General features: G+C 45.0%; 1 protein-coding gene across 1 annotated transcript; it reads right to left on the bottom strand.

Annotated features, from left to right (window-relative positions):
• Positions 1–2990: 2990 nt before the first annotated feature.
• On the bottom strand, positions 2991–47470 carry LOC143764277 (nicotinamide N-methyltransferase-like). The gene is made up of 4 exons (XM_077249709.1): positions 47381–47470; positions 15284–15510; positions 7594–7801; positions 2991–5977 (listed from the first exon to the last, which is right to left on the bottom strand). The coding sequence occupies exons 2-4, from the start codon at positions 15432–15434 to the stop codon at positions 5548–5550; spliced, it is 789 nt and encodes a 262-aa protein (XP_077105824.1). The 5' UTR covers positions 15435–15510; positions 47381–47470; the 3' UTR covers positions 2991–5547.
• Between the last annotated feature and the right edge of the window lie 24619 nt (positions 47471–72089).

The following is a 72089-nucleotide window of genomic DNA, read 5'->3' on the forward strand; positions in this document are numbered from 1 at the left end:
CGTGCTGATAAGGAAAAATTGAGGACCCTTTCCAACAGGCAATTGCGTAAGGTTAAAAGAGCAGCTGCAAAAATGCCTGGTCATAGCAGCAGACAAGTTTTTGAAGCTGCTGGTGCCTCCAACGTCCCCAGAACAACAAGATGCAGGGTCCTTCAGAGGTGCGTAAGCCATCCTGTCGACCACCTCTATCCACTGCACACAAGCAGAAACAGCTCCAGTGGGCCAAACGATACATGAAGACTGACTTCCAAACTGTTTTGTTCACCGATGAGTGCCGTGCAACGCTCGATGGTCCAGATGGATGGAGTGGAGGATGGCTGGTTGATGGACACCCCATGAAAACACAGCTAAGGCGCCAACAAGGAGGAGGTGGAGTAATGTTTTGGGCTGGAATCATGGGGAGAGAGATTGTCGGCCCCTTTATAATCCCTGAAGGGGTAAAGATGAACTCCATAATCTATGTGGAGTTTCTAAAAACACTTCCTGCCATGGTTCAAGAGGAAGAACCGTGCTTTCCGCAGCAAGATCATTTTCATGCATAATAATGCACCATCTCATGCTGCAAAAAACACATCTGCATCTCTGGCTGCTATGGGCATAAAAGAGGACAAACTTATGGTGTGGTCACCATCTTCCCCTGGCCTCAACCCCATTGAGAACCTCTGGAGCATCATCAAAAGGAGTGTCTATGATGGCGGGAGGCAGTTCACATCTAAGCAACAGCTCTGGGAGGGTATTCTGTCCACATGCAAAACAATTGAAGCAGAAACCATCCAAAAACTGACAAATTCAATGGACGAGAGAGTTCAGAAGCTTCTTTCGAACAAGGGGTCCTATGTGCAAATGTAGCATCACCTAGAATAAAGTTTTCACTTGAAAACCGTTTGATTTCATTTTGTAATAAGCTGATAATGCTTATAACTTCACAATTGACCATTTTTTTGTTCAAAATAAAATAAAAAAGGTTGAAAACTCTGCTGTGCATAATAATTTGGAACATGCATTTTGAGTGTTTTATTTTTTTTAAAAAAGATACTGTTTTCATAGGCAGTTTGTTCCAAAACATTGCAATTATACTAGAATAGTAGATGACTGGAAAATAACCATGACTGCAATTCAGATAGGTAATTTAGAGAAAATATGAGGAAATATTATTTGCATAATAATTTGGAACACAGTGTAAAATGAACCAATCATGGATTTCAAATTATTTGGCCTCACCTTCCCCTGCTGTCACGTAGCTTGCATAAAAAATGTCTTGCTTTTGGCCTCCTCTTACTGACTTCTCCAATTCCTCCATTTGCAGCTGCTGAATGTCCCCCATAGGTCATTTTTATACATCTCTAAATGGGCTGACTCCCCCCACAGGGCTGTGGTCACCACCTGGTGCAAGCACCCGTGCGAGTGCCGTTTGCCTGGACAGGTGGGTGGGCCCACTCTTGGGCGACGGCACTGGCAAGGGTCCCTCATAGTACAATGAAGTGTCTCTGACGGTGGTGGTGCACAACCAACGTCAGACACACCATCGTAATATGAGGGGCCCCGTGCCAGTACCGCCGCCCACGAAAGAGTGTTCCCCCCCAGGTCGAACAGTGCTCTACCTCTTGCAATACTTACCTCTCCCTGCTCCACCACTGTGTAGTCTGTGCTGTTAAATACTTCAATGGCACTGCCAATACAAATTTGTTGAAATGATAGTTAAAATATACAGGTGCCCTGGCCTCCATTTAGACCAGTTAATACTTTGCGCCTACTACTATCACTGTCTGCTACTCAGCAGAGGAGCCCACCCCTGTACCTAGCTATGCCACCTGGTTATTTATGAAAAAATTTTGGCAGACATTTAGCCTACTTTATTATTAGGGCCTACTCACTGTGTCAGCCACTCCTTACAATTGTCCTCCGCTGAACAAAGCAGCGCCGGCAATTTAGTCCTGTTACCAATTTTGAACAGCTTTTAGCCTACTTACATTTTTGGGCCTACTCACTGTGTCAGCCACTCCTTACAACTGTCCTCCGCTGAACAAAGCAATGCCGCCTGGTTTGTCCTGTTACCAATTTTTAACTGCATTTAGCCCACTTTATTATGTGGGCCTATATCTGTGTTTCCTCCTCATCCTGCCCATTGCCCAGCCACTGCTAGATGAGTCTGCTGGTACATTGACCCAGACCACTACATTCCCCTTGCACTCTACACAGCCAGAATCTGACCCTGCTGAAAGTCAGGTTTCCCTTCCCGCATACTATACCACCTTACATGGGGACAAAGAGGAAGGTGCAGATGAAAGTGCAGGTTCCTTCATCGGGTGGGGGGGCATACTCATTGGTGATGTCACTGGCACAGGGCCCCTCGTAGTACACAAAAGTGTCTCTGCCGGCGGGAGGCGCCACCCGCCGTCAAACACACCGCCGTACTATGAGGGGCCCTGTGCCAGTGCCAATGCCAACAAGTGGGCCCCCACTGCTTGCTCAGGATCACAGCACTTCCAAAGTTGAAATACTTACCTCTCCCTGCTCCACCGCCGTGACGTATTCCGTGTTTCCTGGGCCCACGAAAATCTTGAGCCAGCCCTACCCCCCCACAACTTTAGCCAAATGACCCCCAGTTTTCAATGCCTATTATTATAAAGTAAATTAAGATTGACAAGCTTCAGTAATAAGAATTGATGTTTTTGACATTAAAATGGGCACTGTAGGTGTTTTCCTGTCCTCCACTCTCTGCCGACTTTGATTCCACATTGACTTGCATTGGGTTTCGTGTTTCAGTCGGTCCCCGACTTTTCGCAATAATCGGCAGATTTCACCCGACCCGACTTTTGATAAAGTCGGATTTCACGAAACCCGACTCGATCCTAAAAAAGCAAAAGTCGCTCAACTCTAACAGAGAGGACATTTGATACAATAAGCTAAGAGGTCACATGATAAATCAAGGTTTGCAAAATGTATTGAAGAAATAAAACTCTCACCCTATTAAAGGACACAAACAGGTGAATGTGATTTGCTTAACTTTATTCGATTATTCATAGAAATTAAACAGAAAAAAAAAAAGAATAGTGCTAAAGTAACTGATCCCAAAATGTGAAGGCCCATGATATCATTGATGAAGAAGCTAGATCAAGGCAATATTATATGTGGGTTCAGAGTTCAGAGGTAACTTAAGTTTGGTAGGTTGGATATCGTCGGATGATGCCAGTCAGAGGAAGTTCTTAAAGCTGGAAAGGAAAGTGTGGTGTAAGTGCTTGTTAAAGGTGAGCAAGTTGGGAACCTCTGGATTTTAATATATTACCTCATTATGATTTCTGTGGAAAAGTTTTGACTGTCAATATACTAGTAATTGGGGCTCTGGGTGTCACCACTGTGATGGGAGCAGAAGCTGGGTGTGGCTCGAGACCCTCAGTGCTTATTGTGGCTCACAACCATTTTTCAAAGCTGAATGTGGCTCTCAAAGTCAGTAAGGAGAGAAAAGAACTACAAAATGAGTTATTGGTGAAATTTGTCAGTAAATGTCACGGTGTGACAGAGAAATTGCAAATGTGCTCTTATACTGTTTAGTCTAGGGGTCACTATCTATCCCTGTCTCCAGGATTACCATGGATGGTGGGGACACCTGGGACTTGTTCCTTACTATGCTCCTAAGTAGCACTAGCCTGCTAAGTGCAAGGGGAAAGCATAAACATGACATCAAGTGCAAAACTGACCCACAGTCACACAGCACTTTCACAGGGAAAAACACTAAGGTATAAAAGTGAACAGCCTGTACGGCAACAAAATAACAAAAAGAAACTAAGGAAAAAGGAAAGGTTTCACCTAACACCGCTCGCAACAACTTTGGAATAATCATCAGTTATTCAGGAAGTGTTCACCTCTCCAGACCAGTATAGACAAACTATAGCTGGCATTATCTGCATAGCCAAGCCAGCTTAAATAGAAGGAGAGCAGATATGACTATCCCAAAGCATTTGACTTTAGGGATTCACAAGCTTAGCTCTGCAAAAGTTTAACTTTCGCTAACCTGCCTAGGAGATGTAACTGTCACAATCCTTTTTTGGATTTGTGGCAGCTCTGGTTACACTCGCATTAAAACATTTTTTCTTTCAGGCCAGTGGGGTTAAATGCAGTTTTCCCCTGCTGGCAAGCTGGTGTTACTGCAGTGCTTCTTGGTCAGCTGATGTTGCTGGTGACCACTCCCACGATTTAAAACTTCACCTGATGCATCAGCTGACTGTTGGTGATACAGGTCCTTTCTAGAGACCATCCTAGCAGGAGCAGCTCCCTGGTGTCAGCCAAGTCTGGTGTTTGGAGTCCTGTTGCTGTGCTATCTGTTGTGTAGAGTTAAGCAGCGGTGTGCATAAGGTAAGTGCTAAGTTTTGTTACCTTGTCCCTTTGTTGTTTGTGCATTCCCCTTTTGGTATTGAATTCCCATCACTCTCATATTGTGTCATCCTGTGTATTTGCTTTGTGGTGCAGTTTATGTTGTTCATCTCCTGGGGTGGGGGTTTAGCTCAGGGCTTAACAGGAGCTTAACAGGAGATAGGGACAGGTTGGTGACTTGGGCCTCCCTACCTTCAAGGGTACCCCCAAGTTAAGGAAAGACAGGGCTCCCCGTTGCATGAGGGGCAGTTCAGGGGCCCAGATTCCTTATCTCCATTTTCCCATTACTTTCCCGTGATTTTAGCACTTAGAGTTGATGCCCAAGTCAACCTGCTCTATTTATAGCTATAAATTGAGTAAGAAGGAACAGTGTGTGGATCTGCAGATTGCACAGATCCTAATGCCACCATGACAGGTGGTGATACTTGTAAAAGCTAGTTTTCAAGGAGTATGGATACCAGAGCCAGACTGAGTGTGAACATACTGATGTTGTAAGTGCAGGAAATGAGTTAAATTTTAAAATCTGTCAACTCTCTTTAGCCATGTTTTTATACAGCAGTATTTGCTATTCCTCTCCTTCTATGCTCCTGAGCAAAATGCGCTCATCAATCCTGTATTATCACTATCCCTCAACCCCCACCATTGGCATTTTCCAGAGCAGTTCTCTTCTCTTGTGCTTGTTCAAAGGCTCTGCTCTATGTATATACAGTGATAACAGTGTAGACTCAGAATAAACAGTGAGACCATTAATGTGTTGTAGCAGGACAGAACTGTCTCTCAAGGAGGAGTATCCACCCCCCAAGCAACTAGGAAGTAAAAAGCCAGCATAGCTCTGAGCAGTGGTGTAACTTGAAACTCATGGGCCCCGATGCGAAAGCTCCAATAGTGCCCCGAAATATTTTAAATGTTTAATAGCAATAGTCTTTTTCTATAGGCCAAAGGGACTTTTAGGGCCCCTTAGGCTCCAGGGCTCGGGTGCAATTGCAACCCCTGCACCTGTTGTAGTTACGCCCCTGGCTCTGAGATACTCAAGAGACAACTTGAGAATAGTCATTTCATTTGATTTGCTCTAAAACCTATAGGTAAATATGATCGATCATAGATGAAGCCCTGTTTAACGCTTACCAAGAAACCCTAGAAATGAAGACAGACAAGACAAGAGAGATATGTTTCTACTTAGACCTCTCTCTCTTTGTGAGCTACCATGAATACGACACCCTTATAGTCACTAAGGTTACTCACAGCTGTTCTTTCCTTAACCTCAGAATGGTCAACAACAAAACCTCCTCCAACTAGAGCTTTCTTGACCAAATCCTCATTATAATTCATAGCATGGAACTTGTCTTTCCCAACTGTGAATTGTGTTGCTTTTAAATCCCCAATTATCACAAGGTCTCCTCCAAGTCTCAGCAACCTTGCGAACCTCTTGACATATTTCATGTACTGTTCTTCTTCTTTGCTGATCATATCCAGGAGCCCAGCACTGATGATAGCATCTGCTTGAGGCAAGACCTTCGGTTCTATTATGTTTTCTTTCTCAAGATCAATTTTCATAACATGTTGAGCTGCTGATCTCACTTTTTCTTCTTTCTTCAGAAAATTTTCACTGAAAGAAATAGGAAAACAAGCTACAGTAAGACAAATGCGTTTGTCATTTTCTAAGACTTGTAAAGTGAGTAAAAACTTACTGTTTTTCATGGAAAGTGACGCGTTTATTGGTACAATATTGGGGAAGATGCAATGCTTTGATAGCGGTTAATAATTATTTTTTCTGAACGTAGCTTCCAGTCTGGGTTAAATAGTTTTTTAACTTTTAAACTTTCTGAATTATTATTTTACTTTAATGCATTTTAAAAAATGCAGTTTTATAGATGTGGCTATACCAAATATACTTCGTTTTTTTATTTTGAAATTTGTTTTTATTTAGAAAAGGCATTATTCAAACTTATGTTTTTAAAATATTTTTATCTTAACTGAAAAACACAGTACTTCTGAAATTTCATTTTTTTTCCTTTTTCAGCTTTTATCTTTAATGTTTTATTTTTAATATAGGACTTTTATTAACAGCGACAGAAAGTCTTTTTTTTAATATATATTTATACTTTTTTAAATTTAAAGGCTGAAAAGGGATTTGAATTTTTATGTACTTTTATATTTTTATAATTTTTTTTAACATTTTATTCCAGTTTCCTTAGAGGGCTAGAACCTACTTAAACCACAGACCCCTATGAACTCATCTTGTGGTTGGAGTACCAAAACTGTAGCAATGGCGTCTTCAGCAGGTCCTCAACTACTATAACACACTGACCCATGATCCCATCGCAGGCGCCTATGGGAGCATGGATCAGTGATCCCTGTGGACTACTTACTTTAAATATTACTGTTAGAGCTTCCAAGGATTAACCGCAGTAATAAGAGGTTAGTGTAGCTCCGATTGCTGCTGCTAGTGGCAGATGTGTAACTGCCAGAATCCACCATGTGTAGAGGACTCAGCTCCTGAGCCTACTCCATAAACAGCTACCCAGGTTTGATCTCAGTGGTGTCCACTAGATGTTTGGCTTCCAGTAGAAGAGAAAAGACTTGAATCAAACCGAAACTCACATCTTAGGTTTTAAGAACAGACAATACACTTATACCTTCTTCTAGTGATCAGTTTCATCATTTACACTGGGAAAACTCCTATAGGGCTGTATGCCTAATGTAGCCATAGAGCCCAATTTACCTGACTAAGGACAAAAGAGCATCCGGGGATACCTTTCTTTCATTGTATAAGAAAGCAAAGCAAGCTTCACTTTCATATACATTGGGCCACCTAAAAAAGCTTTAGACACTGTGGTCAATGGGCAACCTATGCCACTGTTTGGCCAGTTGTATTTGATAAAGGTATATGTTGGATGTATACATTGGGGAATACTCTGGTTTTAGGTCTCCAATACATAAACCAAATGCAATGAAAACAGAGCCCTAATTTGCCAACCAACACCAATTATTAAATTATTGCACTCATGAATTAAAATTTTTTTGATGGGAGTAGATAAAGTTTTTTTTCTAACTTCTGAAAATTGATTTTGAACAGACTAATATTACACAAATACACAATTGATGTGGGAAAAAAGTATTGTCTAAGCATTTGATAGATCTAGATTTCCTTCATGTCCCTTGTATAATAGCAACAATGACAATGACGGTGAGATTCCACCAATGTTTGCACAAATACTTCACCTTTTTCCTTCTGGGTCTACATAACGTTTTGCAACATGACCCCAATCAAGCAGTCCTGTTTGTGAGTCCGCCCATTTTTTCAGCTCAGTGATGCATCTGTCTCTGCTCCTCAGCACTATGATGTTTTTGAAATAATCACAGGCTGCTAATAAATGACAAACCATGGGACCAACACTGAGATCAATCAAGGTATCGCCTTTAATTTTACCTGCAGAAAAAAAACCTAATAATTAAACATCTATATACAGCTTATTGTTTTTAAATTGTGATTCTTGATCCACTAATTATACATGTTTCAGGCGACTGTACTCACAACAAATGGAGAGAGGACATACGTCAAGGAGGATCCCAGGCACTGCCGCTGGCAAAGGTTAATCTAGGCGGTAAGTGTAAAAAACTTCTCATTTATTGTAGAGGTGTTTCAAAGTATAGTCTAGTCCTTCAGGTTCATGGAACTTATTTATACTTACTGCCTAGATTAATCTTTGTCAGTGGCAGCGCCATGGATCCATTGCATTCCTCTCTCCTTTACTTGTTATGCCCTCTCTCCATTTGGTGTGAGTACAGTTTTTAGAGCAGTAGCCATAATTGGATTATACATCACTCTTTATGTATTGTTGCCAAGCAGACCAAGAGGTGGATCCCGTGCGCTGCCGCTGAGAAAGGTTAATCCAGGCAGTAAGTCTAATAAGCTTCCAAATCCTTGTAGTGCATTTCAGAGTAGAACATACCCCTTCTTCAGGTTCATGGAAGTTTTTTAGATTTACCGCCTGGATTAACCTTGTCAGCGGCTCTTTCCTTTACAGACTTCAATTAGACAATGAAGTTCAAAACTTACAACTTTGAACTCCATTTTAATTTTTTTTTTCAGATGATAATAACATGTGTTGAACATGTACCACTCTGGATATAAAAACTAATATCTGTCCCAGTATTAATAATATTAAGGGTGTTACATTGTCAGTTACATTAATTGTTGTCATCTTATTTGTGACCAATGTATTGTTAAGGGTGACATGGTTTTACGATGGCTTCTTCGGGAAGGTAGACTTGCTCTACTATTTTTAAAATACTTGTGTTGTATGAAAAAGTTAAAGCTTTGTGGTGACACTCAAGATTTAATGTGGTCGCGGGTCCTAAGCCAACTACCTGGAACCAGTTATCACACAGCAAACTCTGCAATCACAGCCAGAATGTTGGTTTCTGCTTTTTCTCTGACCATGCACGGTGACGCTAACATTACCATCTCTGTGCCCTGCGCTTATCTAGGAGTCACCACCTCTTCATGGCTAGAGAGAATACCATGTCAGTGTTTGGGGCAGTATGGTACTTGTGATGTACGTGTGTACTTGTGATGTACGTGTGTCCTAGTGAACAAAACTGTTTTTTTTGGGAAACCATGTATTCCTCATGCTGTGGAGCAGTATGGAGGACATCAAAAAGCTGCAATTCTAAAATTTTAGCTACATGGTTGAATGCTGCAGCACCGCAAATGGTACAGTAAGGAGAAAACAAAACAGTAGCTACCCATAAATGGTATTAATATAAACATTAGCTCAGGGCGCAAAAAAAACCAAGGCCCTATTGACATAAAATGTAAAATTTTATGGGTCTCAGAATATGGCAACACAAACTACATTTTTTAAATACAAAGAAAAAACACAAATATTGAGCTTGATTTAAGTTGATATACATGCAGCACATAAACGCATGTTCACATTGGCCCCAAAGCCTACAAAACCTGCAAAAAACGAAATGAGGAAAAACCCTGCTGTAAATAAGTAAAAAGCAAAAGTTCATCTAAAAAGCAGAGTTCTTAGTAATACTGTTTTTGATTAAAAATAGCATAAAAGCCATCCAACTGTCGACAATAAATTATATATTGTACTAACTTTGAGAATCATGCTGTCAAGTCATTTTATTGTAAAAACAATTGTAAAATTGCCCTTTTTTTGCAATTTTGTCCCTCATGTTAAAATGTATGGTGTCCATTAAGAAATACAACTCGTCCTAAAAAACAAAAAAACAAACAAAAACAAATGAAGCCTTCATATGGCTATTTTGACAGGAAAATTAAAAAGTTATGGCCCTTGGAAGAGTGGAACGAATAAACCAAAGTACAAAACACGGAAAATCGCATGTTGGGAAGCAGTTGAAAAGGACTAAAATAGTGATTGATCCAATCCCACAGAGAAAAACATATTTGTCTTATTTTATATTACCGTATATACTCGAGTATAAGCCGACCCCCCTAATTTTGCCACAAAAAACTGGGAAAACTTATTGACTCGAGTATAAGCCTAGGGTGGAAAATGCAGCAGCTACCGGTAAATGTCAAAAATAAAAATAGATACCAATAAAAGTAAAATTAATTGAGACATCAGTAGGTTAAGTGTTTTTGACTATCCATATTGAATCTGGAGCCCCATATAATGCTCCACAAAGTTTATGATGGGCCCCATAAGATGCTCCATACAAAATACGCCCCATATAATGCTGCACAAAGGTTAATAATGGCCCCATAAGATGCTCTATAGAAACATTTGCCCCATCATGGGCGGACATACCGCCGGTTCAACCTGTGCGGCTGCACCGGGGCCCGGAGGCTCTGGGGGGCCCCTGCAGGGCGGCTAATATAGAGGGCAATCTGGCCAGTCTATCCAGCCCTGAGGCTCCGGGGTCCCCCTGGCCAGATTGCCCTCATGTTCGGCAGGCAGGGAGCAATCCCTGCAGCTCCGCTGCCTGCAACAGAAAATGGCAGCGGATCTGCAGGGAATGAATCCATCCTGCTTCCTTTCTCACACAGACAGCAGCGGCTGAATGCCATCATCATTCCGCGCTGCGGCTGGGCGAGACCGGAAGCTGCCGGCGTGCAGCTGCAGGATAGGATCCGTGCGCAGAGGTGAGACATCTCCTGTCTTCTTCACAGCTGCTCCTCCTGTCTGGTGCTTGTTGTTAGATCACCCCCCTTCTCCCTGCACACACTTCCAGCCTGTGCAGAACGGCGTCTGCACACTCATTGCTGGAAGGAAGCTGCAGCTGTGTGCAGGACCTCAATCACCCCCTGAACAGGAGGTAAAGAACGGTCTGAATGTGACGGATTGTTTGCAGAGTAAAGAGGGGAGGCAGGGGCTGCAGTCAGAGACTAGAAGCAGTGATTTACTGACTGTGACCCCCGAAGCTTTGTGTTCTCTGGTCAGTGCAGGATTTTCATCCACACACAGCAGGGACCAGAGAGCTAAGAACTTGGGAACACAGTCACTAAATCACTGACGGGTCTCCAGTCATCACTGCAGTATCAGATCCAGGCTGGGACTGACCCCTGAGCCCATCCCCCAGTGAAGACTTTTTCACATATACTGTATCTGTTGCATGAAACACACAGGTACAATACATAGACACATATAAGGGTATGTTTCCACTGTCAGTAAACTCTGCGGATTGGACTCTGTGTACATCCGCAGCATCCAATCCGCAGCAGCCGGATGTTACAGCATAGTGCATGAGATTTCAAGGAATCCAATGTCCACTATGTATGCAGCGGCACCCGCAGCTTCCCTGCGGAGACGGACATGCGGCGCATCTTTCTAGACCGTAGCATGTCTATTTATCTTGCGGAGACGCTCAGTCTCCGCAAGATAAATATCACAGTCCAATGTATAGGATGCGGTGATTCCGCATGTGTTCAATGAACACATGCGGAATCATAACTCGTACAAAAGCCGGCAGCGCTTTGGACCGAGCGGACATGTGCTGCATCCAAAGCGCTGCCGATTCCTGACCGTGGAACCATACCCTTATACATTAATGTACGTATAGTATGTCACACATGCAGTAGACACAGGTGTTTATTATACATGGGCATATTCTACAGTATATGTATGCATTTTATATAGGTATGTACTATGGGTGCACTTCATATATATAGTTATACACTGATGCATTGATATACTGTAGGCAGCTACATCATTTTTGCCTACTACTAGTTTTGAAAAATCTCCCCAGACTGTATAAGCCCTTAACGAAATATGACATACTGCATACATCATATGTTGTCTTCCTGCCTTCATGCAGGCTCGCAAGCTGATCCCGCATATTTCCTGACAAATGATGGCAGTGATATTCAGCCATCATCTGTCACTAACAGCCACTGTTCACCTGTTAAACACCGCTGTGGATCTGTGACAGCAGCATTTACAGCATGTCGGCAGGGGAGAGTGTTGATCAATTCATCCATTGGCACTCTTGTGACATGATGGTGGGGAGCTGATGGGTTGCCATGATGGCCAGAGGCCTGTTGACAGCCTGTGCCTGCCATGAAAAATTCCTGTGAAAACCAGCCTGCAGCTGACTTTCATTGGAGATTGTGATTTTTACAATATTCAGCAATACTGTGGCACTGCTAAATATAGCACAAGTAATCGGATTATTGAAGGTTCAAGCCCCCTAACGGGACTAACAATACAGAGAAAAGTAAAAGAAAAATGCTTTGAAAAATATGAAAAAAAGTTCAAGTTACCCTCCTTTAAGTTAGGAAGTACAAAAAAAATACACATCTTTGGTATCACTACATCAGTAATGGCGTGTCGTGGTCATAGTGTGGTGGTAATTCTACCTTGTATGTGGTATTATTCGGTCACTATATGAAGATAATATGGTCTGGTCACAGTGTGGCAGTATTTGTCCCTGGTATGTGATATTATTCGGTCACTCTGTGGTGGTTAAATGTGATCTGGTCACGGTGTGGCAGTGTTTGTCTCCTGTATGTGATATTCGGTCATTATATGGTGGTAACATGTGGTTTAGTCATGGTGTGGCGGTATGTGTCCCCTGTATGTGATATTATTCGGTCACTATGTGGTGGTAATTTGTGGTCTGGTCACGGTGTGGCGGTATTTGTTGCTTTTATTTGGTATTATTTGTCTTGGTATAGGGGACTGTGTTGTGTATTGAGGTCACTTGTTCTCACTGATATCAATAAGGGGAAGATTATTGATTTCCAATACAGTCGAAATACTTGGAGGTTTTACCCCTCCTGTGAAAACAAGTAATCACCTATCCTAAGGCCACGTTCATACGTTCAGTATGTGGTCAGTATTATACATTAGTATTTGTAAGCCAAAACCAGGAGCAACGATAAATGCGGAAGTGGTGACGTGTTTCTATTATACTTCTCCTCTGATTGTTCCACTCCTGACTTTGCCAAAACAAAAGCTGCAGGCTATGTATGTAATCTGGTGTTTGATGGGAACTGTTAATGTGTGACTGGTGAGGACGTGGTGCAGAAGTGGAGTTTTTCCAAGAGTGGGCAATGAGACTGTGGAAGGTTCGAGGTGTGGAGGCAGAGCTGGGGTGAAGCCTTAGGGGAGTCTCAAGGGGCCCGAAGATTTTGACAGCATGGGGCCCTGAAATTCCTAGTGGCAGCCCTGGGTGGAGGAGAGGGCAATGATGGGGGTGATGAGGCAGAAGGCAATGATTGGGTTGATGGAGAGGGCAATGATTGGGTTGACGGAGTGGGCAATTATGGGGGTGATGGGGCAGAAGGCAATGATTGGGTTGACGGAGAGGGCAGTGATACGGGTGGTGGGGGAGAAAGCAATTATGGGGGTGGTAGAAAGGGCAATAATGGGATGGTGGGGAGAAGGAAATGATGGAGGTCCTGGAATGTTTAATGATGGGGTGGTGGGGAGGAGGAAATGATGGAGGTCGTGGAATGGGTAATGATAGGGTGGTGGGGAGAAGGCAATGATGGTGGCAGTGGAAAAGACAATGATGGGGTGGTGGGGAGGAGGCAATGATGGAGGTGGTGGAATGGGCAATAATGGGGTGGTGGGGAGAAAGCAATGATGGAGGTGGTGAAGAGGGCAATTAAGGAGGTGGGGAAGAGGGCAATAATGGCATGCGGGGGAGGAGGACAATGAGGGATGTGAGGGATTGGGGTGAGAGGAAGGGGGATTGGGATGGGAGGAAGGGGGATTTATAATGGATTTAGGAACAGGGGGAGGTGGAGGAAGACGTTATTATCGATAATTATTATGTCTAACACAGTCCCTTAGTATAAAGTGTACTCACTTATTATGTATAGCACAGTCCCTTAGTATATAGTGTACTCACTTATCTTTAGCACAGTCCCTTAGTGTATAGTGTACTCATTATGTATAAAACCATCCTTAGTTACATAGTTTCCTCTTTTGTTATGTATAACAGCGTCCCTTATTACGTACCATCCTCTCTAGCTATGTATGATGCCCTCTTTTATTATATAGCTTCCTCTGCTGTTATGTACAGTGCAGTCTCTTACATAGTGTATTCTTGATATTTTTGTTATTCACAGCGCCTTCTTTTATTACATAGTCCCCTCTCTTGTTAGATATAAAATGACTACTGATGGAGGAGCCGGTGACCAGACTACCAGTCCATCAGCTCCTCCTTTAGAAAAGAAGCTTTCTTATGCTCCATCAGCCATCATCGCATTTTACAGCTAACAAGACAGGACGGTATGTAATAAAAACACAGGGCTCTATAAAATCCAATATGTAAGGGACGGTGCAGTACATAATAGGAGAGGGCACTGTATAATAAGGGACGGCAATATACATAATAAAGGAGACTATTTAATATATATACATGTATGTGTGTGTAGATATATATATATATATATCTTTGTCGCCTTTATAGGAGGGGGGGCCCAGACACATTTCCTGCACAGGGGCCCCAAACTGTCTGTGTCTGCCCCTGTGCCCCATACAATGCTGCATAAAGGTTGATGGCCCCATAAGATGATCCACACATTATGCCCCATACATTGTGGCCCCATAGAAGCTCCAAACATTGTGGCCCCATAGAAGCTCCAAACATTGTGGCCCCATAGATGCTGCAAACATTGTGGCCCCATAGAAGCTCCAAACATTGTGGCCCCATAGAAGCTGCAAACATTGTGGCCCCATAGATGCTCCAAACATTGTGGCCCCATAGAAGCTCCAAACATTGTGGCCCCATAGAAGCTGCAAACATTGTGGCCCCATAGAAGCTCCAAACATTGTGGCCCCATATGCTGTTGCTGCAATTAAAATAATAAAAAAAAAAAAAAAAAATCACATACTCACCTCTCTTCGCTCCGGCCCCGGCACTTGCGATAGTCACCTTCCTCGTTCCAGGCACTGCTCTGTCTTCCATCCTCCGCACTGACTGTTCAGGCAGAGGGCGGCGCGCACACTAATCGCGTCATCGCGCCCTCTGATCTGAATGGTGCAGAGGATGGAAGAGAGAGCGGCGCGCAGCGATGGAACGAGGAAGGTGACTATCACGCACTGCTCACCTCCCCCGATATACTCACCTGCTCCCGGACGGTCCCTGGCAGCGTCTCACTGTCAGATGGTCTCCGGGAGCATCTTCCTGTGTTCAGCGGTCATGTGATGTGTTCACGTGACCGCTGAACACAGGAAGATACCGCCGGCTTCCAGAGACCATCGGACATGCAGGGACCGAGCTAGGAACAGGTGAGTATGTCACCGCGCCGCTCCCCCTCAAACCGCCAACCCCCCCGCTGCCAATGACTCGAGTATAGGCCGAGAGGGTCACTTTCAGCCCAAAAAAGTGGGCTGAAAATCTCGGCTTATACTCGAGTATATACGGTAACTTATTCCAATTAATTAAAACCAAATAACTATACAATAAAAAAGATACATACCCTCACTGAAAGTTTTTGTAAGATTTTTCAAAGGAAATTCCAAGAAATCAGCACTCAAGTTTGTCTTAGGATTATCTGAAAAATATTGTTCCAGAAATTGTTTGGAATCAAAGTCATCTTCAAGATAGAACTTAGTGGGACTGGAAGCCATCGTGTAATCTTGTATCACAGATGAGGTGACTTCTCCACCGGTGCTCGAGGTCTTTATATAATAAGCAGGAATCAATCTACGAAGAAAATTCAGGTGATCATAAATTCACATGGAGAATTTTTTTACTCTTTAGCAACCCATGACTTACATTTTCCTAATAGGTCACTAGGGAAAGTATGAAGCCAAATCAGGATCTGAGCCTCCTTTGGACCAGACAGAAATAAATAAATAGGATGACATACAATCACCCAGTATACCAAAAAGTCCTCAAATAATAATAACAATAATAATAATAAAAATATGAATATAAAATTTATGTAAAAAGCAACTAGAGAGAAACTCGGCACTCAATTTTGCAGTGAACTAGCAAAAGTTTTTAACGGCAATTCAAAATTTTTTAACATTTATGACTGCAGTTTATGTAAAAAGAAGAATTGCAGAGTGGTAGCGCAGCGGAAATGTGACCTCTGCCGCTGTGGTATAGCGCTATATCATATGAAGGTCCAGATATAGGGAACTAAACGTTAAAAAATGTTGGATTTTTGTTAAAACGTTTTCTTCGTTCACTGCACAATTTACAGTCTGGACCCCTACTCAAGCACCACATCTTTTATAGAGTGATGTATATTCCTACAGTACTGGAAATATGAATAACAAATAAAACAACATCTAACAAAAAGAAACAGAAAATAATCCTGCAAGTTTTAAATACATTTCACTTTTAGCACTATAGAGCTATTGACTTTTTTAATTTTTTTTTTCTATCAATTCTTAAAAATGTCGTCTTTGTAGGACAAGATGTAGTTTCTACACATTTCATGTTAGGGTCCATCTAAGTTTGTATTTAATTTTTCTCAAATAACCACAATTTTACCTTGTCTTTTTAACACCAATCACGGATGACCTACAATAATAAAAGAACATCACCAACCCGTTGTTGAAACCTTCTACAACACATGACCACCCCACTACCTCAGCATTGTTCCCCAATACCCCAGTAAATACAAGAACCTCTTCATACATAAAATAAATACAAGATGTTTTTTGCATAGTTCATAAAATGCCTCAGACACTAAATATTAAAAATGGATGAAGTCACATCATGTAATCATATGATTCCTCATGACTTCTTTGTCTATAGAATGAACAATGTTTTTTGTTTAACCCCTTAGTGACGGAGCCAATGTGCAGCTTAATGACCAGGCCAATTTTTACAATTCTGACCACGGTCACTTCATGACATTATAACTCTGGAACGCTTTAACGGATCCCGATGATTCTTAGTTTGTTTCTTTCGTGACATATAGTACTTCATGTTAGTGGTAACATTTATTCGATATTGCATTTATTTATGATAAAAAAACAGAAATATGGCGAAAATCTTTGGAATTTTTAATCTTTGAATTTTTATGCCCTTAAATAAGAGAGATATGTCACACAAAATAGTTAATAAATAACATTTCCCACATGTCTGCTTTACATCAGCACAATTTGGGAAACAATTTTTTTTTGTTAGGAAGTTATAAGGGTTAAAAGTTGACCAGTGATTTCTCATTTTTGCAACAATATTTACAAAACCATTTTTTTTTTTTTACCGGGGAGGGATCGGCGACCCCATTTCTCTGTCCTCTGATGTTTGATCACATTGGAGGACAGAAATTAATTGGAAAATCGCGCTTTTTTTGCGGTCGCCGGTAAACGGTTAATACCGGCGATCGCATCCCGGGGTCGGTAAAAACCCGAATCATGTTCTCTGGGTCTCGGCTACCCCAGCAACCGAGACCCCGGAGAAAATCCGACTCTGGGGGGCGCTATACACTTTTTCCACATCGCCGTTAATTAACGGCGCTGTGGTTTAAGTACCCTTAACTTCCACTGTTAAAGGTGTATCGGCAGTTGTTAAGGGGTTAATTAAGTTATTGTCAACATTTACTGGCAGTGCGTGATGATCAGGACAACTGATCATCCACAAACAAATCATAACTCTAAAATATAAAGTCCCAGAGCAATGATATATATATTTTTTTTTTTTACAAAAAGCCTATGTACACCTTCACAAAGACTATTTTTTAGGATGCATTGGCTTTCAAAATGCAAAGCTAAGCAACTTTCTCAATAGTCTTTATTACAAATTTTCCATTTTTCAAAAATATTGCAAATCTGTCAAAACTCCTGTTTCTAGGTCTGAAAGCTCCCAGTGCTCTCCACACCCTTCTCTCAGTGCGAAACCAGCAAGGAGTGTGATGGAAAACAGATCTCCAGAGCATGTAGAGGTGAGAAAGCATATGCAATCTCAGGGAGGTCAGAAAAATGGGCTGTAGAGGAGAGGAAAACATAAAGAGGAAAGTAGTGCAAATTAAAACCTTGCCTGAAAACAGAAGCACTGATTAGCAATATATACTGGACCTAGAGAGAGCCCTAACACGTTTTTATCTGCCAGGACCTGTAGCCATATGGTCATGGTGGACCAATGATGGACTGGTATATCAGCACATTGCCATGCATACGTCCTGCACAGTCCAGGGCAATCAAGGGGGGCCGCGTATAGCTGGGAAGTGGAGGCACAGTCCCTGTAATGTGCAGATACCCATACAGATACCAGGGACAGTGTGGGGGTGGGGGGTGCACAGAGGTGTACACACCACGGGGAAAAAACAGGAGGCACAACATAACCTCACATAATTTCCACAAATCATTAATATGTATACTAACAAAGTAGTAAGACATTCAAAAGGCAATCAAATAGATGTTGCGTCATCAGGGATGGTCCAAAATCAGTCCAGGCATTCAAGGAGTGGAATTAGTAGATAGGAAGGTGCTTGAACTGTATAAGAAAAGAGAGCCAATGACATCAGATAATTAAAATATAAAAAATGTTAAAAATAAAAAACACAAACGTTGCAACCGACAGTCATTATTTAAAAAGAATATTACATGTTTTAAAGGAAGGAGGTGAAGCTCAAGGATTCATTTAATGCATTAGGGGTCATGTTTCCCAATCCAGCAATCCATTTAGTTTCTCTTTGAGGCAAAATCTATGTGATATTGCCCCCACGTATACCCTGCGAAAGAAGTGGTTAATTTCTATTCTGAATAAAATAGAAGAAAATAGTATTATGCAATCATGGCCTATGTTCCAGTTATCATCTGTCTACATGCCGATATTCTTATGGCTAATGGTCAGTTCCTACAATTCCCAGAAATTGTTAAAGACATGTTGTTGATTTCAATACATAAATATACACTGTGCAGGTGTCAGGGGGGGATGGACCTACGACTACTCCAGAGTCTGCAAGATCAGGCCTCTGCACCGGATAAAGAAGAATGGCAAAAGCATCAGGTGCTAAAGAAGAGGATGGACTGAGGAGAGTGGACAGTAAAGGTACCGTCACACTAGGCGATATCGCCAGCGATCCGTGACGTTGCAGCGACCTGGATTGCGATATCGCTGTATTTGACACGCAGCAGCGATCTGGATCCCGCTGTGAAATTGCTGGTCGCTGCTAGAAGGTCTGCACTTTATTTGGTCGCTAGGTCGCCGTGTATCGCTGTGTTTGACAGCAAAAGCAAGGATACCAGCGATATTTTACACTGGTAACCAGGGTAAACATCGGGTTACTAAGCGCAGGGCCGCGCTTAGTAACCCGATGTTTACCCTGGTTACCAGCGTAAAAGTTAAAAAAACAAACAGCACATACTCACCAGCGCGTCCCCCAGCCTCTGCTTCCTGACACTGACTGAGCGCCGGCCCTAAACTGAAAGTGAAAGCACAGCGGTGACGTCACCGCTGTGCTGTTAGGGCCGGAGCTCAGTCAGTCAGTGTCAGGAAGCAGAGGCTGGGGGACGCGCTGGTGAGTATGTGCTGTTTGTTTTTTTAACTTTTACGCTGGTAACCAGGGTAAACATCGGGTTACTAAGCGCGGTCCTGCGCTTAGCAACCCGATGCTTACCCTGGTTACCCGGGGACCTCGGCATCGTTGGTTGCTGGAGAGCGGTCTGTGTGACAGCTCTCCAGCGACCAAACAGCGACGCTGCAGCGATCGGCATCGCTGTCGCTATCGCTGCAGCGTCGCTTAATGTGACGGTACCTTAAGTACTGCCTGCCTAGGGCACTATTCTTCATTATGTGTGCCCTTTCTCATGGACTGACGCATCAGTCTAAGGACACAATGGTAAGTCAGGTAAAAGCTAATTGGGTGACCCCAGAATTCCATTGTGCTGCTGCTAGATAAGTATAGGGATGAGTAATCTGTGTATGCCTAAATGTGGGAAAAAAAATGCACCGCCTGACCATTGTAGCTGTGTCAGCTACCTCAAATTAATTTCATACAGCTTCTAAAGCTGGGCATCTATGAATATGTGTTGGTATGCATAGACTAGGTGACATTTTTATAGTTGCCACTATATAGATCCTTCAGGTCTAATGAGAGTTACCCATGATATAGAACAAGCTGAAGTGATAAAGGACGGGGCGCGGAAAGCTAATTCACTGGATGATTTACCCCTCCCTGAATGGCTTTCATGGTTAAATCCCTTGAATTTGTTTAAAGCTCAGAAAAAAAAGGGTTCATCCAGTCTGTTCAGCGCTCCCAGGTAACAGGCACCTGGCAGAGGTATTACAAATCTTCAGTAATTTATTTAAAATTAATAACAATATAACATATAGAGCTGAACAGACTGGATGAACCCTTTTTTCCTGAACTTCACTCCACGGTCTCCTGGCTGAGAGATCCGTTGTATCCAGACTATAGCTGCATATCAGGGAGACACGGCATCTCATTCAGACCACAAAGGTCGATACGCTATAATACAGGCCAAAGGTGAGCAATTTAGCCTTTGAATATTGAGTTGAACTAAATAATCTGCCCTTAGATCTGCGCCCTGTTTCTTGTCTTTTTCCCCTCTCCTAGACCCTGTAATCTCGGGGTCATATTTCTGATTATTTTGAGTAAAGGAATAGGTGGATGGATATTGGGTGTAATTCATTTCCTAATTCAAGCAATTTTAGTGATACTAATCATTGCAGTGATGATAAAGTTATTTGTTATGCTTTTAAGGAAAATTTTCAGTTCTAATTGCAAATGTTTTCCAGGTAAACTTAAAGCTAAAATCGATACTGACTCTGAGATCAAGCAGACCCAAGGGATGACTACTTTGATAATTGCACTCCAACGTGAATACATATTCTGCAACAAGCAAACATCAGTAGATTTGGCTGATTGTATTGCAGAAGACCAATGTTCTGATAAAAAACAAAGAACTTTCAAAGACTCATTGACAATATGAACTCTATGAATTATACTAACAAATAGAAACTATATTTTATTTTCTAACACATTTTAATATATTGATAAAAATGTCTATATTATATTATGCCCTAAAATATATCTACGGTATATGATCCCCTCATAATAATTCCTTGATAGAAATAGGGTTAGAAGGAACAGAAGGTCTGACCCACAAGTATAATCTGAATGGATACGCAGCAAGACTGGTATCCCATGATATACATAGGATAAGCCGCGTATTTTGTGAAGTAGGGTTATCTCACAGACCTGAGTAACAGGAAGCGATTAGCTAGGGCAAGGCAGACCAGATGATAAAAAGAGGGGAGTCGTGAAAGAAGTGGTTAATTTCTATTCTGAATAAAATAGAAGAAAATAGTATTATGCAATAATGGCCTATGTTCCAGTTATCATCTGTCTATATTCTTATGGCTAATCGTCAGTTCCTACAATTCCCAGAAATTGTCAAAGACATGTTGTTGTCATTATGGTCTGTAATCACCTAAAAATTCTATTTCTTCAGCCAGATCCTTTTGAGAATTTTAACTTTTGAACCAGAACACCTTGACATGAGGGAAGTACCCCCACATTTTCTTATGTAATTTATCTCATATCCCAGGATGTGCTTGATAGTGTTTGATAGTGTATTCACGTTCCCCAGAGGCAGAGGATAACGTGGAACTGTGAGAGACATTGGTGCAGGTCAGACAGTGTCAGTATGGAAAACAGCCATTCGTGGGTCCTTTCGATCCAAAGGGGTTTGATTTTGGTGGGATATACTGACTTTTCACCAAGATGACCCTCATGTCTTTACACCGTTTTGGAGTCATCAGTGGGAATTTTGATAAATATGAACTTGGGGAAGGTTCCGTATGTAGAACAGACCAATGTTTTTCTAATATAGATCTCATGGTGCCCCAATACTGATTGTATGTAGAGATGAATCATAAGTGTCCATCTCCCATATCTCATTTCTTTTTTAATTAAGCAGTTGGTTGTGCAAAGCTAGCTTTGCCCTTTTATACGCCTTTTTTTATGGAACTTTTACTATACCCCCTTTCAGAGAATCTATCAGACAGATCCCTTGCCTGTGTTTCAAAATTGGCCTCAGATGAGCAAATCCACTTCATCCTGAGGAATTGACCAACTGTGATGACCATTTTAGTTGACGGATCATAAGCAGATTCTGCATCTAATGATGCATTTACAGATGTACTCTTTCAATAACCCACAATGTTTTGTGTACTGAGGAAATCATCTGGCCCTTGTATAAAAGCTGTTGTTATGGTGTCTGCCAATACTACCGCTTGTGGTCACTATTCCACATTCTGACTGCTCTAACTGTAAAGAACCCTTTCTTATTTAGCTGTCAGAATCGCCTTTCTTCCACCTTCTGTCTTCTTTGGAAGCTAAAAGTTCTGTGCTAGTCCCCTCTGAGGCGTCTTGTTTCTAAGCTAAACAAACCTAACTTTTCCAACCTCCTCATATGAGAGGTCTCCATCCCTTGTAATAGTCTAGTTGCCACCTTTGAACTAACTCTGATTTCTGAATGTCCTTTTTTAAATAAGGGGCCCAAAACTGGATCCCATATTCTGGACGTGGATGTGGCTTCACAAGCAATATATAATGGGGTAGCAATACGTTGGGATTGCAGGATTTTATCTCTCTTTTTATACACCCTAAAATCCTGTTTGCTTTTATGATTGCTGCTTGACATTGAATACTGCTGCTCATCTTACTTGTAACCAGAATACTCAAGTCCTTCTCTTGTTCTGTAGTCCCAAGTATGGTCCCATATAGTGTATATGCAGCAATAGGATTACTCCTTTCCAGGTGCATTACTCTAAATTTATCTACATTAAATCTCATTCGCCAAGTGTTTGCCCATTCAGACATTTTAGCTAGATCGTTTTTCAAAATTGTAATATGAAGGTCAGATTTTAGTATCCTGCAAAGTTTAATGTGGTCAGCAAAGACTGACACTTTAAAGGTCATTAATAAAAAGGTTAAAAGAGTTGGTCCAAGCACAGATCCCTGCGGTCCCCACTGCTCCCCAGTACAGATCCTTGTGGCCCCCACGGCTGACATAGCCGATTTAGAAAATGTACCATTGTTTCCTGTCATTTAGCCAATTCCTTACCCATCTACATATAGTTTTCCCCAGTCTTTGCCCGTGTAGCTTCAGCATAAGGCTGTTATATGGTACAGTATCAAATGCCTTTGCAAAATCTAGATAAATTACATCAGCTGCATTACTAACATCCAGATTTGCACTTACCTCCTCATAGAAACCCAACATGTTAGTTAGACACAACCTATATTTCATGAATTTCATGAATCCATGCTAGTTGTCAGTTATTATATTATCTACAATATATATTCTTACTTACAATATATATTCTTACCTTTCTTAAATATTGGTACCACGTGAGCCATCCCTCAATCCTGTGGCTCCACCCCTGTTACAAGAGAGTCTAAGAATATGAGATACAGTGGTCTGTCAATTACTGAACTCAATTCCCTCAGTATCCATGGATGAAAGCCATCTGGGCCGGGGGATTTGTCAATGTTTAATCTGCTCAGATGCAGGCGTACTTTTTTTGTTAGACTAATGATATCATGTGGTCAACTTTGACTTTTGCCTTGTTGAATAATCCCTGGAACAGTTAGTTCATTGGTGAACACGGATGAAAAGTGCCTGTTTAATATCTCAGCCTTTTCTTTGTCCTCTATTAGTATCGTGCTATTATAGTCTTTTAAGGGGCCTATACCATCTTTTTTTCTTTTGGGCATTTATTTTAATGGCACTGGCAATTTGCTTCTGTATGGATAACCTTGCTAGCTTGATTTATTTTTTGCATTTTTTTTTTACTTAGATCTTTATACTCCTAAAATGCTATTTCTATATTCTCAGCCTTCAGGATTTTGAATGCCCTTTGTTTTAGTCTAATTAAATTTTGTAGTGTCTTATTTGTCCATAATGGTTTCTTTTCATTCCTGCCGAATAATCAACAAATCATCAATATATCTTAGCCAGTACTGCACATGGCTTATGGCCTGGGCCCCTGAGTCACCAAACAAGCCCTGCTCCCAGTACCCTAGGAAGAGGTTAGCATACACGAGCGCACAAGCCGAAATTATCCTTAAAGACAAAGAAATTTTGAGTAAGGATGAACAGGAGCAGCTCAAGAACCAACCCAATAGTATGGCCATCCCAGATGGAAGTCCCCTGGAAGAATCGGACAGCATTGAGACCATTTTCGTGATCAATACACGTATAGAGGAATGTAATGTCCACATTAACCAAAAGCATCAAATTCCACAAAAATTCCGTGGACCCTCCTTAACATGTCCGTAGTGTTTTTGACAAAATGATGGCAGCATCTCTACTAGTGGTTTTAAATAATAATCGATACATTTTCCCACAAGATCGCATAGACCATCTATATCTGACATTATTGGCCGGCCAGAAGGGTTTACGGGATTCTTGTGGATCTTAGGGAGTAAGTTGAAGGTAGGTATCTTGGGGTACTTAACCATGAGACCTTCAATAACCTGTTTAATAATGATGTCCCTTTCCAATGCTACATCCAGGATGGAGTGCAGCTGAGCAGAGAAGGAGGCAAGGGGAGAGAAAGATAATTTCTAGTGTGTATGCTTATCCTTCAACCAGTTTAAATGCCTTTTTTTCATATTTGGTGACTGGCCAGACCACAATGTTTTCCCATTTGTCAGCTGCCTTGTAGACCACATCAAATAATTGTAATTCTTTTAAAGCCCGTCTTTGTTCAAAATTGAGGTTATTGTGTCTACGTTGAGGAAAGATCTTCCGAAAGTCGTCGATGATGAGTCTCGGGAAAATCTCAACTGCTGGGCAACTGCTGTCGATCTGGGCAAAATATTTTTAGGAAACATACCTTGTTGTTCAACAATTTGTTTTCTCAACAATTCCTCCAGCTTCTCGCTCAGCTGCACTATCCAGACTGGGATGGGGAACATCACGGTTATGTAATTTCTTGGATATCAATTTTAGCTCAAATATCACTATATATATATATATATATATATATATATATTTGACTGCCAAATTTTCCTTGTCTGCTTGCGGTATTGATTGCACTATTGTGTCCCACAAGGATATTTGTATTCCTTCTGTCACCTAAAGTTCATGTTTTTTACTCATTTATGTGTAACTTTATTTTTGTGTTTTGAAGACAGAAGTAGTCTGGATGCATAAAGACCACACATACTGTACATTGTGTTATGATCCTTAGTGGTTGAGGATCACAAATTACTCCAGCTAAGTAACAAACATAGGACAAGCTCTAGGGAGGTGGCAAACTGGACTGACCGCAAATCTGAACCTATCCAAACACACTGGAAGTAGCCGGTGAACGTGCCTAAAATCCTAGACGTCTCGAGCCAGCCTGAGGAACTAACTACCTCTAGAGAGAGAGAGAAAGACCTCACTTGCCTCCAGAGAATACTCCCCAAAGATATAGAAGCCACCAACAAATAATAACGGTGAGGTAAGAGGAAGGCACATACACAGGGGTGAAAGCAGATTCAGCAAATGAGGCCCACTAATACTAGATAGCAGAAAATAGAAAAGGGGTCTGTGCGGTCAGTAAAAAACCCTTACAAAATATCCACACTGAGATTTCCAAAACCCCCGCACCAACTAACGGTGTGGGGGGGGGGGGGGGAGAAACTCAGTCCCCTAGAGCAACCAGCAAGCGAGGAAATCACATTTTAGCAAGCTGGACAAGAAACATGATGAATGCTGATAATCAAAAAATGAACAAACAAAAACTTAGCTTGTCTTGGAGAGACTGGGAGCAAGGTAGTCACAAGGAATCTGAACAGCACTGAATACATTGATAGCAGGCAAGGAACTGAGTATCCAGGTGAGCTAAATAGGAAACCAGCCAAGGATAACGAACCAGCTGATGCTGCCAACCTGCAGAAAGACAACACTACACAGTACCGCTTGTGACCACTAGAGGGAGCCCAAAAATAGAGTTCACAACAATCGTGTGCATAATTCTTGCTCAATTTTTATTTTTACTTATTAATTTTATTATTAAACAACCACACTGCTGTTAGTCACTCCAAAGGGTTAACTGATACATCCTATACTGGCTCTTTGACTTTGATTTGGGCTTGCACGCTGAGCCGAAAATTTTCTCAGCTGATGATGGCTGAAGTATGAAGTAGCCATCATCTGCTTCTAACAGCCACAGGTGGGGTAGGGTGGAGCTCTACCCACAGTTAACATCTAAAATGCCACTATTAATCTCTGACAGTGTAATTTAACGCGCTCAAGCAGGGAGATGTGTCATTCCAGGTGCCCATTGGCATGCCTAGGACTTGATCTTAGGGTGCCAATGTGCTGCCATGCCTGCGAGCGGTCTGCTGAAGACCCCTATGCTTGTCTTGACAATACTACTGTGAAAATCAGCCGTGGATGGCACTCACAGGACATCTTGATTTTTGCTATAAACAGCAATCTGTCTCATTTAACCCGTGCATACCAGAAGCGCGTTTCTAATCCTGCCCATCGGGGACACCGATGGGTCGGCATGACAACCAGAGGTCTGCAGCAGACCTCTATGGTTGTCATTGCAAAATTGCCATGAACGCACCCTGTGGTCGGCGCTTATAGCAATTGCGCCTTTCTGCTACACACAGGCGATCTGATCATCACCTGTGTGTAGCAGAGCCGATCAGAGTACTGCAGTTTCTAGTCTCTCAATGGAAATTATTGAAGAATGCAAACAGTTTAAAAAAAACACCAAGGTTACTTACCGGTAGCCGGTTTTTCCGGAGCCCATGACAGCACACCTGAGAGAGGGATCCGCCCAGTCAGGACAGGAAACCTACTGAAATAAAAGGGCGGTACCTCTCCCTCGCTTCAGTTGGTTTTCCAGAGCATGAGAGGCCCTTTTGGTTAGTACATGGTAATCCATCACCACATTATAAATATAACAAAATACACCCAGCTAAAAAGTGCGCACCAAAGGGTGAAAAAAGAAGGGAGGGAATATACAGGTGCTGTCATGGGCTCCGGAAAAACCGGCTACCGGTAAGTAACCTTGGTGTTTTCCCGTCTCCCATGACAGCACACATGAGAGATTTTTGGAGAAAGAACCACCTTAGGGAGGGACCACCGCTTGTAGCACCCTTCTACCAAAGGTAAGGTCAGACGAGGAGGATAGATCTAGCCGGTAGTGTCTAAAGAAGGTAGACGGAGAGGACCAGGTAGCGGCTTTACAAATTTGATCTATCGATACCTCTGCTTTTTCAGCCCAGGAAGTAGACACGGCCCTGGTGGAGTGAGCCTTGATGCCATCAGGGATCGGGGCGCCACAGGAAGCATAGGATAATGAAATAGCCTCCCTAATCCACCTAGCAATAGTACCCTTGGATACCCCATATCCTTTCCTACTACCCTGGAAGGCTACGAAAAGGGATTGATCTTTTCTCCACTGATTAGTCAAGGATATGTACTGCACAATAGCCCTCCTCACATCCAGTGTATGAAATTTTGCCTCCCCTGGGTTCCTAGGATTATTACAAAAGGAGGGCAACACAATCTCTTGACTTCTATGAAATTTAAGTACAACCTTTGGAAGGTATGCCGGATCTGGTCTGAGTACTACCCTGTCATCAAAAATTTGCGTGTAAGGAGGGGAGACGGACAGGGCCTGTAAATCACTCACCCTACGGGCTGATGTTAACGCAACCAGGAGTACCGTTTTAAGAGTGAGTATCTTTAATGATGATTCCTGCAGGGGTTCAAATGGACTATTGGTTAGAGCATTTAATACCAGATTTAAATCCCACGGGGGAAGTCTCTGAATTTTTATCGGTCTAGACCTACTACAGGATTTAATAAAGCGGGACACCCATCTATTGGAGGCAAGATTGCAATTATATAAGGCACCTAATGCCGACACCTGGACCTTGAGTGTATTGGTTGCCAACCCCAGTTGTAAACCCGCTTGTAAAAATTCCAAGATGGTACCCACAGGAGCCTTGTCCCCCAAAGGTTGCCCCGAAAAATCCAGAAACTTTTTCCACGTTCTACCATAAATTCTAGATGTTACTGGTTTTCTACTTTTTAATAAGGTGGAAACTAACCCCGGCGAAAACCCCCGCCTACTCAGTAATGCCCTCTCAAATTCCAGGCTGCAAGATGGAAGCCCTTCACCTGAGAGTGGCATATTGGGCCCTGGGTTAGTAGGTCCGGAATCTCTGGTAGGATCCACGGATCGGTTATAGACATTTGTCTCAGGAGGGAGAACCAAGGTCTTTTCGGCCAAAATGGAGCAATCAATATTACTCTCGCTTGCTCCATTCTGATTTTCCTCACTACTGCTGGTATCATTGCTATTGGTGGAAACACATACGCGAGACTGAAATCCCATTGAATCTGCAGGGCATCTACTGCGAAGGGATTCTCCCTCGGGTCTAGTGAACAGAACCTGTCTACCTTCCTGTTGTTTAGAGTGGCAAACAAATCTATCACAGGTAAGCCCCAGGCCTGCACTATCTCTTGAAAGACCCGGGGATTTAAAGACCACTCCCCCTGCCTCAGTGTCTTGCGACTTAGGTAGTCTGCTCTCGAATTCTCGATTCCCCTTATGTGAAGAGCAGAGAGGGATAGCAGGTGGTGTTCTGCTATTTGTAGGAGGACAGACGCTGACTTCATTAGGGAAGGGGATCTCGTCCCCCCTTGGTGGTTGATATATGCCACCACTGCGCGATTGTCCGACATGACCCTGGTATGGTGGCCCTGAATGATGGGAAGGAAGTGTTTCACAGCTCTTTCTACTGCCCATAATTCCCTTAAATTTGACGCTTGTTGTGACTCTAGATGGGACCAAGATCCCTGAACAGAGAGAGTCCCTAAATGAGCTCCCCATCCTGTACCGCTTGCGTCTGTGGTGATGACCTGTTCTATCGGAGTTACCCACTGGACCCCAGATGTTAAATGATTTCTTATGGTCCACCATTTTAGGGAATCCGTTACCCCCAATGAAAGACACAGCTTGCCCTCTAAACGCCCTTTTAACAGTTTTTGCGCCGACAGGACCTCCCACTGTAATAATCTTAGGTGGAATTGAGCCCATCTTACTGCGGGTATACAGGACGTCAGAGAGCCCAGCAAGGACATTGCTTTTCTCAAAGTCATTACAGGGTGTTGAATTGCTGTTTCCACAAGATTTTGGATTTTGACCAGCTTGTTTTCTGGTAGAAGACAAAGCTGACGCCCGGAGTCCAGAACCAGGCCTAGAAAGGACTGAACCGGCTCCGGCGTCAACCTTGATTTGGCAAGATTTATTTTCCACCCCAGCAATTCTAGTGTCGTCATAACCTCTTCTATTTGTGACAGGCAGTGCGCCGCTGAGTTCCCTATTATCAGGAAGTCGTCCAGATATGGAACAATTACCACGTCCCGTGAGCGGAGGAAGGACATGACCTCTGACATCAGCTTGGTAAAAATTCTTGGCGCTATTGACAGGCCGAACGGGAGGGCAGTGTACTGATAGTGCCTGAGACAACCTTGGACATAAACCGCTACCCTTAGGAATTTTTGAAAATCTTGATGAATTGGGACGAGATAATAGGCGTCTTTTAAATCGATAGCTGCCATGAAGCACTGTGGGAACAAGAGTTTTATCGCTGTATTTACAGACTCCATTTTGAAGGAACAGTTTACTACCGATTGATTGAGGCGTTTTAGATTGACGATAGTTCTTAGTGACCCGTCTGGTTTTTTTATCAAAAAAAGAGGGGAATAAAAACCTTTTCCCTGTTCCTTCCACGGGACTTCTATCAAAACACGTTTTGAAACCAGCTCTAGTACCTCTGTTTCCAAGGCTAGCTGCTCTTCCGGGGTTTTTCTTTGGGGTGTTGAAATAAAAGTCTGTCGCGGTGGATAAACAAAATCTATTTTTAGGCCGTCTTTGACCACCATCAGAGCCCAATGAGAGGGGGAGATGTTTACCCAGGCTGGGAAAAAAGATGAAAGCCTCCCCCCTACTGGCCTGGCGTCATTGGGAGGGCTTTTTAGTTGAAGTTGAGGGACCTTTAAACATATATCCACATCCCCTTTTGTCTCTGGAGTCCCAGCCCCTTCTGTCTCCCGGGGGGCGGCCTCTACTAAATTTGCCCCTCCGAAAATAAGGCCTTCTAAAGTCCACTGGAAAGCGAGGAAAACCCTTTTTCCTGTCACCGGCTTTTTCCAGAATGTCCTCCAACTTTTTACTGAAGAGGAAATGGCCATCACAAGGTATAGAACAGAGTCTGTTTTTTGAGGGCAGGTCTCCCGGGCACCCCTTTAACCAGAGAGCACGCCTAGCTGCATTGGATAAACCTGCAGCTCTGGCCGCCAACCTTACGGAATCTGCTGATGAATCTGCTATAAAGGCGGCTGCCCCTTTAGCCATAGTCACATTAGATAAAATTTCGTCTCTTGGAGCTTTAGATGTCAACTGCTCCTCTATTTGCTGTAGCCAAACAATAAGGGAACGAGACACACAGGTTCCTGCAATTGCAGGTTTCAGAGCGCCTGCGGTTGCTTCCCAGGTGTGTCTTAAGAAACCGTCCGCCTTTTTATCTAAGGGGTCCCTTAATACCCCAGAGTCCTCTAAGGGAAGGGATATCTTTTTAGAAGATTTTGCTACTGCGCCATCAATTTTAGGCACTTTATCCCAAGTCTCTGAATCTTTTTCCTCAAAGGGGTAACGTCTTTTAGAAGCCGAGGGCAGATTACCCGATTTTTCCGGCTTTTTCCATTCTTTGTCAATAAGGGCTTTTATTTTGGAGTTAACGGGAAACGTACGTTTTCTTTTTTCCTCCAACCCTCCGAACATAATGTCCTCCAGGGATTTGGCTGTCTTCTCATCTTTTAGGCCCATAGAAGCTCTAACGGCTTTAACCAGTTTGTCCATGTTTTCGGTAAGAAAGCATGGACGCCCCCCAATATCACTATCTGAAGAGGAGCCAGGGGACTTAGAGGCGGAGGAGCAGGGAGACAATGGATCCTCCTGATATTCCTCTTCAGAATGAGAAACCTCCGACGCGGAAACTGGTTCTGGGTCTCTACTACCCTTTTTCTTAAGGGCCGCTTTAACAGAGCCTTCTACTTCTGCTCTAATTATTGCCCTTAGACTAGAGGCAAAGTCAGGGGTTTCTTCCTGGATGGTTTTTTGAATACAATCTAAGCAAAGACTTTTCTGCCACTGGACTGCCAACGGAGCTCTACAGAGGGCACATTCCTTATTCCTGGTCTTGGAGCTAGCCTTCCTCGGCGCCTGCCAAGTAAACAGAAAATGTAGCCTATTACCACCAGGGTGACATTCACGTAGATCACTCACCACCCGCTGACCACAAACGGTACCGGAATCTGAGGCGGACTAGGAGCACGTGGAACGATTCTTCTGGGGGTAGAATCCTGAGACGACCGACCAGGGCGTTTGCCACTCCTTGCGCTCGAGCGGCTATCTTTTTTGGTACGCTGGTGAGCAGGCGTATCACTTGACAGGGGCTCACGCTGCTGCTGCTGCTGCTGTAAAGGCTGCTGCTGGAGTTCCATACGATCCTCCATGTCTGGAATAGCTGTATGGAAATGAGCGTTGCTCCAGCGTTATTTCTCCCTTAATAAAGGGTACTCGTGCTCTCCACCTCTTCCGGTGACCGTTGCGCTCTTTTTCCTTCCCCTGGATACCGCCGGGTAGCCTGTGGCGTTACCGGCGTTCTCTGCATGGGCGCCGCCATCTTGGATCCGGCGCGCCGGTCTGACGTCACGCGGGCACGCCCACTCCCAGCGTACCTTGCGCGCAACGTCAGCCGCGCATCCGGAAGTGGCCCAGCTAAGGGGGAGAGAGCGGCGTGGCGGACAGAGACCGGCCCCAGGAGTCCGGACTGTGCCGGACCGACGCCCGCACGTGCGCAAGAGCCCTATGGGATCTGCGAACGGCGCTACCGCTCCTGAAGGCCGACATACAGGCGCCCTGCCTGTGCTTCCAGTGCCGGGACAGGAGCGGGTAAGAAGATCTTCTGTTAATAAAATCGAACCGCCGTTCTTCAGCACAAGGGGTTCCCATCAGGACAGGAAACCCAACTGAAGCGAGGGAGAGGTACCGCCCTTTTATTTCAGTAGGTTTCCTGTCCTGACTGGGCGGATCCCTCTCTCTCAGGTGTGCTGTCATGGGAGACGGGAAAAAAAAAAAAAATTATATATATATATATATATATACACACACAAACTAGACTGTGGCCCGATTCTAATGCATCGGGTATTCTAGGATATGCATGTCCCCGTAGTATATGGACAATGATGATTCCAGAATTCGCGGCAGACTGTGCCCGTCGCTGATTGGTCGAGGCAACCTTTATGACATCATCATCGCCATGGCAACCATTATGACATCTACGTTGATACTGTGCCCGTCGCTGATTGGTCGAGGCCGCCAGGCCTCGACCAATCAGAGACGCGGGATTTCCAGGACAGACAGACAGACAGACAGACAGACAGACGGAAAAACCCTTAGACAATTATATATATAGATATATCTATATATCTATATACACATACACAGTACAGACCAAAAGTTTGGACACCCCCTTTCATTTGAAGATTTTTGTGTATTTTCATGACTATGAAAATTGTATATTCACACTGAAGGCACCAAAACTATGAATTAACACATGTGGAATTATATACTTAACAAAAAAGTGTGAAACAACTGAAAATATGTCTTATATTCTAGGTTCTTCAAAGTAGCCACCTTTTGCTTTGATGACTGCTTTGCACACTCTTGGCATTCTCTTGATGAGCTTTAAGAGGGTCACCAGGAATGGTCTTCCAACAATCTTGAAGGAGTTCCCAGAGATGCTTAGCACTTATTGGCCCTTTTGCCTTCACTCTGCGGTCCAACTCACCCCAAATCATCTCGATTGGGTTCAGGTCTGGTGACTGAGGAGGCCAGGTCATCTGGCGTAGCACCCCATCACTCTCTTCTTGGTCAAATAGCACACGTGTCACACGTGAGTGAGTGAGTGAGTAAGTGAGTGAATATGTTAAAATCACCTCCTTTCGCCCCATTCAAAATAAAACAATTAAAAAAATCAAATCTACACATATTTGGTATGGCCGCTTTCAGAATCGCCCAATCCATCAATATAAAAAGAATTAACCCAATTGCTAAATGGAATAACAAGAAAAAAAAAAAAATTTATAACGCCAGAATTACGGTTTTTTTGGTCGCCACTAGATTGCAATAAAATGCAATAACGGGTGATCAAAAGATCTTATCTACACCAAAATCAATAAAAGTGTCAGCTTGGCGCACAAAAAAATATGACGTTGCCCCCCGAGGAAGCCGAGGGCGAAACGTGCGTTGGGGCGCGTGTGTGCACATGGACAGGAACATGGGTAGTATGACCTGATGGGAACACTGTTTTGTGGGACATGTAGTGGCTCTATTGCTGGTTGATTCTGACGGACTGTGATCTTATTAGTAATACTTATATGCAGTAGATAAGTGAGGAATTTACAACCATTATGACACTTTATGCACTAGCACTTTAGGTTTTTATTTATTGGTTGTTATTGAGCCTGTACCCTCCATCTATATACCCATGCTGACCCCGTGGTGCTACACATTTTAGTGGGTGCACCTTTGCTCTTGATTCAAATTTGCTCTGATTGTGTTAATTGTAATTTGATTGTCATAATATAAACCTGGCACTGTTCTTATGTATTTTTTACAAGGTTAAAATAAAAGATATTTTTACTTCTACTTTTTTGTGAATTTATGCTTCAATGTTGTGTTTTGGCGCACAAAAAAATAAGCCTGCACCCAGCCCCAGATCACTAAAAATGGAGACGTTACAGGTCTCGGGAAATGCCGCCACCTTTTTATTTTTACTAAGTTTTGGATTTTTTTTTCACCACTTAAATAAAAAAGAACCTAGACATGTTTGGTGTATACGTACAAATCTGTAATGATCTGAAGAATCATAATGGTAAGTCAGTTTTTAGCATTTGGTGAACATGGTAAAAAAAAACAAACTGGGAATGGAATTGCACTTTTTTTGTGCAATTTCACCGCCCTTGGGATTTGTTTCCCATTTTCCAGTACATGATATGTTAAAACCAATGGTGTTGTTGAAAAGTAAAACTTGTCCCCCCCAAAAAAAGCCTTTACGCAGCCATTTTGACAAAAAAAAAAAAAACACACGTTATGGCTCTGGGAAAAAGGGAAGCAAAAACCAGAAATTCAAAAACTGAAATACCCCTGGTCAGTGGCGTAACTACAAAGTTATGGGCCCCGGTGCGAACTTCCAAATGGGCCTGCCCCCCCGTAGCCCTGCCATACAACTCAATGTAACCCCCATAGAATACAACGCAGCCCCCCTCATAGTATAATGCAGCCCCTCCATACAGGGGCAGTGAGAAAGACATGAGCAAATGGTGACGAGGGGGAGGCAGGGGAGAAGGTTACAAGGGGACTAGTGGGCAAGGGAGACTGACACAAGGGGACAAGGGAGACTGACACAAGGGGACTAGTGGGCAAGGGAGCCTGACACAAGGGGCACACAGGGACTAGTGGGCAAGGGATACAAGCACAAGGGGGCACAGGGACAAGTGGGAAAGGGAGACTGGCACACGGGGACAAGGGACACAAGCATAAGGGGACAAGGGAGACAGGCTCAAGGGGACACACGGGCCCCTGACCTGCCAGAGCCGCTTGGAGCGGCGACTGCTGCAACTGTGGTAATTACGCCCCTGCCACACACACACACACACACACACACACACACACACACACACTACAGATATCACACACACATACATACTACAGATATCACACACACACACACACACACTACAGATATCACACACACCTAGAGATGCTGGAAAAGCGTGCGTTGTTGACTGATCTGAGTTGGCTCGATTCTCTCTGATGAGAGAGTATACACTGGTGTGACCCATGACTAAAGCCGAGTAGAGGGTCTGGCTATCTCCAGCAGTTCCATAGACAACGCATGGAGCGGAGGTCGAGCACCTGCACCTCCACTCAAGCCAGGGCGAGCCCAGCTCCCAGCCCCATTCTCTTGTATCACTTAGGGGCCCCAGCAGTCAGACCCCAGTGATCAGATAGGGGATGACTTCCTTTCTTCTTGGGAATAACCCTTTAAATATAAACTCACCTTTGCCTTCATTCCTGATTCTTGTTGAACTATTCCAGTCATAGGCAGTAAGAGGACTGCAACCAGCAGGTCCAGATGTGAAGCAGAGGGGCAATACTAGGGTGCAGTATGGCCCGTCACAGCCCTATTATCTGCAGGTTTGGGGCACTAGTGGGGAATGTGTGGGCACCATGGAGCTGATGATGCACAGTGCAGGTATTTCCCCCCAGTGTGGGTGATGCAGCAGATCGTGCCCATGCTATTTGTGCCCTCTGATGACATGGGCTATTTCCAGGTCCCCTGTGTATATATACACGGTGCGGGCCGGGGACAGTCGCACACAGCTCCTCCTGCACCATGCCCGCCTTCTCCTACCTCCCCCAGGCACACGGCAGCGATCACACCCATTTCAGACCCATGTGCAGCCCGGAGAGGATCGTGCCCAGCCAGGTTTTGGGGGCCGGGGCACAGCATGCAGTTCTCTGCACCCCAACTCCAGAAGAGCCAGGAGCCGCCGCCGTCCTCCTCCCCTCCGGACCTGCGTACATGGCTGAGCGACGTGGTGCAGCAGGAAAGCATCAGGCTGGCATCACCAGAGGAGAGTGGCCAGTACTGGCTCCCTGGCCCCTCGGATCAGGACCCCCGGCACCCCCGCATTGTGCCGCCCTGGGCAGCCCGCCCCCCCCGCACCCCCCTTCCTACGCCACTGAAACCCATGAGGATATAAAGCATGAAAATGAGTGTGGAATAGTGATGAGCGAGTATACCCGGTACTGCTCGTTACTTGCCCGAGAATCACTGTACTCGCGGTACTCGACGAGCAACAAGCATTTCTGGGTTTGCCCGGTGGGAGATTGAGTCCCCGCCCTGCATGACTGGCACTCTTTACAGAGCCAATCAACATGCAGGGATTGTCTGCCACACACTAATGTCATAGCTATCTTGGTTGGGGCATTGCAGTGATTGGCTGGCCACACAGCGTCATCAGGTCTATGAGACCTGGCGCCGCCCTGCTCATCACATTCAGTTCCTGATTCAGACAGTGTAGGGAGAGCTGCTGCCGAGATACGGTCAGATTTGGGGGTTTATCAGTTAATGTGGGTATACCATCAGATTTGACACAAATCCAGCTAAACCAACAGTCCTAAGGACTAATTACGGAGTATATAGATTGCAGTGCTAGGTAGGCATGGGTAGTGTATGTGGCTCTATACATATCAGTGCAAGGAATGCACTGTATGTGGCTATATAGATATCATTGCATACATCAAGAGGGTCCATTCCATTACTGTCTACTGCTGCTGCCTATTACATATAGACCTAGCCCCAGGTATCAGTGGCTAGGAAGAGTTTTTTTGGCATCTTAATCCTGATTATTTTATTCCAAAGCAATCCAGAGCCCCCTCCTTTTTTTTGCTTGTTCACATATTGAACATTGTTGTATCTCTGTAAGAGGCCAGATCTATCTGTGGGCTAAAAATGTGGGCATTTTAGGCCTCCATTCCACTGTATTTGCTGTCTGTTACCCTCGTTCTATACAGTATTTTGAGGTGCTACATTATATTCTATGGAGGAGGCTGTGTTATATACTATGGGGGCATATTATATTCTATAGAGCAGTCTGTTATATACTATGGGGGGTACATTATATTCTATGGGGAGGCTGTATTCTATTTCATTGGGGGGCTGTATTATATTCTATGGGGTATATTATATTCTATGGGGCTGCATTATTCTCTTTGAGGAAGGCTACATTGTATTCTATGGAGGAGCTAAATTATACTATATAAGGGGGCTGCATTATATTTTATGGAGTAGCTGCATTATATTCTATGAGGGGGCTACCATATATTCTATGGAAGGGCTGCGTTGTATTCTATGGGGGGGCTTACATTATATTTTGTATGGCGAGGCTGCATTATACTCTGTGGGGTGGCTGCATTTTACTGTATCGAGGACTATGGGGAATACATTATACTACATGAAGAACTATGGGAAGTGAATTATACTACATGGATGACTATGGTGGTGCATTATATTACATGGAACACTATGAGAAGTGTATTATACTATATGGAGGACTGAGGAGTGCATTACACTATATTGAGAATTATGAGGAGTGTATACAACATGGAGGACTATGGGAAGTGTATAATACTATATGGAGGACTGAGGAGTGTATTTTAATATACAGAGGACTATAGGGAGTGTATTATACTATATGGAGGACCATGGGGAGTGGATTATACTATATGGAGGACTATGGGGAACATTATAATATATGGAGGACTATGGGGTGTATTATACTAAACAAGCAAAATGCTGCATATTCATCAAGTGATTGAATACTTTATGCCGGTGTAACAGGCCAGATTATACCCCCAGGCCAGACTATACCCGGGGTTAAAGTGGCCTAGGCTAGATTATACCCCGGGTATACTTTGGCCTAGGCCAAACTATACCCCGGGGTATAAAATAGCCTAGGCCAAAGTATACCCCTCCAGGCCAGATTATACCCCCCAGGGTAAGCTGAGGGAAAGCTGCTCATTCTTCTAGGTCACAGCTCCCCCTCCCATCGGGCACTGCTCCTTTTCAAGCTCCTCCACCTCTGGTGACGCCAGGGATCTCCCTTTCTAAGCCCCACCCCCTCCCTATAGTCACATGTGACATGAAATCTTCAGCCCTGCTCGTGCCAGCTCGTTGTCTTGGCGCCTTGGATATGCTTGGAAAAGGGCTTTGTATACCTAGGGGGCACTGACGAGCACTGAGGGGTGGGTGGGGAACCCCTTTACTGGTTGCTATGGGATATAGCATGATCACTCTATCCTAGCAACACCTTGGATACGCTTGGAAAAGGGGTTTATCTATCTTGGGGGCACCATTGCAGCACTGCGGGTGGGTGGGGAAACCTTTTACTGGTTGCTATGGGATTTTACATGATCACTCTATCCTAGCAACGCCTTGAATACGCTTGAAAAAGGGGTTTATCTACCTTGGGGGCACTCTCGCAGCACTTAAGGATAGGTGGTTAACCCCTTAGGTGGTTGCTATGGGATTTTACATGACCACTTTATCCTAGCAACGGCTTGTATACGCTTGGAAAAGGGGTTTATCTACCTTGGGGGCACCCTTGCAGCACTGTGGGGAAGCCGGGGAACCCTTTTACTGGTTGCTATGGGATTTTACATGACCAATTTATCCTAGCAACGCCTTGTATACGCTTGGAAAAGGGGTTAATCTACCTTGGGGGCACCCTCACAGCACTGCGGGGTGGGTGGGGAACCCTTTTACTGGTTGCTATGGGATTTTACATGGCCATTCTATCCTAGCAACGCCTTGGATACGCTTAAAAAATGGGTTTATCTACCATGGGGGCACCCTCGCAGCACTGCGGGGAAGCCGGGGAACCCTTTTACTGAGGAAGGAAACAGCACAAAAATTCAAAAGCTGACTTAGGCCATAGTATACCCCCGGGGGATAAACTTTATACCAGGGGGTATAAAATAGTTTTTATAGTATTTCTCTAGGCCATAATGTTATCACTTCACTGTTTTTCTCACCCTATTGCTTATTTGTTGAAAAGTGTGCAGATCTGAACTGACAGTAGATGGCGCTGTCCTGTCAGTGCATAGTTAATGATAACTTGTTTTGTATGTTCTCTATGACACCTCTCTGCTCTCTATGACACCAAATCTTTTCCAATTTTGACAACCATGGAAGATCAATTGTATGACCAGCTTTTGAGATTCTACACTGCAACAGAACAAAGGTACCCTCAGTATACCTACGATCTACCTCCTGAGAAACGTGCAAATGCCAAGTCCCAGTTTAGACAAACAGCAAAGCCATATCGAGCCCAAGGAGGAATTGTTTATCATAGGGAAAAGGAGGTTCTTACTAAAAGTCGACTGCCAAATATCCTGAAGGCCTGTCATGACAACCCAATATCTGGGGGCCATTTTGGCAGAGATAAAACTTTAGCCAAAATCTCTGACCGGTTTTACTGGAAGGGAATGAAAAATGACGTTCACCAGTATGTGAAAGCCTGTCAAAAATGTTTTGTTATAAATCCCAAAATCACAAAGGAAGCTCCACCACTCAACAGTATATCAGTGCCTGGAAAAGTATGGAGCTTAGTTGGGATTGATATGATTGGCCCTCTTCAGGAAACATCAAATGGCAACAAATATATAGTTGCTGCCACTGATCATTTCTCCAAATGGACTGAAGCAACAGCTGTCCCAGATAAGAGTGCCAAGTCAGTGGCAAATTTTTTGTACTCCGTTATCTGTCGCCTTGGCTGTATGGAGACTCTGATTAGCGACCAGGGACGAGAGTTTGTAAACTCGATCATTGACAACCTGATGGAACATTTTCAAACAGATCACCGTATTTCATCTGCATACCACCCACAAACAAATGGCCAGCGGGAACGTGATAATCGGACACTTAAAGAAGCTCTTAGTAAGCTTGTCAATGACCAAGGAAACAACTGGGATCAATTCATCCCTGGTGTTCTGTTTGCCTATCACACATCTGTGCATGCTTCAACCAAGGTTACTCCATTTGAGGTCATGTATGGACGGAAGGCCAAGCTTCCCATGGACCTTAATCCCTCAAAAGATGATACGGTGGATCCCATGCCCATTTCAGATCATGCCACCCCTGATGTGCTAAATACACTGTCAAGCATTCTTAAAAAGCTGCACTCAGACGTCAGTACCAACATCCACTCTGCTCAAGAACACCAGAAGTGTGCCTTTGATCGCCGACACAAAAGCAACAAAGAAATCACTGCTGGTACCATAGTTTATATCAAGAATCAGCGCCGTATTCAACGCATAGGTTCAAAGATGGAACCACGCTGGATTGGACCTTATTTAGTTGTGGAATCCTTGACCAAGGGACGAGTAAAACTTAAGAACAACAAAACTGGCAAGATATTAAGCAACACATACCACACCAGCAACCTAAAGATTTACCAGGATAAAGAGGCTTCTCCACCATCCGATGATGATTATTCCAGTGACTCTGCCACACAGAAAAATAAGCAAACTAAGGCTTTCAACCTACTACCAAGTTCAAGAAGGAAGTATCTTAGCACCACTCTTGGCCTTACGTTTAGTAAGGTTGTATACTGTGGATGCAGACGAGACCTTGAACAACCACGGCGTACATATAAAACCAAAGGTGATGGAAACTGCTTCTTCCGGGCCATCAGCTACATCTTGACAGGAACAGAGGACAACCATTCCCTTCTCAGAGATAAAGTCATCCACCATATGAAAACTGACTTGACAAAAAAACTACAGGACTACTTGAACCAAAATGTGAATGAATATGTGAACATCTCTGGAATCTCTCGTGATGGAGTCTGGGCAACTGATGCAGAGATCATGACCACGGCGAATCTGTTGAGTTGCGACATAATAATCTACACAAACGTCGGTGACTCCATGGATTGGTTGACATATCCTGCAAGCTTCAATCTGCAGTCAACAACTGAACATGCACTGTATCTTGAAAATAAGCACGATCATTTCAATGTTGTTATCAGTGTTTAGCTTTAAACGTTAATTTGGTAGCAAGGACATGCTAGACTAAATGTCATAATACACAGAATGACTGTTGGGCGATTTGTTGCCCCAGATAATTGCATTGCATGATAAGTGACTTATAGCTAATGAGAAATTATTGCCCCCCCTCCCACCGCTAGGTGGTGCTGGCTCTGCTTCTACAAGCTCCAACGGCACTAGCCAGGTGCCGCTCTCCTCTATGGCGCCTGGCTGTGACGTCGGCGCATGGAGAGGCAGCGCCACCTAGCGGCAGGAGGGGGACCCCGTCTACCAGGAGACGGGCAGCGGCGGTTAGCGAGGGGGGGTAATCGGGCAGCCCCCCTAAGGTAACTATAAAATGGGGGGGTATTTGTAATGCATATGCATTACAAATACCCCCCTTTACAACTACTTTTGCCATGGGCAAAAGTTTTGTATAGTGGGAGGTACTCTTTAAGAATTGTCAGTTTGGTTTCTCAATAAAATGTTGAAGCATTAAGTAATTCTTGTGTATATCACTCAATGCAAATGATTTCATTGGGGTATAATATGAGCTGAGAGGTATAAATTGGGCTAGGCAACTTTAACCCCAGATTAGTTACATAATCTGGCCTGGAGGGGTATAGTTTGGCCTAGGCTATTTTACACCCCGGGGTATAGTTTGGCCTAGGCCAGTTTATGCCCGGGTATACTCTGGCATAGACCAAATTATACCCGGGGTTAATCTGGGACAGGGTTACTTTGGCCTGTTACACCGAGGAACCCTTTTACTGGTTGCTATGGGATTTTACATGACCACTTTATCCTAGCAATGCCTTGTATATGCTTGGAAAAGGGGTTTATCTACCTTGGGGGCACCCTGCTTGCTATAGGGTTTTACATGGTGTAAGTACCTTAGATTGATCATTTGAAATCGCTTAGCAACCAGGAAAAGAGTTCCCCAGCCTCCATGCAATGCTGCGACAGTGCCCCCAAGGTAGATAAGCCCCTTTTCCAAGCGTATCCAAGGCGTTGCTAGGATAAAGTGGCCATGTAAAATCCCATAGCAACCAGTAAAAGGGATCCCCACCCACCCCGCAGTGCTGTGAGGGTGCCCCCAAGGTAGATTAACCCCTTTTCCAACCGTATCCAGGGCGTTGCTAGGATAAAGTGGCCATGTAAAATCCCATAGCAACCAGTAAAAGGGATCCCCACCCACCCCGCAGTGCTGTGAGGGTGCCCCCAAGGTAGATTAACCCCTTTTCCAAGCGTATACAAGGCGTTGCTAGGATAAATTGGTCATGTAAAATCCCATAGCAACCAGTAAAAGGGTTCCCCGGCTTCCCCGCAGTGCTGTGAGGGTGCCCCCAAGGTAGATTAACCCCTTTTCCAAGCGTATACAAGGCGTTGCTAGGATAAATTGGTCATGTAAAATCCCATAGCAACCAGTAAAAGGGTTCCCCGGCTTCCCCGCAGTGCTGTGAGGGTGCCCCCAAGGTAGATAAACCCCTTTTCCAACCGTATCCAGGGCGTTGCTAGGATAAAGTGGCCATGTAAAATCCCATAGCAACCAGTAAAAGGGATCCCCACCCACCCCGCAGTGCTGTGAGGGTGCCCCCAAGGTAGATTAACCCCTTTTCCAAGCGTATACAAGGCGTTGCTAGGATAAATTGGTCATGTAAAATCCCATAGCAACCAGTAAAAGGGTTCCCCGGCTTCCCCGCAGTGCTGTGAGGGTGCCCCCAAGGTAGATAAACCCCTTTTCCAACCGTATCCAGGGCGTTGCTAGGATAAAGTGGCCATGTAAAATCCCATAGCAACCAGTAAAAGGGATCCCCACCCACCCCGCAGTGCTGTGAGGGTGCCCCCAAGGTAGATTAACCCCTTTTCCAAGCGTATACAAGGCGTTGCTAGGATAAATTGGTCATGTAAAATCCCATAGCAACCAGTAAAAGGGTTCCCCGGCTTCCCCGCAGTGCTGTGAGGGTGCCCCCAAGGTAGATAAACCCCTTTTCCAACCGTATCCAGGGCGTTGCTAGGATAAAGTGGCCATGTAAAATCCCATAGCAACCAGTAAAAGGCTATAGTCTGGCCTGAGGGTATAGTGTGGCCTGTTATAGTTTGGCCTAGGCTGTTTTACATCCTTAGGTATAGTTTGGCCTAGGCCAAAATATACCCAGGGTTAAATGTAGCCTAGGCCACTTTAACCCTGGGGGGTATAATGTGGCCTGGAGGGGTATAGTTTGGCCTAGGCTATTTTACACCCCGGGGTATAGTTTGGCCTAGGCCATTTTATGCCTGGGTATAGTTTGGCCTAGGCCAGTTTATACCCCGGGGTATACTCTGGCCTAGGCCAAATTATACCCGGGGTTAATCTGGGACGGGGTTACTTTGGCCTGTTACACCGGAACAAAAATCATTGTTCTCAGCAGCACATTGCCCGGTGTAAACTGTAGATGTGCTGCTGATAACATGATACTCTATGGGGACAGATCCAATAGTGATTGTTCTGTTCCCATCATTCTTTCTCAGTTAGTGTAAAGAGGCTGGGAAGCAAGCGTCGAACGACTTCAGTATTGTCGATCACACTCGTTTAGTGGCCTGAACTCAGTGCATGTAAATACAATAGAAATGCTTCTGTGTGATGTGCAATATGTTAGTATTTGGGGCCCCATTTTAAGCTTTTGCCTAGGGCCCCACTTTGCCTAAAACCAGCCCTGCCCGTAGGGAGTGCTAATCTGCTGTATAATCCTGGTTTCTGATATCGGGATTAGGCCGGTTTCACGCGTCCTGATATTTCCGGTACTGGAAAAACCGGTACCGGAGATATGTGTCCGTGTGTATACTATGTATGGCACACGTGTGTCAACCGTGTGCTGCATCAGTACCATACGGACGGCCTCCAGGGAAGCAGCGCTACAGTAAGCTCTGTTCCCCTGTGCGTGGTGCTGAAGCCGGCTGTCATCCCTTCTCCCCTGCTCGGCCAGCGAGCAGGGGAGAATGAATGAAAGAAAAACCCAACATGGGGTGGTGACATTAACCCCTCATTACCCCACTTGTCACAGCTACAGGGCAAATTGGAAGAACTGGGCAAAGCTCCCGAATTGATGCATCTATTATGTGCCTTTTTCTGGGCAGCTGTGGGCTGCTGTTTTTAGGCTGGGGGGCCCATATCCATGGCCCCTTACCCGCCTGAGAATAGCAGCCCGCATCTGTGAATTTTGCAGGATTGGTTTAAAAGCAGAGGGGGACCCCATGTCGGCTTTTTCTTTCATTCATTCTCCCCTGCTCACTGGCCAAGCAGGGGAGAAGGGATGACAGCCAGCTTCAGCACCACATGCAGGGGAACAGCGCTTACAGTAGCGCTTCTTCCCAGGCGGCCGTCCGTGCACATGGAGGACAGTGTGCACTGTTCTCTGTGTGACCGTGTGTGGCATATTTTGCGGACAGTGTGTCTGGGTAAAAACGGACATGTCTGCGTGTTTTGCACATGGACACACGGTCTGTCAAAAAATGCTGACATGTGCATAGACCCATTCATTTTAATGGGTCTACGTTTGTTAGTGTCTCCAGTATGTGAGAGAACTGTCAATACACGTACTGGAGGCACTGACGTGTGAAACTGGCCTTACACAGGATTACTGGAGCTGTAACGAGTCCAGCTACTGCTAGGTTCTCACATTGTGCAAACTTGTATCTATTGCAACATTTTTACCATTTAGTGGGGCTGGTGCCAACTGGTTATGACTGGTGCTGCCGCGTTAATTGGTGTGAGGCAATAGGGGTTAATAAAGTATCGCAGCAGAGAAAATGTCAACATGCCTCCGAATGGTTAAGAACTGCTTTTGGGCACTTTAAGATGTTCCCATATCGGGTGCCCTTTAAATTTATGTCATCATCACAAAATATAAAGCAACTTAGCAATTCTCGCACTAAGTGACATTTTTTTTTTAGGCTTCAACTTCATGTTCTAGGAAATGCACATCATTATTAGCAGCAATAGCATGACTGACCATACAGTCAGTTTAGAAGCATCTAATGAGTGTGTACAACACCTTTATACAGTAGATAAAAAAGGATCCACCATTCACAACAGGTGATGTCTCAGCTCACCACCGCCTCCTGTACACTGACTGATAACACCTCTATATACAGTAGATAACACAGGATCCACCATTCACAATAGGTGATGTCACAGCTCACCTCCTCCTGCTGTACAATGACTGATAACACCTCTATATACATAAAAATAAAACAATGGTATATGACAACATATTTATCCCTAATTAATCATCATTATCTTAATAGTTGTTTACCATAGCACTTACTATTGACTAATCGTTACCAAATGCTACAACAGGGGTGTGGAAACCACAAAAAAACGACAAAAAAGTCTAAATAATACATAAGAAAATGTATTAGTACATACAAAAACACAATTTAAAAAATACTACTACAGGACACAATGAGACCAGATGGAGAGCATGTGTATACCGCAAAGTGCAACCGTGCAAAGCCTAAATGTGCAGACCAGGAGACAGATCACATTCAGATCCGTATGTATATTGAGAGTACAAAAAGATGGAAATATTTATACAACAGAAAAAATACTATATGTATACAAACTGCCGCTATGTTTGATTTTATGTACACAGGGATCTTACCCCACTATAAACATCATTAAGACACATTGTATTACAATATCCCATGTAGGAATAACTATCATGGGAAACGAGATCTAACCCGCAAATTAAGTAGTGTCCACGCACTGTTCACTAACCATGCAGCTCCAGCACATATATATATATATTAACCCCAATACATGATGGCAAACGAATCCCTATATACAGTAGATAACACAGGATCCACCATTCACAATAGGTGATGTCACAGCTCACCTTTATTTCAAGGATCAGACACGCAATATCTCCATGCAGTAACTGAACATGGCAGTGTTCTGTGTAGCTGCCTCATACACATGAAATGTCACAGGTACCGGAGTCGGATAACTGTCGTAGGAAAACACACACACACACACACACACACACACACACACACACACACACACACACACACACACACACACACACAGCAGCCCTGCCCTGCCTCAGGCTCTAGTTAATTAGGCAGCTGTGCCTCAGCCAGTTTCATCCTTTAACTTTGGTGTTGGTTTGGCAGTGTGGAGGCCAGATCTGATATGTCCGCACAGGACCTGATCGGCCTCTATCCGCGCTCGCCTTCCTGGCACTAAGGGAGTGATTCTGTCAATGCTCCAGGTACAGTTTGTCATGTAATGTTATGTAATGTGGTCTGTCCTTTTTTTTTTTTTTTTCCCCCTCACTCTCTATATATTTAGGAGGCCGTAATGGCACAATGTAAATAAAAAACGTAGAGTTAGGACTGCCCCATTGTGAGATTGCCGTGAAGTGGCGGGGTAGCTCAAAGAATTGATCAATTATTTGCTAAATATCTCATATTTGAAATACAGTCAGAATTTATTATGTGCATGTGCACTTTAGATATTGCGTTTTGACCTTCAGCAGTGCTGGCTTCTCTTCTTTTTGTAGCTACCTCATACACATGAAATGTCACAGGTACCGGAGTCGGACAACTGTCGTAGGAAAACAGAGGCCGACACATTGTAACAATTCTATTCTCTCGGCAAACAACTGAACAAGCAACTGAGAAACAAAACCAGACAGAGCACCCCATAGCCTGGTCAGGAAGCACAGCAACAAGATGTCAAAGATGGTAGACTACAACCCCCAGCAGGTTAGGGAGATGACAGGAGGTGCGCTCCCTCTATAACACCTGGGACTATAACAGATGTGTCTCATCACCAATGGATGCACCGACAGCTGAATCATGGATTTATGCTACATGTGTATATGTCCTAACATGGACAGCTCCAGCTAAAATAGGTATCCTCCCTGTCACAGAGTATCAACATTGGCACAAACATATTAAACAGCATAGTAACTGTACATTACCAATCCTGGATTATACTCCAGAGCTGCACTCACTTGCTGGTGAAGTCTCTGCGTACATACATTACATTACTGATCCTGGGTTACATCCTGTATTATACTCCAGAGCTGCACTCACTATTCTGCTGGTGAAGTCTCTGCGTACATACATTAAATTACTGATCCTGTGTTACATCCTGCATTATGCTTCAGAGCTGCACTCACTATTCTGGTAGTGGATTGGACACGAGCAGAATAGTGCGTGCAGCTCTGGGGTATAATACAGGAGGTAACTCAGGATCAGTAATGTAATGTATGTACACAGTGACTGCACCAGCAGAATAGTGAGTGCAGCTCTCGGGTTTAATACAGGATGTAGCACAGGATCAGTAATGTAATGTATGCACAAAGTGACTGCACCAGCAGAATAGTGAGTGCAGCTCTGGAGTATAATACAGGATGTAACTCCGGATCAGTAATGTAATGTATGTACACAGTGACTGCACCAGCAGAATATTGAGCGCAGCTCTGAAGTAAAATACAGGATGTAACTCAGGATCAGTGAAATAATGCATGTACACAGTGACTGCAGCAGCAGACTAGTGAGTGCAGCTCTGGAATATAATACTGAATGTAACTCAGGATCAGTAATGTAATGTATGTACACAGTGACTGCACCAGCAGAACAGTGAGTGCAGCTCTGGGGTATAATACAGGAGGTAACTAAGGATCAGTAATGTAATGTATGTACACAGTGACTGCACCAGCAGAACAGTGAGTGCAGCTCTGGAGTATAATACTGAATGTAACTCAGGATCAGTAATGTAATGTATGTACACAGTGACTGCACCAGCAGAATAGTGAGTGCAGCTCTGGGATACAATACAGGAGGTAACTAAGGATCAGTACAGTATCAGTAATGTAATGTATACATACAGTGACTGCGCCGGACTCACCTGGGAGGAGATGAGCTGAGAGCAGAGGAGGCAGCAGAAGTAGCCGAGCAGCAGCTCCAGACTGAGGTATCGCTGCTCGGTGCAGGTGTATATAAGCCCCGCAGCCGCACCTCCCTGCCAACACCCCCACCCACCGCATTAACCCCTGCACCACCATCCGCATCTGCTCCGAATCTCCTGCATCCTTTTACAAATCTCCAAAGGCTGAAGAAACCTTCTCACAGCTGAGGGTTTGTTACAGTTGTATGCAAGCTCAAGAGTCCTCTCAGCCCAGATTGATACATTGTATGTGCGCTGCTGGTGGCTTTAGCTCAGAGATGATTGTTTAGACTCCATACAATTGTAGCAAACCCTCAGCTGTGAAGAGTGCGATCACATGGAGCTTTTCTGCTTTTTTTTCCATGCGCTTTTGGTGCATTTTGGAGCATTTTGATCTGCGCTGTAAGCACACTGAAGTGATTGACATGTTGTGACTTAAAAAAAAGTTTAAAAAAAAAAAAATTAAAAAAAACAGAAAACGCATCAAATCGTTTGATTTTTTGGCAATAGCATAAAAAAAATAATAGAAACGCACTGTGTGAACACATACTTAGGCCCTGTTCTCACAATCAGTTTGTGGTAAGTTTTTTTACTCTGTGCATCTTTGACAAAATCCAAGTGACCTATTTTGGCTAATTGGTGCAGGAAATGGGCAATGTGAAAAGCTGATCACGGGAACGTAGCCTTAGTGCTCTAAGGATATGTCACATGTGTTCACACTCGCGTCAGCGGTGAACTTTCTCCGATCACTTTAGGACATCAAGATTTTGGAAAAATTACAGCAAAACAAACCCAAATCCCTTGTGTGCTTTGTCCATGTGACAAGGTCCTTAGAGGGTAAATATTGACTTCTAGGATTTTGCTATGTCCAGTAGGTGGCGCTAGAGGCCCCATATGGAGGTTCCCGAGAAAGTGCTGGGGGGGGGGGTTCAATCCAATCACAATCGGGCCCTGGAGCCTGGGGGCCCAAAGTCCATTTAGCCTATATGCAAGATGAATACTAGACTTGCAATAATTGGGGGCCCCGCTGGAGCTCTTGCATTGGGGTCCACGAGCTTTAAGTGATGCCACTTCTGGGGAGTATGATTGTGGCTGTGCATTGCCGGTGGTCATGGTGCGGCACAGTCTGGGGGAGCACTATCTGGAGGGCACCATACCTCAATGTCATACACACCCACACCTGGCACTGCTGTACGTACACTGTGTGCTCACGGCACGCCCGCACCACGCAGTCTGCACAAGCCCTCGATAATGAGCCACAGCGGGATTCAGGAAATTTCATGAAGAAGAGGGGAAATGGGGAGTTTCAGGTTTTATGACCCCGATATCACCGACCATACAGGGTCCATAGTACAAGTTCTGGGTGGCATTCATGGAGGAAGGTAGAAGAAACCCCCCATTATCATTACAGCACTGTAACAATAGGACACAGGTAGGTCCGCATTAGAGACATTTCCATCCAGTGACTGATATCATCTTCCACTGATTCTTCTCCTCCTCATGTTTGTTTCTTCTCCTCCTGTTTGTTTCTCCTCTTTGATGATATGAGAGTCATTGTACGCAGCCCCCAGATGGAGTAATGCGAGCCCCTCTGCTATGGTTGTAAGGGATCACTAGATTATATGGAGGGAAAATACCAAACAATGAAACCCCCCAGGTGACCCCTTGATGGATCCGCAGATCATCATCTGCTGGGAAAGTAAACGCTGGTGACAGAAGTCCATCTAGTATCCAAATCACTGTCCACATCAGCACCCACAAAATGAGGGCACCCATGGATGTCACAGTGTTATGGGGGATCTGTGGATGACGCATTGTAACAGAGTCAACCCGGCCTGTACACATGGACCATACTGTAATCAGGCCTACATTAACTTTCCTTGTCCTGCATCTGGTGGGGACATGTGTGTCTTTGTTCCTTACTGCAGGGAGCATCTCCAACACAAACCTGTAGACAGACTGCAGAAAGGATTTCTGGAACATTCGTAATCGTTGAAGCTATGTTTGAGGAGATGGGTGTTAGTATCTCTGCTCAGCAAGGGGGCTGATCCCAAGAGTGGTAGGACAATAAGCCGCATGTTCAGTTAGTTGATGCTGTGTGCTTTGAATTGCAAGGATCTGCAGCTGCGGCCAGGTCCTATGCTATGTATGGAGATCATTTGCCACATAGAATTGTGATGTTTCTTCACCCCGCTGGATTTGAGGACTGAATCTAAAGACTGTTGTGTGGTGACTTGCAAAGGGCTGGGATCTTATGGTGAGGTGAGAGCCTGGTGACCGTGTGTATTGTTAGAAGCTGCCACGTGGGACTGTTTTGTGTCCCTCATCTGCTGGATCCATTGAAGTCATCGGAAGACTATTTCTATTTCCCTGGGTTCGGATGGCCGGGTGGCGCCTCCGGATCTGATCCCTTTGTATGGACTCATTGTGGGCCCATTGTTTACTCATTGTGGACTAATTACGGACGCTGCAGAATTACCTTAATTTGTGTTAAACCAGTTCCCTGTTCCAATAAATCTCGTTGCATTGTTTATCGGCCTGGTGTCTCTTCCTGCTCTGTCACATACCCCATCACAACGCTTTTATGGGGGATCTGTCTATTGTTCTTTATAGGGAGGGTCTGCGTGTCGCCTAGTATGGCTTGAGTATTTTCTTTTCTTTTGGGTCTTGGGGAAGTCTGTTCTTCTCTTTATTTGGTCCTAATTTCATGAGGGTATAATAAGTTAATGTGTTCAGATTCACCTGCACATACCATTTGTTTTTTGGCTTGCGGGTAAAGGTATTTGCCCACCTGTATAACAGATTGAGGTAGCTGTTATGATCCCAGTGGTAGAGGATCTCTGATATTCCGGCAAGATAGCAAAAACATAAATACTGCTCTAGGGAGGTGGAAACTGGGCTAACCGCATACCTGATCCTAACACACACAACTAGAAGCAGCCGGTGAACGTGCCTACGTTGGTTCTAGACGTCTCGAGCCAGCCGGAGAACTGACTACCCCTAGAGGGAAAATAAGACCTCACTTGCCTCCAGAGAAATTGAACCCCAAAGATAAAGAAAGCCCCCAACAAATAATAACGGTGAGGCAAGAGGAAAACACAAACGTAGAGATGAACTAGATTCAGCAAAGTGAGGCCCACTAGTCTAGATAGGCAGAAAATAGATAGTGGACTATGCGGTCAGCAGAAAACCCTACAAAAACATCCACGCTGAACATTCAAGAACTCCCACACCGACTGACGGTGCGGAGGGAGAATATCAGCCCCCTAGAGCTTCCAGCGAGCCAGAAAATCCAATATTAAGCAAGCTGGACAAAAACACAGAAAAATGCAAACGATCCAAATTATTCAAAACGGACTTAGCTTTTCTTGCATGAGACAGACTGAAAGGAATCCGGAGGAGACCATATAGGTCTGGATACAACGATGCCAGGCAAGAGACTGAGTCCAGAGGAGACTTAAATAGGGAACACCCGCTGCTTAACGACACCGCTGGAGCTCAGGCCTGCAACAAGACATGCCTAACACAATACCGTTAGTGACCACCAGAGGGAGCCCAGAAACACAGTTCACAACAGTACCCCCCCCTTGAGGAGGGGTCACCGAACCCTCACCAAGACCCCCAGGGCGATCAGGATGAGCAGCGTGAAAGGCATGAACCAAATCAGCCGCATGAACATCAGTGGCGACAACCCAGGAATTATCCTCCTGACCATAGCCTTTCCACTTAACTAAATACTGGAGTCTCCGTCTAGAGATACGAATCCGTCTAGAGATAGAATCCAGAATCTTCTCCACCACGTACTCCAACTCGCCCTCAACCAAAACCGGGGCAGGAGGCTCAACAGCAGGAACCATAGGCACCACGTACCGCCTCAACAAGGACCTATGGAACACATTATGAATAGCAAATGACGCTGGAAGGTCCAAGCGAAAAGACACCGGGTTAAGGATTTCCAAAATCTTATAAGGACCGATAAAGCGAGGCTTGAACTTAGGAGAGGAGATTTTCAAAGGAACATGCCAAGAAGACAACCAAACCAAATCCCCAACACGAAGTCGGGGACCCACACCGCGGCGGCGGTTGGCAAAACGCTGGGCCTTGTCTTGTGACAATTTCAAATTGTCCACCACATGGTTCCAAATCCGCTGCAACCTATCCACCACAGAATCAACCCCAGGACAGTCAGAAGGTTCAACCTGGCCCGAGGAGAAACGAGGATGAAAACCAGAGTTGCAGAAAAAGGGTGAAACCAAAGTGGCAGAACTAGCCCGATTATTAAGGGCAAACTCGGCCAGTGGCAAAAAGGTAACCCAGTCGTCGTCCTGATCAGCAGAAACAAAACATCTCAAATAAGTCTCCAACGTCTGATTAGTTCACTCGGTCTGGCCATTAGTCTGAGGATGAAAAGCCGACGAAAAAGACAAATCAATACCCATCTTAGCACAAAAGGATCACCAGAATCTGGACACAAACTGGGATCCTCTGTCAGACACAATATTCTCAGGGATGCCGTGCAAACGAACCACATTCTGAAAGAACAAAGGAACCAAATCAGAGGAGGAAGGCGACTTAGGTAAGGGCACCAAATGGACCATTTTAGAAAAACGATCGCACACCACCCAGATGACAGACATCTTCCGAGATACCGGAAGATCCGAAATGAAATCCATGGAAATGTGCGTCCAAGGCCTCTTCGGGATAGGCAAGGGCAAAAGCAACCCGCTGGCACGAGAACAGCAAGGCTTAGCCCGAGCACAAATCCCACAGGACTGCACAAAAGAACGCACATCCCGCGACAAGGAAGGCCACCAAAAGGACCTAGCCACCAAATCTCTGGTACCGAAAATCCCAGGATGTCCCGCCAACACCGAAGAATGAACCTCAGAAATAACTCTGCTGGTCCATCTGTCAGGGACAAACAGTCTCTCTGGTGGGCAACGATCAGGCCTATCAGCCTGAAATTTCTGCAGCACTCGTCGCAAATCTGGGGAAATGGCAGACAAAATCACTCCCTCTCTGAGAATACCAGCCGGCTCCGAGACTCTCGGAGAGTCAGGCACAAAACTCCTAGAAAGTGCATCAGCCTTCACGTTCTTCGAACCAGGCAGGTACGAGACCACAAAGTCAAAACGGGAGAAAAACAACGACCAACGAGCCTGTCTAGGATTCAGGCGCTTGGCAGACTCGAGGTAAATCAGATTTTTATGATCAGTCAAGACCACCACACGATGTCTAGCTCCCTCGAGCCAATGTCGCCACTCCTCAAATGCCCACTTCATAGCCAACAACTCCCGATTACCAACATCATAGTTCCGCTCAGCAGGCGAAAATTTTCTAGAAAAGAAGGCGCATGGCTTCATCACGGAGCCATCAGAACTTTTTTGCGACAAAACGGCCCCTGCACCAATCTCAGAAGCATCAACTTCAACCTGGAAGGGAAGAGAGACATCCGGCTGGCACAAGACTGGCGCTGAAGTAAACCGACGCTTCAGCTCCCGAAAGGCCTCCACGGCCGCAGGAGACCAATTAGCAACATCAGAACCCTTCTTGGTCATATCCGTCAAAGCTTTAACCACGCTGGAAAAATTAGCGATAAACCGACGGTAAAAATTAGCAAAGCCCAAGAACTTCTGCAGGCTCTTAACAGACGTGGGCTGAGTCCAGTCATGAATGGCATGGACCTTGACTGGGTCCATCTCCACAGTAGAAGGGGAAAAAATAAAACCCAAAAAAGAAACCTTCTGTACCCCAAAGATACATTTTGAGCCCTTCACAAATAGAGCATTCTCCCGCAGAACCTGAAACACCATCCTGACCTGGTTCACATGGGACTCCCAATCATCAGAAAAAAACAAAATATCATCCAGATAAATAATCATAAATTTATCCAGATATTTCCGGAAGATGTCATGCATGAAGGACTGAAACACAGAAGGGGCATTAGATAATCCAAAAGGCATCACCAGGTACTCAAAATGACCCTCGGGCGTATTAAATGCCGTTTTCCATTCATCTCCCTGCTTTATGCGCACAAGGTTATACGCACCACGAAGATCTATCTTGGTGAACCAACTGGATCCCTTATTCCGAGCAAACAAATCAGACAACAATGGCAAAGGATACTGAAATTTAACCGTGATCTTATTCAGAAGACGATAATCTATACAAGGTCTCAAAGACCCGTCTTTCTTGCCCACAAAAAAGAATCCTGCACCAAGAGGAGAAGAGGATGGGCGAATATGTCCCTTCTCCAAAGACTCCTTTATATAACTCCGCATCGCGGCATGCTCTGGCACAGATAAATTAAAGAGTCGTCCCTTAGGAAATTTACTACCAGGAATCAAATCTATAGCACAATCACAGTCCCTATGAGGAGGAAGGGCACTGGACCTGGCCTCATTAAATACATCCTGAAAGTCTGACAAAAACTCAGGGATCTCAGAAGGAGTAGAAGAAGCAATAGACACTAATGGAGAATCGCCATGAATCCCCTGACACCCCCAACTAGACACAGTCATAGCTTTCCAATCTAAAACTGGATTATGGGCCTGTAACCATGGCAGACCCAAAACGACAACATCATGCATTTTATGCAGTACCAGAAAACGAATCACCTCCTGATGTACAGGAGTCATGCACATGGTCACTTGCGTCCAATACTGAGGTTTATTCTCTGCCAATGGCGTAGAATCAATTCCTCTAAGAGGAATAGGATTTTCCAAAGGCTCCAGGACAAAACCGCAGCGCTTGGCAAATGACAAATCCATCAGACTTAAAGCAGCACCAGAATCCACAAAAGCCATAACTGAGTAAGAAGATAATGAACAAATTAAAGTCACAGACAAAATAAACTTAGGCTGAAAAGTACCAATGGCGACAGGATTAACATTTTTTTTTAAGCGTTTAGAGCATGCTGAGATAACATGTGTTGAATCACCACAGTAGAAACACAACCCATTTTGACGTCTATGATTTTGTGGCTCGGCTCTGGTCAGAATTCTGTCACATTGCATAGAATCAGGTGACCGTTCAGACAGCACCGCCAAAGGATTAACAGATTTGCGCTCCCGCAAACGTCGATCAATTTGAATGGCCAGAGCCATTGAATCATTCAGACCTGTAGGGATAGGAAACCCACCATCACATCTTTAATGGCTTCAGAAAGACCATTTCTGAAATTTGCGGCCAGTGCACACTCATTCCATTAAGTAAGCACGGACCATTTCCGAAATTTTTGACAATATACCTCAGCTTCGTCCTGACCCTGAGAGATAGCCAGCAACATCTTTTCAGCCTGATTTTCAAGATTAGGCTCCTCATAAAGCAAACCAAGTGCCAGGAAAAACGCATCAACATTCACCAATGCAGGATCTCCTGGCGCCAGAGAGAAGGCCCAATCTTGAGGGTCGCCGCGCAAGAAGGAAATAACAATCTTAACTTGCTGAGCGGAATCACCAGAGGAACGAGGTTTCAGAGACAGAAACAATTTGCAATTATTCCTAAAATTCAGGAACTTAGATCTATCTCCAAAAAACGGCTCAGGAATAGGTATTTTTGGTTCAGACATAGGGTTATGGATAACAAAATCCTGAATGCTTTGCACCCTAGCAGCAAGCTGATCCACACTAGAAGTCAGAGTCTGGACATTCATATCTGCAGCATAGCTCCAGCCACTCAGAGAAAAAAGGGGATGGAAGAAGCTAGGCAAACTGCAGCAACACACACAAAAAAAAAAAACACTCAGAACTTCTTTTTAATCCCGCTTCTGCGATGCAATAAACATTTTCTTTTGGCCTGGCATACTGTTATGATCCCAGTGGTAGAGGATCTCTGATATTCCGGCAAGATAGCAAAAACATACAGTAAATACTGCTCTAGGGAGGTGGAAACTGGGCTAACCGCATACCTGATCCTAACACACACAACTAGAAGCAGCCGGTGAACGTGCCTACGTTGGATCTAGACGTCTCGAGCCAGCCGGAGAACTGACTACCCCTAGAGGGAAAATAAGACCTCACTTGCCTCCAGAGAAATTGAACCCCAAAGATAAAGAAAGCCCCCAACAAATAATAACGGTGAGGCAAGAGGAAAACACAAACGTAGAGATGAACTAGATTCAGCAAAGTGAGGCCCACTAGTCTAGATAGGCAGAAAATAGATAGTGGACTATGCGGTCAGCAGAAAACCCTACAAAAACATCCACGCTGAACATTCAAGAACCCCCACACCGACTGACGGTGCGGAGGGAGAATATCAGCCCCCTAGAGCTTCCAGCGAGCCAGAAAATCCAATATTAAGCAAGCTGGACAAAAACACAGAAAAATGCAAACGATCCAAATTATTCAAAACGGACTTAGCTTTTCTTGCATGAGACAGACTGAAAGGAATCCGGAGGAGACCATATAGGTCTGGATACAACGATGCCAGGCAAGAGACTGAGTCCAGAGGAGACTTAAATAGGGAACACCCGCTGCTTAACGACACAGCTGGAGCTCAGGCCTGCAACAAGACATGCCTAACACAATACCGTTAGTGACCACCAGAGGGAGCCCAGAAACACAGTTCACAACAGGTAGCATGATGAAATGGTTCACCACATTAGGTTTACCGGAATTTGCGCCTCATTCATAAAGTATATAGCACGCACTATTTCCTGTGGAGCGGTAATCTTAGAAGAAGCCCACAAACCGAAACTGACGTTACGCTATGATGTTGAAGCGTCTTGTTTGCCGGGGTTGACGTGCACGTCATTGCGAGGTGCATGCGCCCTAACAAACCGGAAGCCCAGAGCCGGGCTTCTGGTAACACAAGACCGGTCACATGGATGCGCGCCGCCATTAGGTGTACACGCTCCAATAGACCGGAAATCTAGCTGACGGCGGCCGGAAGCACGTGACCATTGACGTGGCCAGGTACCAGTTATAAGGCTGACTAGATGAAGGTACACCAGCGATTGCTCACCTTTATTGAATACATGCCGTAATCCCCTGATGAGTCTGTTCAGGATGAAACGTGTTGGGAGGCATTCTATGGACAGGACATGCAAATGCGGATGTTTTTAAAAGCCGTAAGATGGTCCGGTCAGACTCAACCCTGCATAGAGACTGTGGCAATACCAGTACAAGCAGATGAGTATAAAATGATCTGATGTGATATTGAACCCCATATAATGGCCGTTATGAACCTATTCCACAAGATGTTTTCTATGTGAAAAACGGTGTAGTTGTATTCTAGCCATTTTTTGAGGGGGCCTTTTTTTATTTTCTAGGATATCTTTATCTAAGATCCTGTGTGTTCCTTACATCAAGCATATCGTGTAAAAATACTGTCATTACGAAGGTTTATCATTTGTGCAAAATACACCCACACAGTGGGGTTCTAGGAGGGATATCCCCAACCCTCTGTATTATCTATACAGTGTGTGGCCCTTTGTTGGAGGTGGTACAACATCACTGAGTCATATTGTTCAGTTGACTTGACTGTTTACTTTAGGGGGAGAACCCCTTTCCTGTATCTGGGTATGGTAAACCTCACAAAAGTTATATTACTGTACATGTAACTGAATAGAGACCAAATTCGGCTTTGTATGTTAGATTGAGGCAGTTAGGTATTTTATTGCTTGTTTTGTTCTTGTGTTCATTGTCTGCACCAGCACATTGTTTGCACTATATGTTTGCACTATTTTTAAAAGGTAATGTAGTAAAAGTTACGTTTTAATCGTTCTATATCTCTCAAAAACCTTCTGATATTTGCATGGGATCTGTGGATGACACACTGTTATGGGGGATCTGTGGATGACGCACTATTATGGGAGATCTGTGGATGACGCACTGTTATGCGGGATCTGTGGATGATGCACTTGTGGCGCCCCTAGGGGTATTTGCCACAAAAATAGTTATTGACACCAAATACAAATATTCAAATAGCAAGACTGCACTACCATCTCCGGCCAGAAGGGGGAGCTCCAGAGACTCCCCTTGATCTATTCTGGTCTGAGAAAAGGACGGGCAGTTGGGCTGAGGAGCTGAAAGCGAGAGGTCGTATAACTGAACTCCTAACAGCCCTATGACGGATTATAGGCCCGTAATACCCATAGTAGGAGAAGAGGAGTAGAGAAAAAGGACATTGTGAGAACCGGGTAGCAATAATCATTACCCATAATAGGCGCAGAGACGGATACCGGATCAGTGGCTATATTCATTATATATAATACAGCAACCGGAAGGACGTGAGGTGATATCGGCTTCACCAGGGTAAGACGCAGCAACAGACACAGAGTTTAGCGGTACTCCCAGAGGGGGTAAGCCGACAAAAAGGACTCGGGTTGTCCGTCGAACCAGAGCATAGAAGAGACAGATTGGGCCGGCAGCCAGTTCACATACAGCAGCAGGGCGATACAGAAACTGCGCATAATAAGAGGTGGAAATCCTAACAGGGTCAAAGTAATTTCAGAGTTCTTATACAGACTCCGGTGACAGTGTTGGTCACAAATCCCTTTTTGTTGAAGTAAACTGGTTAAACGTTTCAGTGCCTCAGTCTTTCATTTGGACAATAGCCATTGATCTAAGATCGGGGTCATCACAGCTGAGAGGACCTGCTGCTGATCAAGTAAGTGTCTGTTCCTTCATGACATCCCTTACACTGTGCATCGCCTGAGGCCACAGCACCGGGTCAAGCCACTAGTGACATCCCCCTCAAGAGACGGACCTCATTGATCTGGTGCTGGGTACCTTGGTCTCCCGGGCGTCACAACTGGCGTCACGAACAGGATTGGGCCAGCCCGTACACCGGGTATTGTGTGCCGTAATTGGAGTCTGAAACTGTGAAAATTTGGATGAAAAATCTTAGAAATTGACTTTGTTAAAGAAAATCCCGTTCCCCATTGAAAACTATTGAAAGTGACTTTTCTCCATTGGTTATAATGGGGTAAAAATGGCTGCCATCCCCTGAAGTAATCATCTCATAACTGTCAGGCACAAAACTGTTAATCGAGCTACGTCATTACCCAAGCCCCATTCTAACTGAAAAACTTCAAAATCCACCATCACAGAGCGTGCGGCAGTTAGAGGCAGCAGGGGGCGTGTCATTGTCATCCTGCTGCACAGAGGAAGGAATCTACATTATCTAGATGGAAGCTTGGACCGGAGGGGTCTGGATTAACTAAGGGGGTACAGTATGTCGCAGCACGGAGACGCCGCAGCACCCGGCGACGCTAATGCAGCTGAAAGACAGAGTGTCGATAGAGAGCCTGGCAGCGCAGCAGTGCAAGGAGTGGTGCCCATCATGCCGGTGTTGATGCCATATACCCCGGGTGGCCCGTGGCTTCCAATGTATGAAGGTGAACCTAATACCCTTGACGGTTCCAGGGAAAAGATGCTGGCTCATTTTGACATGTTCCCCGTGGGTGAAGCTCAGCGTGTTAGTCTCCTGATGATGCAGTTAAGTGGCCATGCTAAGCGAGAAGTCACGGCATGGGCAACTGATCTAAAAGGTACTGTTGAACGCATATTTGCTGGATTAAAAGCTACATTTGAAACCACTAGCAGCAGCAAAGCTAAAGTACGATTCTTTAATTGCAAACAAAAAGCTAATGAGGGCGTGAGAGATTTTGCCTTAAACCTGCAGGAAGCCCTTAAATCACTTACACTGGCTGAACCCATTTTTAACACAGGAGCCGATAAACTGCTAAGAGATCAATTTATTGAGGGACTCTACACCCCTTCTCACCGGGGGCATGTGAGCATGCTTGTTTTTAAGAACCCTGAATTGACATTTGCCCAATTAAAGGAGAGTGCTATACGTCTCCAGCTGGCAGAGGCACCTTGGGATCAGGATCTCACACAACCCATGGCAGATGCACTTCAGCAACGGGGAATACCAGTGACATCAGCTACGTCCGGTGCCAGTGCTAAGTCTCTGGGGACCATTACTAATGAGGCTCTTCAGCAAAAGCTTGACTCTTTAACTGATGTTGTTGCATCAATGGCTAAAACCATGCAGGAGATGAGAGAACCCAAGATGGAGTTGGCAAACCGTAGAGAGGATGTTCCATGGATGAGGTCCCGGAGATACCCGACATGGAGAGGACGACCCCGTGACCGCTACCAAACGGATGGACAGCCCATTTGTCGCCGTTGCCAGCAGCCAGGCCACTTTGCACGAAATTGTGATTTAAACGGGAATCCCCTGGGAATGCGGGCCGCTTCGCAGGAATGAATTTTCAAGGCCCAACACCCTGGCACGACAGGTACATCGGAGGACGACCCATCATCCCTATCGTGCTGGATGGAATTCCCCTCAACGCTTTGCTGGATACAGGTTCCCAGATTTCATCTATACCATATATCCTTTATAAGAGGTACTGGGCTGAGGTAGATATTGATAAAGGACCCTGTGATGTTGAACTAGATATATGGGCCAGTAATGGTAAGTTGGTACCGAAACTAGGATTCAGGGAGATGACCATAAAGATTGGTAAAGCAGAATTGAAGAAACAGGGTATAATTGTCGTTGATGTCGACCGACAGAACTGTGAACCAAGTGTATTGATAGGAATGAATGTGTTAGAGAACTGCTTTTCCGAAGTTATTTCTGTCTTACAACAAATTGCTGAAACTGCCCGATCCTGTCAGCAGAGAGTTCTCCGGAGGGAAATAAAAGTATTAATGTTAAGGCAACAGATAGAAGTTGCAGGTGGAGAAATCGGCAGTGTGAGGGTGAGTGATCCAATGTCTATTGTAATCCCACCAAAAACAGAAATGCTGGTATGGTGTAGAGCGGCCATTGGTACTAAAGGACGAGACTATCAAGCCTTAATAGAACCAGCGTACACCGACAGCAGGCCCACTATACTCACGGCACGAGGGGTGGTCGAGGTACACCGGGGACGGGTGCCGGTACGACTTTTGAACTGTGGAGAGGAAGAGGTCACTTTGCCAAGGTATGCTACAGTGGCACAGTTATATACTGTTGACAACAATGCCATCACAACCGTTGAGCCCTTAGAATCGACCTGTCAGGTGGAAAATAACGGCTCAGATGGAGAATCGGAGGATTGGTGCCAACAGCTAGATGTGGGTGTAGATTCAACACCTACCCATCAAAGACAAGGGGTGTATAGATTAGTGACAGAATATGAACAGGTCTTCAGTAAACACCCATTAGACTTCGGACGGATAGAAGGGGTGGAACATACAATCCCCACCGGTGACCATCCCCCGATAAAAGAAAGATATAGACCCATACCGCCCGCTCACTATCAATGCGCGAAGGACATGCTGAGAGAGATGAAACAAGCTGGGGTAATAAGAGATAGTTGTAGCCCTTGGGCGGCCCCTCTGGTGATTGTCAAAAAAAAGGACAGAACCATAATGTGCGTAGACTACCGGCGGATTAATAACATCACCCATAAAGACGCCTATCCCTTGCCTAGGATAGAAGAGTCCTTGACTGCTTTGAAATCTGCTAATTATTTTTCCACCTTAGACTTAAAAAGCGGGTATTGGCAAGTCCCTGTGGCTGAGAGAGATAAAGAAAAAATGGCATTCACCACACCAATGGGTCTAAGCGAATTTAATTGCATGCCGTTCGGACTCTGCAACGCATCCGGTACTTTCCAGCGACTGATGGAATGTTGCCTCGGACACAAGAACTTCGAGACGGTCCTCCTGTACCAAGATGATGTGATCGTCTACTCAAAGACTTACGAACAGCACTTAACAGACCTGGCAGAGGTGTTCGAAGCCTTATCCAAGTATGGTATGAAAATCAAACCATCCAAATGTCACCTTCTCAAGCCAAAGGTACAATACTTAGGGCACATCGTGAGTTCGGAGGGAGTAGCACCGGATCCCGAGAAAATAACTGCCATAAGGGATTGACCAAGACCTACCAACGTAAAAGAAGTGAGGCAATTCTTGGGATTAGTGGGTTACTATCGTAGATTTATAAAAGGATTTACCAAATTGGCAGCGCCCTTGCAAGATACTTTGATAGGGCAGACGAAGAAACCTTCAAACCGAAACCCTCCTTTTCAGTGGAACGACGAAAGAGAAAACTCCTTTGAACAACTAAAGAAGGCACTAACCGGAGAAGAAGTTCTGGCGTACCCGGATTACCATCAACCTTTCATCCTCTACACCGATGCCAATAATGTGGGATTGGGAGCGGTGCTGTCACAAAAGCAAGAAGGTCGGGAGAAAGTCATCGCCTTTGCAAGTAGAAAACTCCGGCCTACTGAAAGAAATTCTGAAAATTATAGCTCTTTCAAATTGGAGCTACTGGCAGTAGTTTGGGCTGTGACTGAACGTTTCAAACACTATTTGACCGGTGCAGAATTTCTTGTCTATACTGACAACAATCCATTGACCCACTTAGACACGGCTAAATTAGGTGCGTTAGAACAGCGATGGATAGCCCGGTTATCTAATTACAACTTCGTGATCAAGTATCGAGCAGGTCGTAAAAATGGAAATGCCGATGCCCTATCCCGGATGCCACACTTGAGAGATGTAGAAGAAGAAATGGGGGAGCTTGAAGAAATTGAACTACCAGCCTTTCATCAGCCCAAGGTAAAACATCGTCAGTCAAATACCTATCAGAAACAACAAGAAGTGAATTTTAATCCGTTAGCACACCATAGATGGGCTGACACCCAAGATAGCAATCCGGCCGTGAAGCTAATGAAGGAACTATTGACTGAGCAAAGTGCATATCCCGATGAGGATGCCCCAGAAGAGACGCATCAACTCTGGAAAGAGAGAGGCAAAATGTTCCTGTATCAAGGGAAACTCTGTAGAAGATACACCAATCCGAAAACACATGAATTGGTTTGGCAGATTATCGTGCCTAAACAAGATGTGAGGATGGTCCTCGAGGCTTACCACAATGGTGCTGGTCACTTTGGTTGGAAAAAGCTAGAAGTACTTCTGAGAGAAAGATTTTATTGGGTCGGGATGAGAAAATCAATCGAACAGTGGTGTAGAAACTGTGGCCCGTGCAACCTCAGAAGGAACGATCAAAAGAGCCAAAGAGCACCACTGCAGCCCATAATCACCAAACAACCACTTGAACTGGTAGCCATGGACCATGTGAAGTTGACACCGAGCCGGTCCGGTTACGTCTATGCCTTGACCATCGTGGATCATTATTCGCGCTTCTTGGTAGTAGTACCTGTAAAAGATCTGACTGCAAAAACAGCAGCCAAAGCATTCCAAACGTACTTTTGTAGACCCCATGGATATCCGGAACAGGTTCTCACTGACCAGGGTACAGCCTTTGAATCAGAGATCTTCAGAGAATTCTGTAATATGTATGGTTGCAAAAAGATCTGGACGACGGCCTATCATCCGCAAACAAACGGCTTATGTGAGAAGATGAACCATATTGTGATAGACCTACTAAAGACTTTACCTGAAACGGAAAGGAATCAATGGCCAGAGAAATTCCCTGACTTGGTAGATCTGTATAATCATGTCCCGGTGAGCTCTACCAACTGCACCCCAGCTTATCTTATGCGTGCAAGACCCGGCCAATTGCCAATCGATCTAGAAATGGGAATTCTGAAACCGGATGCAGAAGTTCAAGACTCCATTTGGGATGTCGTACGGCAAAAGCAGTATCGCCAAGTACAAGAGAGTGTGGAAAGAAGCCTCCAGCAAACCAGAGAAAGACAAGAGCGAACTTTCAACCAGAATGCTCTAGCAACTCCATTAAGATCGGGTGACCAAGTACTCAAGAGGAATCGTCGAACCAATAAACTGGATAATCAGTGGGAAGCCGTACCCTACACAGTTTTACCAACAAGAATGGATAATCCTAAAATGTGTCTCTTTAGCAAAAATGGAGGTTTAACATCTGTACTAGTGTCAAGAGACAATCTTAAATTATGTCCGGAAACGTTGAAAGAGCCAGAAGTTGTCCAGCCAGAATCAGAAGTTATTCAACCAGTAAAGGAAAAAGAGGAGGAAATGTATCACACCTGTATAGGAGACTTTTCCAAAACCCTACTAACATACCATGGTGCAGTAGTGGTTCCCATGGTGGCCTTTTATCCAACACCGAATCCAATATTAGAAGTCCCAAGACAGGAAGAGCCTGACCCCGTACTACAAGAGGTTCCAGGTCAGGAAGAACAGATTCCTGATCAGAGTGATCCCATTCACGGTGGACTTGCCAACCCCATAGTGGTGGAATTATCTTTAGCAGAGAGGGTAGATACTATATCCTCAGTAGACAGTAGTACACCACATAAAGAGACACCGCTATTACGTAGATCCCAGCGTAGTACCCAGGGTCAATTACCGGCCAGGTATGCGAATTACCAACTATAAGACTATAGTCATTGTTATCGTTCCGTAACGTTTAAGCCCAGTACCTACAGAGACTTACCTGTATGAACTTCTTGCATATTCTTGAACTTTTTATCAGCCCGGAAACACTAAATCAAAGCTCCGGAAAGACTGCTTTGTGAACTTTGCTTCCTAGTACCTTCAAGGATAGAACTGTATTAATGGATGCTATTTGAAGTGACTTTTTACAGAATTCCGTTTTTTTTTTGTTTCTTTGAGTGGTTTTTGTAACTTTTCATTTTTAAGACTCTGTACATATCAATTGTTATTTCAAAATGTTATCGTCCCACAGTCCCGGAGTACTGTTCTTAACTAAGGGGGAAAATGTGGCGCCCCTAGGGGTATTTGCCACAAAAATAGTTATTGACACCAAATACAAATATTAAAATAGCAAGACTGCACTACCATCTCCGGCCAGAAGGGGGAGCTCCAGAGACTCCCCTTGATCTATTCTGGTCTGAGAAAAGGACGGGCAGTTGGGCTGAGTAGCTGAAAGCGAGAGGTCGTATAACTGAACTCCTAACAGCCCTATGACGGATTATAGGCCCATAATACCCATAGTAGGAGAAGAGGAGTAGAGAAAAAGGACATTGTGAGAACCGGGTAGCAATAATCACTACCCATAATAGGCGCAGAGACGGATACCGGATCCGTGGCTATATTCATTATATATAATACAGCAACCGGAAGAACGTGAGGTGATATCGGCTTCACCAGGGTAAGATGCAGCAACAGACACAGAGTTTAGCGGTACTCCCAGAGGGGGTAAGCCGACAAAAAGGACTCGGGTTGTCCGTCGAACCAGAGCATAGAAGAGACAGATTGGGCCGGCAGCCAGTTCACATACAGCAGCAGGGCCATACAGAAACTGCGCATAATAAGAAGTGGAAATCCTAACAGGGTCAAAGTAATTTCAGAGTTCTTATACAGACTCCGGTGACAGTGTTGGTCACAAATCCCTTTTTGTTGAAGTAAACTGGTTAAACGTTTCAGCGCCTCAGTCTTTCATTTGGACAATAGCCATCGATCTAGGATCGGGGTCATCACAGCTGAGAGGACCTGCTGCTGAAAGTAAGTGTCTGTTCCTTCATGACATCCCTTACACTGTGCATCGCCTCAGGCCACAGCACCGGGTCAAGCCACTAGTGACATCCCCCTCAAGAGACGGACCTCATTGATCTGGTGCTGGGTACCTTGGTCTCCCGGGCGTCACACACTGATATGGAGGATCTGTGGATGATGCACTGTTATGGTGGATCTGTGGATGACACACTGTAATGGGAGATCTGTGGTTGACATACTGTTATGGGAGATCTGTAGATGATGCACTAATATGGAGGTTCTGTGGATGATGCTCTGTTATGGGGGATCAGTGGATGTCACAGTGTTATGGGAGATCTATGGATGACGCATTGTTATGGGGATCTGTGATGATGCACTATTATGGGGATCTGTGGATGATGCACTGTTATGGGAGATCTGTGAATGACACACGGTTATGGGGATCTGTGCATGAAGCACTGTTATGGGAGATCTGTGGATGATGCACTGTTATGGAGGATCCGTGGATGATGTGGATTGCCCCGTCAGGGCAGCGGGGTACTCGGTACCGGGTCCTTCGGTTCACGGGGGATGTCACGGTGACTGACCCGGTCCGTGGCCCTGGGATGTCCGTATTAAAGGGAAAGGTCTTTAAAGGGGATATGTTCGTGACACCATCTGTGGTATTCGGTCAGGGTGACTGACGCTGCTTTAAGGGGTCCACTCGGGTGATGTTATGGCAGCTAGATGGTGTACCTTCCCACAGGTGAAGTATGTCCCCAGGGCTTCCCACTGTGTAGATGGCGGATGGTGAGAGGCGCAGAGAAGAACGAGGACACAAGGTTGCAGTCTCTTTACCTGTTACTGAAGACTTCAGCATCCACAGTCCTGAGCACCAGATCACAGGGCAGACAGAGTCCGGCCGGTTTGGAGGCAAATCCAGTGTCCCCTTGTCCAGGTAGAAATCAGTAGCCTTCCTCTAGCGCTGTGGTGTTGTAGTGCCTTACTGCTAAGCTTCTCATAAGGTCCTCACAGATGTTGTAGATGTTATGTCTCTCTGTCCCCCAGATGGATAGAACAAACCCGTATGACCGGTGGCTTGAGGCGTTTTACAGGGACTCTATCATGCCTCAGCCTCTAAGGGGTGCCACCTTGCCTCCTGGGTGTAGGGGCGAACAGGTAATATGAAATTAGCTGTCCTGCCGGTCTCTGGAGCAAGGCATAAAGGACTGTTGCTCCCTCGGTGTTCCAGCTACCAGGATCCTGTGCCTCAGAAGTAGGCAGCCTGTGTAGGGCAGAACTCCTCCTGGCATCCACTCCTTTGCTATGACTTCTTCACCCTCTCTACAATACAGTTCTCCTTCAGTGTCTCTTTCTAGAAGCTGCCGCACTTAGGGCAGTCACAGCGACGTGTCCTTCTGTCTCGATCTCTGACAGGCTCCCACCCCTACCAGGGACCAACTACCTGAGCGAAGCTCAGCCAGCAACTGTCTAACTTCCTCCCCAGGCAACCAGTTTTACCTAAGTGTGAGGATTGCCCTAATAATTAGGAGCATAGCTCCCCCTTTTGGCCTGGAGTGCGAAATGTGTTGCATGTTTGTGATACCTGGATGCAGTTGTCCTTCTTTGCCTCCAAATGTAATATCACTCTCCCCTAGAGGAAAATGACATTACTGCAATGACCAGGACCCTGGGGCGCTGCAGATGCACTGTTATGAGATATCTGTGAATGACACACGGATATGGGGATCTGTGGATGATGCACTGTTATAGGGGATCTGTGGATGATGCACTGTTATGGGGGATCTGTGGATGATGCACTGATATGGGGGATCTGTGGATGATACACTGTTATGGGAGATCTGTGGATGACGCACTGTTATGGGGGATCTGTGGAGGATGCACTGTTTTGGAGGATCTGTGGATGACGCACTGTCATGTTGGATCAGTGGATGATGCACTGTTACGGGGATCTGAGGATGATGCACTGTTGTGGGGACCTGCAGGATGTATATGGAATACTTTGGATCTCTGGGCAGTATTTGAAGGGGTGCTGTGTAGGCGGTGGACCTTCTTCTCTCTCTCTTAGTATCGGTACACTCATTGTCAGTCTGCTGCCGCTAAGCTTCCCTCCTGCTGTGTCTGGTCTCTTCTGCATTGCTCAGGTTACATTTTATTTATGGAGTATCTGATTTTCTTTTTGTTATTTTGTTTCCCACTGATTTTGGCTCTGTATCTACCCAGATCTGGTCGTCTCCTGTTCCCAGAGCCTGGGGCGACGAGTGTGATAACTGGAAGAGTCAGTTGTGGTATCCTTAGTGATGGATGTACAAGGTGTGCTCACGGCACACCCGCACCGTGCGGTCTGGATATGCCCACAATAATGAGCCGCAGCGGGTGTTAGGACTGGCGGAATGCACCAAATAATAATTAGAGATGATATAACGTGCGTTCGCAGTCTGGGGTCCACCGTGCAGATAAGACACCTGCTGCTCGGTAATGGCGGACTACATGGCGGTACAATGAGAATACACACAAGGGTTAGCTTCACCCGGTATGAAGGAAGCGAACCCTGTTGCATCACAGGGCCGCAATACCGCATGGAGAGTGCAAACAAAGAGTCACAGAACTCTGTCCCAAGACTCAAGGAAAGAGTTCCTGTAGACCTCTTGCGCTCGACACCGCTACTGTGGTGTCAGGGAAAGAACTGAACTAAGAATTTACAACACAAGAGTGCGTACAGCGCCGCTCTGGTGGATGCCACTAACCACCCTAATTAGCCCCAGGTAAGGGCACTATTTGCGTACGGCGCAGCACTGGCGGTTGCTGCTAAGAGATGCAGTATTGTGTGCTAGATGTGTGGGATAGTACTGTCAGGCGCTAGGTAGCTTCCACCCTTCGCGAGCAGGGAACAACTCTTGGGATGGGAATGATTAGGAGCTTTCATCCATCGACAGGCATACGCCCACACAGACACATTAGCAAGTTTATACTAGCGCATGGCCAAGTGGCCATGCAAGCCTTTTATAGATGAAGCCTTCCAGGACCTTCCTAGTGGCCCAATTGGAGCTGCTACAGGACCTGAGCATGTGACCTCCGACCTCCAATGAGGGGTCATCCCACGGGCATGCTCAGTAGATGAAAAGCAGGACTTAGTCCCTGGGACGTCTGCACGCTGCCGATCAATGCTTGTTACAAAGGCTGAACCTGGGGTGGCAGCTGTAACCAGCCGCACAGTATCAGCTTGAGCCAGATGCTGGGACCGATGTCTCTGCTGAGCAGACTCTGCTGTGGCTGGGGAAGAATGGGAGACCGCAGAGGACATGGTTTGAGATTTCCCCTGTTCAGCGGCAGGAACTCAACACCTAACATTACCCCCTCCAAGGGCCCCCCTTCCTTGGGCCTCGCTATGCTCAAAGGCAGTAATGAGCTGAGGAGCCCGAATGTGCTCAATAGGCTCCCAGGTCCTGTCCTCTGGGCCATGACCTTTCCAATCCACCAGATAATACTTTTAGCCATGTACCACCTTACACCCAACAATAGCATTCACATCGTAATCGTCTGTGGACGAGCCCAATGTCCCGGCAGATGACTCGGAAAACCGGGACATGTGAACGGGTTTTAGGGGGGACACATGAAAGGTGTTGGTGATACATTTGTTTTGGAGTGTTGGAGCTCTGTGTTCTGATATTTTCTGTTTTCTTTTATCGTTCTTTGGATTTTGGTGTTGCAGTCTTGATTTCCTGCAGCTTCTACTACTGATACTTAGGCGTGGAGGAATGGCCAACTGATAGACCACAAGGTTGACATGTTCCAGAACATTGAGGAGGCCAATGTAGTGAGGAGCAAACTTAGTGAACTCAACTCGCAGCGTGATGTTACGGGCGGAGAGCCACACTAAGTCGCCAGGAGCAAAGGTCGGAGCGGGGCGCCGATGTGCCGATGTCATTCTCTCGTTGGAGGCCCGGATGGCATCCTGTGTGTGGTCCCAAATGTCACGTGCCTCCACCGCCCAGTCTGCCACCCTAGAATCAGTGGACGACATGGGCATGGGCACAGGGAAACGTGGATGCTGACCTTAGTTAAGGAGGAATGGAGTCTGACCAGTGGAGTCGGCTACGGCGTTGTTCAGTGCAAACTCTGCCAATGGTAACAAGGATGCCCAGTCATCCTGCCTGGTCGAAACAAAATGTCGCAGGTATGTGACCAGAGTCTGGTTGGTTGTCCCTCTCTACCAACCCATTCGTCTCGGGATGATACGCTGAAGAGAGATTCGGCTTAATGCTGAGTAGATGACAGAGCTCTCTGCAGAACTGAGACGCAAACTGGGGACCCTGGTCACTGACAATGTTGTCTGGCATACCATACACCATGTTCCAAATTATTATGCAAATGACATTTTTCTCGGATTTTCCTGAATGGTCAGTGCAAATAACAGTCAGTCTAATAAAAGTCATCACCTGTTAGAGTATACATCGAATTTTATTGAAGAAACCTCCCAATGATAACAGTATAATCTCCAAAATGAATAAAAACTCAAAATGCACTGTTTCAAATTATTAGGCACAGTAGAATTTCTAAACATTTGATATGTTTTAAAGAACTGAAAATGCTCATTTGTGGAATTTGCAGCATTAGGAGGTCACATTCACTGAACAAAAAAGCTATTTAACTCCAAAACATCCTAACAGGCCAAGTTACATGTTAACATAGGAACCCTTCTTTGATATCACCTTCACAATTCTTTCATCCATTGAACTTGTGAGTTTTTGGAGAGTTTCTGCTTGTATTTCTTTGCATGAAGTCAGAACACCCACCCAGAGCTGCTGTTTTGATGTGAACTGCCTCCCACCCTCATAGATCTTTTGCTTGATGATTCTCCAAAGGTTTTCTATAGGGTTGAGGTCAGGGGAAGATGGTGGCTACACCATGAGTTTATATCCTTTTATGCCCATAGCAGCCAATGACTCAGAGGTATTCTTTGCAGCATGAGATGGTGCATTGTCAGCATGAAGATGATATTGCTCCTGAAGGCATGTCTCTGCTTTTTAGACCATAGAAAAAAGTTGTCAGTCAGAAACTCTATTTACTTTGCAGAGGTCATTTTCACACCATCAGGAACCTTAAAGGGCCCTACCAGCTGTTTCCCCATGATTACGGCCCAAAACATGACTCCTCCACCTCCTTGCTGACGTCGCAGCCTTGTTGGGACATGGTGGCCATCCACAAACCATCCACTACTCCATCCATCTGGATCATCTAGGGTTGCTCGACACTCATCAGTAAACAAGACTGTTTGAAAATTAGTCTTCATGTATGTCTGGGCCCACTGCAACCGTTTCTGCTTGTGAACACTGGTTAGGTGTGGCCAAATAGAAGGTTTATGCACCACAGCAAGACTTTGAAGGATCCTGCGCCTTGACGTTCGAGGGACTCCAGAGGCACCAGCAGCTTCAAATAACCATTTGCTGCTTTGTAATGGTATTTTGCCAGCTGCTCTCTTAATCCACTGAATTTGGCTGGCAGAAACCTTCCTCATTTTGCCTTTATCTGCATGAACTCTGTCTGTGCTCTGTTTCAGTCACAAATCTCTTCACAGTACGATGATCACTCTTAAGTTTTCATGAAATATCTAATTTTTTCATACCTTGTCCAAGGCATTGCACTATTTAACGCTTTTCAGCAGCAAAGAGATCCTTTTTATTTCCCATATTGCTTGAAACCTGTGGCCTGCTTAATAATGTGGAACATAATTTTTAAGCAGTTTTCCTTTAATTAGAATCACCTGGAAAACTAATTATCACAAGTGTTTAAGATTGATTTCAGTGATCCATTCAGCCCTGAGACACAATACCATCCACAAGCTTATTAGAAAAACAAAACAATTAAATCTTTATGACACTTAAATCCAATTTGCATAATAATTTGGAACACAGTGTTTAGGCGGAAAACATGCTTAATAAACAACGCCGCCAAGGCCCGTGTGGAAGGTAGCCGTGGAAGAGGCACCAAGTGCACCATTTTGGAAAAATGATCGGTGACTATCCAGATAATGGTGCAGCTACGACACTTGGGTAAGCCCACCACAAAGTCCATCCCGACCATTTCCCAGGGCCTGTCTGCCACCAGCAGGGGGTAAAGTACCCCAGCAGGCCGTTGTCGAGGAGACCGATTCTTGGCTCAGGTGACACATGCCCAAATATAGTCTCCGGCGTCAAGGGCCATATGCAGCCACCAGTACATCCTCACCCAGAGCTCAGATGTCCTCTTGGTCCACCCTCCCTGGAGGAGTGGGCCCAAGAGAGAACCTCCGGTCACAAATTGGGTGGAACAAAAGTCTTGCCTGGAGGCACAGACTCTAGTGAAACCGGGGCCACAGTTCTCAGGCTCTCTAAAGGGACAATTAGCCGAGGCTCCTCCTCCTCTGATGACACTAAGGAGCGGGAGAGAGCGTCGGCACGAGTGTTCTTCTCCCCTGAGAGAAAATGGAGGGTGAAGTGGAACCAGGAGAAGAAAAGGGACCATCTGGCCTGGCAAGAGTTTAGCCGCTGGGCGGTTTGTAAATATACCAAATTTTTGTGGTCGGCGAATACTTGGAATGGATATTGAGCCCCCTCCAGGATGTGTCTCCACTCCGAAAAGGCCAACTTCATGGCTAGCAACTCCCTGTCCCCGATGGAATAATTCCTCTCCACCGGTGAGAAGGTCTTGGAGAAGAAGAAGCAAGGATGCTTCCAACCTTGAGCATCCTTCTGAAAGAGGACTGCTCTAGCACCGACAGAAGAAGCATCCACCTCCATGATAAATGGTTTATCAACATCGGGGTGATGTAAAATGGGAGCGCTAGCGAAGTGTGACTTGATAGAGAGGAAGGCCTTGGAGACCTCCTCCGACCACAATTTGGGATTAGCTCCCTTCTTGGTGAGGGCAACCAGGAGAGCTACCAAGGGTGAGAAGTGGGGAATGAACTGGTGATAATAGTTGATGAACCCCATAAAGCGCTGCACCGCTTTGAGAGAATGGGGTTCCTGCCAGTCCATCACAGCCTGTAGCTTGGCAGGATCCATGATCAACCCCCGGGCGGAGATGATATAGCCCAGGAAAGGCAAGGACTCCTGCTCAAACACACTTCTCCAACTTGGCATAGAGGGAGTTTGCCTGTAAGAGGTTGGAGATTTTGCAAACATCTCTCCGGTGGGAGTCTATATCTGGAGAGAAGATGAGCATATCATCCAGATAGACTACACCCAAGGTGGTGAGCATATCCCGGAAGATAT

Source organism: Ranitomeya variabilis, chromosome 4 (assembly GCF_051348905.1).
Source record: "Ranitomeya variabilis isolate aRanVar5 chromosome 4, aRanVar5.hap1, whole genome shotgun sequence".
NCBI lineage: Eukaryota > Metazoa > Chordata > Amphibia > Anura > Dendrobatidae > Ranitomeya > Ranitomeya variabilis.

Excerpts from the sequence above, each read along its gene's own strand:
- LOC143764277 (XM_077249709.1), bottom strand. The coding sequence starts at position 15,434 with ATGGCTTCCAGTCCCACTAAGTTCTATCTTGAAGATGACTTTGATTCC. Across the intron at positions 7,802-15,283 it reads TACAAAAACTTTCAGTGAGG|GTAAAATTAAAGGCGATACC; the intron begins GTATGTATCTTT and ends TTTTTTCTGCAG. Across the intron at positions 5,978-7,593 it reads GTAGACCCAGAAGGAAAAAG|TGAAAATTTTCTGAAGAAAG; the intron begins GTGAAGTATTTG and ends TATTTCTTTCAG.